Source organism: Miscanthus floridulus, chromosome 9, assembly GCF_019320115.1.
Source record: "Miscanthus floridulus cultivar M001 chromosome 9, ASM1932011v1, whole genome shotgun sequence".
NCBI classification, from domain to species: Eukaryota; Viridiplantae; Streptophyta; class Magnoliopsida; order Poales; family Poaceae; genus Miscanthus; species Miscanthus floridulus.
In genome coordinates, this window is record NC_089588.1 from 112,126,295 (window position 1) to 112,178,822 (window position 52,528).

Sequence of the window (52,528 nt, forward strand, 5' to 3'; positions counted from 1 at the left end):
CAACAGGAGGTGGATGCGGTGCTCATATGGTCACACTTGTGGGAGGCTATGAGGCTCATCAAAGATGGAGCTGTACTGGTGCAACAACTGATCCAAGAGCAGGTTCTTAGGGGTCGCGGCAATGGCGTGGGTGGCCAGCTCCCTAATATCATCGTGGGGAGAGTCGATGCCCTTCAAGAGGACACAAGGGGTGTCACACCAGAAGGCCATGTTTAGGTTCTTGAAGTCCAACATGATAGGTCCCAACATGCGAAGGAAATCGACACCGAGGATGATGTCAAAGCTACCTAGGTCAATGTCATACCGGCTGATGGCGAACTCCTTCTGGCCCACGCTCAAGGCGACATGTCGAGCCACCCCTTCAGAGGGGACTCGGTCCCCATTGGCCACAGCGATACACATAGTGGGGTGGGATGATGCCATTAGTTGCAATAATTGGCGTATCACCCTAGCGTTGATGAAATTGTGGGTTGAGCCAGAGTCAAGGAGTGCCAGGAGTTAGTGTCCATGGATGTAGATGTGGAGGTGCATCATGTCTTTGGTGCGGATGCCCACAATGGCATGGAGGGACACGATTGGCTGGTTGGTGACCTCCTTGTCCACCACATCTGCAACCATGTTGCCGATCGCCTTGTCATCAACATAGTCCGAGGCTTCTAGGAAGAATAGTTGCTGGCACTTGTGGTTGTGGACATACAGCTCATCACAGTTGTAGTAGCAAAGTCCTTGGTGGCGGTGCTTAGCCATCTTGGTCGGGGAGAAGCGACGGAAGGCCCAAGTGGCACCAGTAGGGCAGGGACCGGCAGAGCCGGCACAGCACTGGGAGCAGCCTAGGCACCAACATGTGGCAGCGCTGGTAGGGCCGGGGTTGGCTAGATGTGGCTGGAAGGCCCACTATGCTGGTGCCGGCATTGTGGTCTCGACACGGCACTCATACGCACGCATGAGGTGCATTGCTATCTGGAGATCGTGCGGCTCCAAGAGTTCAACATAGACCTGAATGTGCTCGGCATGGCTGCCCACAAACAACTCGACCTTCTTTGTTGGCGTCACATTCCGTGCATGGCATAGGAGTGCGGTGAAGCACTCATGAATGGTGGAGAGGAATAGGAGTTAGACTAGCTCCAGCAGCCGATTAATAGGAATGACTGGTCGGAAGCACAAGTTACAGAGGTCCTTGAAGTGATGACAGTGAAAGGATCAAGATGCCCAAGAGAGGGGGTGAATTGGGCTAATTCTAAATTTCTTTGCAATAATTAAACTCTACAGTTAGCCCAATTAACCCCTTGTGCCTAGAAAGTGTTTCTATTAATCTAATGCACAAAAGTTTAGCACTCTAAGTTCCAATCCTACTCTAGCATGGCAATTCTAGGAATGTAAAAGACAAGAATTGAATTCCTCAAAGTAAATGCTCAAAGTAAAAAGAGAAGGAGGAACACGACGATGTTTTGCTGAGGTATCGGAGAGTCACCACTCCCCACTAGTCCTCGTTGGAGCACCACACAAGGGTGTAGCTCCTCCTTAATCCACGCAAGGATCAAGTGCTCTCTATGGGTTGATTCTTTGACACTCCATCGTGGTGAATCACCCACAACCGCTCACAACTTGAGTTGGGTCATCCAGAAACACCGCCGGATGATCACCAATCTTCCAATCACCACCAAGCCGTCTAGGTGATGGCGATCACCAAGAGTAACAAGCACGAACTCTCACTTGACCATGACAAGCCTAATGAGAAGGGTGGATGCACACTTTGCTACTCTTGATCTCAATAATGTGGGCTCTCTTTGGGATTCTCAAATCTCAATCACCTCACTAGGACCTTGCTCTTCTTGGAACCCTCAAGGATGTTTCTTAGCTGTTGAAGTGAGCAAAAGTACCCCACACACGAATGGAGGAAGTATTTATAACATGGGCTAAAAAACAAACCGTTATGTGCCTCTGTGGGGTGACTGGACGCTCCGGTCATGTTCACTGGATGCGTCGGTCAGTTCACCCCAAACTCTAGTGTTTACAATGTGACCAGACGCTGGCCAGCGTTTGGTCAGCACTGACCAAACACGTCCGGTCGAGATTTTCCCTCTCTAGAACCTTACTAGAGTCGACCGGACGCTGGCCCTCAGCATCCGGTCACTTGACCTTTCAGCGTCCGGTCGCACCAGACGAAAACACCTTGGTCAAATGAACTGACCAAACTCTAAGCAAGCGTTTGGTCACATCGGAGCCAGCGTCTGGTCAGTATTTGACCCTCCATTCACTTCCAACTCTCGATCATACGTGAATGAAGTTTGCTCCATTGGATCTAAGGGCTATTTTGGAGCTACCTAGTGCTAGATTTAGCAAGTGTGCACCACACCTAATTCACTAGACTCACCTAGGTCAAGCTACCCGTCCATACCCCCTTAATAGTACGACCAAGGAAAAAACAAAGTCGTAAACTACTCTAAGTGTCTCTTCAACTCCAATCGACACTTAGAACTAGTCCATCCTTAACCTTGTCGTTCATCCTTTGAAAATCAAAACGATTTCCATCGTAGGGGCATAACCACCATGATAGCCCAATTGATCTCCATTACCATGACCTAACTTAATTGCCTCTGCAAAACACATGTTAGTCATAGTAATCATGTATTATCATTAATCACCAAAACCCAACAAGGGGCCTAGATGCTTTCAGACAGGAAGGCATGCCTTCATCCTACTCCAACTCATAATACCTAGTCTAGGCGGTGCCGGTGAGGTGATATGACATGAGCCAGACGTGATCTGACACCAAAGTACGTTGGCCATGGAAGAACTATTCACACTGGTTGAGCCAATTTGGGGGATCCTCGGAGCCATCAAACGTGGAGAACTCTAGCTTGTAGAAGTGGGGCGTGCCTAAGCCAGGCCCCACATCATAAGCTGGTGCATCGAGGGCGCTGAGGAAGGCAGGGCCAGAGAGAAAATAAGTCATGCCTAACGTGGATGGGAACAATGGTCCTGCTCCGTGCGAGGTCACGCCCGCGCTGAAAGCGGTGGCGCTCGGCCCGACGAAGGTTGAGATCCTCGCCGTGAATATCGCCATGGAGGGAAGTGGGGATGGTGAGTGGGGAAACTAAATTTGGTGGATGGGCAATGGAAGGGTGACAAGTGGCATGGTGGTGACAGTGGTGCCTAGGACAGAGAATGTTGTTGTCCCATTGTGGGGTGTACGACCCCGGATACCCATGGTAGGCCACATGGGCTGCGCCCCTAGCGATGGCCCAACCCACAAGACGAAGCCTTGCAGGGCACGACTCTGCTCGGCGCCTCCCGCAAGACATCCGGAAGATATTTTAAAGATACTACAAGATCTGTTAGGATATGTATGATCCCAAGATTCCTATAATCAGTTATTATTTTCCGGTTATCTCTCAGATCTAACCAATTTGTAACCCTGCCTCTCGAACTATATAAGGCGGGCAGGGACCCCCTCCAAAATCATGGCATATCATACGATAGCTGATACAAACCAACAGACCATAGGAGTAGGGTATTACGTTATACTGATGGCCTAAACATGTCTAACTCATGTGTCTCTGTTGCCTTCTTGTTCTTGATCTCTTGCTCCTCTGCCGATCAATCTACCTTCGTGGGATACCCCTCGGAGAACTGCCGACGATATTCTATCGACAGTTGGCGCGCTAGGTAGGGGTGTGCGTGATGTTTCCTTATCGAACAAGATGGCTTTTTCCGTAGGCTCTTCGTCCCTTCCGCAGCCTAGCCAGATCTTCATGGTCGGATCCATCTCGTGGGTCATCAACGCTGACAGAGTCGGAGAGCTCCTCGAGCTAGGGTAGATCGGTTCTGCATCGACCACCCACACACCTGCAACTATAGATCCAATCTCAGAGTCAATTCTTAGGTCTCCTTCAGCGATGACTCGCTGTCCGCTTCCTCGCTACCAGAGGAGGCAAATCAACAATGATGATTTGATCAAATCCATTAATCGGGTCGGACTGAAGCTCGCCAATTGTCTCTCCATCGCTGAATTGGCTCTAGACACTCTGGTTCAACGTCGACCACCCTTCTATCCAAATCTATCGAACGCTGCTTGGGAAACTACAGGGGTTACGGCCCTTCCCTTAGGGTTCACCAACGCCGCCACCGCTTACCAACAAGCCCTAAGGGGCAAACTTGCCGACCAGGTGGACTGCGCCCGTCTACTTGCCGACTAGGTCGCCATCCAGCTTCCGCCAGCCGTCAACATGCTACACTTAGGTCGGAGCCTCGGGGTGCCCCTCCAGACCATCCCGGAAGAAACTTCAGGCTCCGAGTCTCAGGGCTCTATGGAAACCCTTGCTGAAACCTTCTTTGAGCAATTTCTCCTTCCACCCTTCTGGGGTGCTGCGATCTTCAACGTCAGCATCGACAGCCCTCCTTGGAATGGCAAAACTGAGGAGGAGCGCGTTGCTCAGGAGAACTGAACATCAACTGTGTGTAGCGGCAAGAAAACGAGGCAGCCATTGCAAGGACCGAGGCTGCTCAGAATAATCGGCTTGATTCTCAAGGAAGACCGCTCCTGCTCCACCGCGACGTCGACGAAGAATTTCTCTGCGTCGACGGCCACGACGTCTTCAAGACTCCAAGCGCCAATTTGGCAATAGCCACCAACGAGCTCGCTTGTTTCCCTCAAACGCCTGAGCTCGCTAAGATCACCGCCATGCTTAAAGCGGCTCACTATCAGGTCAATGAGATTCGCTAGGATCAAAGACCTTCGTGCTCTACGAGCATGATTCACCGATCAGCTACACCGAGATCCAATCGCCGCCCAAGTCAAAGCCATTTCACCGACCAGTCGCTACCTCTCCAGGGGGAGCCGGGGGGCATCATGCCAAACACCATCGCCAACATGACTAGGAGGTCGAACATGACACTCGAGTGCATCTCAGCAACCTCTAGGACGCACGATGACATATCAAGCAACATCACTTTGGTTGCCATGAAGATGAAGTGCATCGCTGCTAGGAGTATGAAAAGGAGTACGGCAACCCGGACTCAGCCCTCGAGCCTATCCTCGACCGCAATGCCACAGACAATGGTGTCGACAACCCTAAGGGGCCTCTAGCTTTCACAAGGGCACTCTGAACGCTTCGGTGGCCCCGTGGTTTTAAGATCACTGGGGTTGAGCCCTACGTAGGAAGAATGAACCTGACTCAGTGGCTACAGGCTTACGCCACTGCTATCCGTGCCACCAGAGGAGACACCAGCGTCAAGGCAAATTATCTCCCTGTCATGCTCATGCCACCTGCCATGAGCTCATTTACTAGCCTTGCACCAGACTCCATCGGATCATGGGAAGAGCTAAAGAAAGTCTTCACCGACAACTACATGGCCACGTGTACTTGACCCATCATGAAGCATGATCTCAGCCGCATCAACTAGAAGCCATCTGAGCTCCTCCGCAGCTACATCCAACATTTCTCCGAGATGAGGAACTCTATTCCCAACATCACAAAAGCTGAAGTCATCACTGCCTTTATCTGAGGACTCCATCATCACGAACTTCGATCCAAATTCAACCGCAAGCCGCCCACCAGTATCGGCGAAATGATAACTACCACCAACCAGTACGCCGACACCAAGGAAGCTGAGGTGCGCTTCAACGAGGATGCAGGCACTCATCACATGTCTCACCGTTACGATGATCACCCTGACGACCGGCGCCACATCGACCGCCGCCCCGACGACCACAGCTACCATCACAACAGTGGCCGTGATCGGATAGGAGGACACAGGCCTAGCCGAAATCACCACCATCGACCAGAACACATTGTCGTGGCCATTAGTCAACCTTGCACCAAGCGCAACTACAATGAACAGTACCAAAAGATCCTCGATGGCCTGTGCCCTCTTCACAAGAATGCCAACACACAAGATGAAGGACTGCATTGGTCTGGCTAAGGAGTTCTAGGACAAGAGGCTCGATGACGATGCCAATGATGGAGTTGGAGGTCACCGACCACCTAGGGGCAACAACAATGCCTTTTAGGACCATGATAAGGTGGTTGCCACCATCTTCGGGGGCCTCACCTCCACTGAGAGTAGAAGAGAACGGAAGCTCGCCGCCCAACGAGTGCTCGCCATCACTTTAGAGGAAACCACCGCCGACCCTAGCTATCGCCCATGGTCTGAGGTCCCCATCACCTTCAACAGGGCCGACCAGTGGGCAGACATACCCTACACAGGGTGTTTCCCCCTCGTCCTCGATGCAACCGTCTAGAAGGTGCTCTTTAGAAAAGTCCTCGTTGACGGTGGCAGTGCTTTGAACCTACTATTCGCTGGGGCCCTAAGGGAGTTGGGCCTCATGATAACAGATCTCACACCCTCAGACTCCTTCTAGGGTGTGGTACCTGGAAGGGCATATAGACCACTTGGAGAGATCACCCTACCAGTACAGTTCAACACGGCAAGCAACTACCGCGTTGAGCATATCAACTTCTACGTCGCCGACTTCAACACCGCCTACCACGCCATACTTGGCCGACCAGCTCTAGCCAAGTTCATGGCCATACCGCACTACACATATCTGGTGATGAAGATGCCTTTGCCTATAGGAGTCTTGGCTGTGCGGGCCAACCTCTCCGTTGCCTACACCTACGAGACAGAGAGTCTCGCTCTCGCCAAAGCCACCGACCTCTCCATCCAGATGGCTAGCGTGGTCGCCGAAGCCAAGACAGCGCCCGCCAATGACATGGAGATCCTAGAGCTAGAGCTTTCCCATGCCTCTACCAAGTCCAAGGAAATCAAGGAGGTTGGCCTCGGCCTCGACGACATCTCCAAGACGGTGAAGATTGGGGCTCTCCTAGACCCCAAATAGGAAAGCACGCTCATCTCCTTCCTACGTGCCAACGCCAATGTGTTTGCTTGGAAACCTACAGACATGCCGGGGGTACCACGGGATAAGATCGAGCACTCCTTGAATGTATCGCCAACCACCAAACCGATCAAGTAGAAACTCCACCGATTTGCGCCAGACAAGAAGGAGGCTATTAGGGTAGAAATAAAACAGCTCTTAGTTGCCGGGTTCATAAAAGAAGTGTGTCATCTAGATTAGTTAGCAAATCCTATTCTCGTTCGAAAAAAGAATAAAGAATGGAGAATGTGTGTTGATTATACTGATCTTAACAAACACTACCCTAAAGACCCCTTTGGTCTACCTCGAATAGACGAGGTTGTAGACTCTACCGCCGGTTGTGAACTGCTCTCCTTCCTTGACTGTTACTCTGGCTATCATCAGATCTCCCTCAAGGAAGAAGACCAGATCAAGACATCGTTCATTACGCCTTTCGGTGCATACTGCTACACAACTATGTCCTTCGGGCTCAAGAACATCGGGGCTACCTATCAAAGGGCCATCTAGATGTGCCTCAATCACCAGATCGGCCGCAATGTCAAAGCCTACATAGACGACATGGTTGTCAAGGCCAAGACTGCCGACAACCTTATTGCCGACCTCAAAGAAACCTTCGCCAACCTGAACAAGTACCGATGGAAGCTAAACCCTTCAAAGTGCGTCTTTGGAGTTCCATCCGGTATACTGCTGGGCTACATCGTCAGTGCTCGAGGTATCGAACCTAACCCTAACAATGTCTCCGCCATCACCAATATGAAACGGCCAACATGCGTCAAGGATATATAGAAGCTTATAGGCTACATGGCCGCTTTAAGTTGTTTCATATCTCGCCTCGACGAAAAAGGGCTATCTTTCTTCAAACTCCTCAAGGCCTCCGTGCGATTCTCCTAGTTGGAGGAAGCAGACTCAGCTTTTGAGCAGCTCAAGGTGTTCTTAACAAAGCCTTCGATCATGACGGCGCCACGTCCAGATGAGACTCTGCTAATATACATCGCCGCCACTTCTCGCGTCATGAGCACAGCTATTGTCATCGAACGCGAGGAGGCTGAGCACGCTTATAAAGTACAACGTCCAGTTTACTTCATCAGTGAGGTACTTAATGAGCCCAAAACTCATTATCCTTAGGTACAAAAGTTGTTATACGCCATTCTTATTATGTCGCGCAAACTCTAACACTACTTCGAATACTACAAAATCGCCGTGGTCACTGAGTTCCCTCTAGGGACATTCTCTGCAACAAAGAGGCCAATGGCCGCATCATTAAGTGGGTTGTTGAGCTTGGCACCTATTCCATTGAATTCATAAGCAAACCTACCATTAAGTCACAGGTGCTTGCTGATTTCATCACTGAATGGACTGAGATCCAAGAGCCCATCGCCGCTACTTGCCCCAAACACTAGGTGATGTACTTTGACGGTGCCCTTAACATCAATGGTGCTGGTGTGGGCATTCTGTTCATTACCACCAAGGATAAGCTACACTATGTTCTTTGGATACACTTTCTGGCCTCCATCAATGCCGTAGAATATGAAGTGTGTCTCCATGGTCTTCGTATAGCCATCGAGCTCGGCGTCAAATGCCTCATGGTGTACGGGGACTCCACGCTAGTTATCAACTAGCGTGGACAAGAACTGGTACTATTCCAGTGAGAAGATGGATGCATACTGTGCCGAAATCAGGAAGCTCGAAGGAAAATTCTATGGCATCGAGTATCACCATGTGGTACGTGACCAAAATCAACTCGCTGATCACTTATCCAAGCTAGGCTCTTCTCGCGCCGCGATCCCGCCGGGGGTCTTTGTTCAAGATCTCCCGGCACCATCCATCAAAGAAGATAAGGAAGTCAAAGAGGTTCCCCCTGCTGAGCAGTTGGTACTTGTGGTACCTTCCCGGTCGCTGATTGGAGGGAGCAATTCATCAAGTACCTCACCAGCACCGAGGTACCCACCGATAAGACTGAAACTAAATGTCTAGTTCATCGAAGCAAGCTTTACGTGCTGGTGGATGGCAGCTTGATGAGGAAAAGTGCCAAGGAGGGGATACTATAGAAATGCATCACCCAAGAGGAGGGAGTAAAGCTACTTCTCGAAATTCACTTTGGTTCCTATGGCAACCACGCGGCCTTGAGAACACTGGTCAGCAAGGCTTTCCGAGCTGGTTTTTATTGGCCCACAACCATCACTGATGTAGAAGACCTCGTCCAACATTGTGAAGGATGCCAATTCTTCGCTAAGCAAATACACGTGCCGGCACAAGAGCTGCAAACCATCCTAGCTTCCTGGCCCTTCATATGCTGGGGACTGGACATGATTGAGCCTTTCAAACCAGCACCAGGTGGTTTTCGGTATGTATATGTCGCCATCGACAAGTTTTCCAAGTGGATTGAATATAAACCGCTCGTTTCGGCTACTGCAAAGAAGGCAGTTGAGCTCTTCGAAGATATCATCCATAGATTTGGTCTACCGAACAGCATCATCACCGATCTCGGAACTACATTTACTGGCCATCACTTCTGGGACTTCTGCGAAGACCGTTGCATCTCCATCAAATATGTCTCCGTTGCCCATCCAAGAGCCAACGACCAGGTCGAACGGGCGAATGACATGATCCTTGATGCCCTAAAAAAGTGACTATATTAGAAAGAAGAAAAGCACCCGGGCAGATGGCTTAAGGAGCTTCCAGCTGTAGTCTGGGGACTGCATACTCAAGCTAGTCGCAGCACCGGCGTGACTCCATACTTCTTGGTCTATGGCTCAGAAACCATACTACCAGCGAACATTACTTTTCGAGCACCTAGAGTGGAAAATTATGATGAAGAGCAAGCCAAGGCTGTTCAGTCTGAGGACATCGATAGGGCCGAGGAAGAACGCCTAATCACCTACGTCCGTATAGCTAAATATCTGGAAGGCTTATGGAGGTACTATAATCGAAACATCAAAGGTCATTCATTTGCTGTCGGCAATCTCGTTCTTCATAGAAAACAAAAAACTGAGGGGATGCACAAGTTCTCTTCCCCTTGGGAAGGGCCTTATGTCGTAAAAAATGTTACTCGACCAGGGTCTTATTGCCTAAGTGACTTAGAAGGAGTCGATGTTCCCAACTCGTGGCACATCGAACACCTTATACGTTTCTATCCTTGAAACACTCCAGATATGTATTCTCCAATTTTATATTCCGTAAAGTTTTGGTCTCCATAACTTGTCTCCGTTTTGTCTCTATTGTGGTTTAACATCCAATTGCGGTCGCCGAGCTCCATGCTACTTCATAACAAACTCCAATACGTAATCGCCATAACTGCGCCGACCACATTTCCCCAAATCACCGAACACGATTTCTCCAAATTGTCGAACATGATTTCTCCAAATCGCCTAACATGTTTTCTCCAAAATCACCGAACACGATTTCTCCAAATCGCCGAACATGTTTTCTCCAAAATCGCCGAACACGATTTTTCCAAACGTTATCGCCGAACACGTTTTCTCCAAATCGCCGAACACTTTTCTTGATCGGAGAGCAACATCCTTTCTTTTCTGTTCTCTTCGGTGACGACCCAGTCTCTGATCTCTCCCTACACGTGCTCCGGGCTCCGCGCTCTGTGTTATGGGTGGTCGACTGCGGTTCCTTGGTCACACCTGTTTCTCCTACATGTCTACGGGCTCCGCGCTCGACGTTATGGACTATGGGTCAGCCAAGGCCAAGAGTTCAACATAGAATACATTGCTCGGATGCCGCTTATGCTGCCTTTATCTCCAAGTTCGTACAACAACTGCCGAGCAGCACACGTGTCGCACTGTTTTTTATGGAGAAGACCTAGTCACTGATCTCTCCCTACATGTGCCACGGGCTCTACGCTCTGCGTCATGGGTGGTTGGCTGTGGTTCCTGGGTCACGCCTGTTACTCCTACACATGGACAGGTGAAAGGTCCTAGTATGGCTAGAGGGGGGTGAATAGCCTATTTAAAAAAATCTATAAATAAACTAGAGCAATTTGATTAGTATGATAAATAGCGTAATGCAAACTTGCTCTAGCTCTACAAGGGTTGCAAGCCACCTATCCAACAATTCTAGTTGCAATGATTAATAAGGCACCCAAACTTGCTAGTATAAAGAGCTCAACTAGATGAATGTAAATAATAAAGCAAGCTCTCAATTCTAATTATGCTAAAGAGCTTGTATCAACTAGTTTGCAAGAATGTAAGCAAGTAAGTAGGGTGATTATACCATCGTGTAGGGGATGAACCAATCACAAGATGAGGATCAAGCCAATCACCGGGAGAATGCAAATGATAAGAGACAACCGATTTTTCTCCCGAGGTTCACGTGCTTGCCAACACGCTAGTCCCCGTTGTGTCGACCAACACTTGGTGGTTTGGCGGCTAAGAGGTGTTTCACAAACCTCGTCCACACAATAGGACACTGCAAGAACCGACCCACAAGTGAGGTAACTCAATGACACGAGCAATTTACTAGAGTTACCTTTCGGCACTCCGTCGGGGAAGGTACAACTCCCCTTACAATCACCGGAGATGGCCACGAACAATCACCAACTTGTGCCGATCCTCCACCGCTGCTCCAACCGTCTAGGTGGTGGCAACCACCAAGAGAAACAAGCGAAATCCGCAGTGCAACACGAATACCAAGTGCCACTAGATGCAATCACTCAAGCAATGCACTTGGATTCTCTCCCAATCTCACAATGATGATGGATCAATGATGGAGATGAGTGGGAGTGCTTTGGCTAAGCTCACAAGGTTGCTATGTCAATGAAAAATGTGCAAGGGTTGTGGCTTGAGCCAGCCATGGGGCTATAAATAGAGCCCCCATCAAATAGAGCCGTTATACCCCTTCACTAGGCAAAACGCGCTCTGACCAGACGCTCCGATCATATTGACCGGACCCTGGACTCAGCGTCCGGTCCACTAATTCATGCTATGTGTCACTAGCTTCAAACGCTGTTCATCAGATTTCAACGGCTACGTAGTTGACCGGACGCTCCGGCTAAACTGACCGGACGCTGATGCCCCAGCGTCCTGTCGTTTCCAGTAAGCTCCCCGAGGCGTATTTCTTCGACCGGACACGTCCGGTCTACCTTGACCGGACACAGACCAGCGTCCGGTGTAATACCCTAGGTACTGTGCTGACTGACCAGTTTGACCGGATGCAAGCTACCAGCGTCCGGTGCTTTTAGACCCAGCGTCCGGTCAGTTGTCCAATGCCAGCGTCTTCGCGACCAACTCGTTTTCACTTCTAACTTCTTCACCCTTGCTCCAATGTGCCAACCACCAAGTGTATTACCTTGTGCACATGTGTTAGCGTATTTTCACAAACATTTTCAAGGGTGTTCATACTTCACTAGATTCTAAATGCATATGCAATGAATTAGAGCATCTTGTGGCACTTTGATAACCGCATTTCGATACGAGTTTCACTCCCCTTAATAGTACGGCTATCTATCCTAAATGTGATCACACTCACTAAGTGTCTTGATCACTAAAACAAAATGGCTCCTACTTTTTATACCTTTGCCTTGAGCCTTTTATTTTTCTCTTTCTTCTTTTCCAAGTTTAAGCATTTGACCATCACCATTGTCATGATCTTCACCATTGCTTCATCACTCGGAGTAGTGCTATCTATCTCATAATCATCTTGATAAACTAGGTTAGCACTTAGGGTTTCATCAATTAACAAAAACCAAACTAGAGCTTTCAACGGGCTCCGCGCTCGATGTTATGGACTATGGGCTGGCCAAGGCCATAGGGATCAGTAGCAGACCAACTGTTCGGACGTTATTTGAACTACGCATAATCGCGTTAGGATTGAAACTACGAAGATTTTTTTGCCAAAATACAAGCAAACTACATATATTGCATATACATGCACCTTATAATATTTATTCGATAAATAATTGTTTCTTGCGCTTTCGCACGTTCTAATTACACTGTCAAGCTTTTACAGATGATAATCTATGAGCAGATTACTGAGCTCCACCATTACCATCTATCTCACCAAACAAATCTATATCGCCAGCTAGCATCTTCGCTGCGTCCTCCACCTCATCCTCCAGCTGCTGGGTCCCCCCGTTGTTTAGTCCTTCGGTGAACCCACCCCCTATCAACTGAAGGTTGATGGTCAGGTAATGGGACCAAACAACCACAAGGACATGGGTAGCGACGGTCATAATGGCGTCGCGGTTGAAGGTCTTGAAGTTCTCCCATGCTACCTTGCACCTTTGGATGACGATGTTGGGACGTTGCCGCCTGTCGTCGTGCTGAGTGGCCGGTTCTAGGTTGACGCAGTCAAGCACCGGCTTATTTGTGGCAATTACATCATCGAAGTTCTCCTTTTGGACCTTAGCCTCCTGCACCAGCACATCAAACTATGCTTTGGCTTTATGACGATAGCCTACAAGCGTTACAATGATCCATTATACAAGGAAACTAATTCAAAAGTAATTTCGACAAGGAGGAATTCACCTTTCAGCTCTGAAGCAAGTTTGTCCGCCCGCTCTGTTTCCTTTGCCTTCTCCTAGCGAAGTTGATCGACAGCCTGGCGCATTTGACCGAGCTCAGCGTCTTGCTCTACAACCGCAACAGTTGTCACCAAAATGTGGTTGTTTATCAATACAAAAGTACATTCGTTGATATACCGTACCTGCTTTCTATTTGGATACACTGTTAAGTTGTTTGGTTTTCCTCTCCAGCTACTCGGAAGCACTTTTCAGTTGGCCAGAGATGGTGGCCAGCTGCTTGGACTGGCTCTGCACTTGCTCGGACGCAGCAGCCAGCTTTTCGGTTAGGACCCCCTTTTGGTATTCCAGGTCACGCGTGTTGGACTCCGCAAGGTCTTGTTCACATTGGGCCCTCTAGATGTTCTTCTCTGAGAGGTTCCTGGCCTCCTTGAGTTTTTTGTTCTCCTCAGCAAGGGGCTCCATTCACTTTATTAGCTAGTGGCGCTGCTCAGCAACTCGAGTTATTTCCTGCAGATGCACAATGACAATATTGTTATCCAATTCAAATAAACAACCAGGACCTTTCCAGACGTAGTATTCACCTTGATATGTTTCGTCACTCCGGTAAGGGTAGTCTCCAGTCTCCTGAACTCCTTGGTGGTGTCCTCTTCGACAATCACTATTTCATCGCCGCGCTTTTGAAGGATCCAGACTGCTTGGGGTCGAGGTTCATCACACACGATCTCCACCTCGTCCTCCTTCGTTACAGCCGGGGGCACCACCTAGGGTCTTGGTGGTCAGATAGCGGGTCTGGCCATGCCCTTCGAAGCATCGAGGACTGCCGTCTGCTCCTTCAGCGCCGAAAGCTTTTCTGCTCCAGATTCCGCCATTGCTGAAGGTGCTGTCGCCGACTCGTTCGCCGTTGTAGACAGTTGTTCGCTGCCACCAAGCCCACTAGGGGTAGCGATTGGCTCCCCCGCGTGCTCTTGAGCACTTGGGGACTCTAGGATGGGGTCTACTGGCATCTCCCCTGCTCCAGGGCCAGTTTCTGGTTGCTACTCAGTCTGAGCGGGCGGGGCTGGATCTGTTGTTTGCCTTGCACTGTATCAAATCAGTTATTTAGTCACCACAGAAGTAAAGAAAATACAGCAAAGTAACTTCAGCACAAGGACACTTACAGTTTGGTCTGATGGTTCAATTTCTTGAACCGGTGGTGCCGACCTGGGCCTTCGGGCGCAGCCACAGGGTCAACTCCCGTGCTCGGCGGGGGAATTCTTGGCTCTTCCTCAGTCGACCTTGGTTCTGCCTGCTACTCCGGTTCTGCTTCCGCTTGTTGCTTGGGGACTTCTGTTGCTTGACCTGTAGGGACTTCCATCGTCTGCTACGTAGAAATTCCCTTCGCTCGCTGCTCGGGGACTTTCCTTGTCGGCGCTTCACGGACTTCTTTGCCTACCCCCGTTTGTTCCTCCGCACGTCGGTTGCGTGGAGGCCCTTTCGTGCTCAGGGGAGGGTTCATGAGAATCTCATCATTGTCAGACCAATCGAACACCGCAGTCCTTCATATTTGATTGGTCTGATCATCGTCAAGTGAGATGTCGCCTAGTTTGTAGGGAGCAGTAGCCGCTGTTTCCCTCTTCTTCTGGGCTGGCTCATCTGCCACCGGCATTTTCCCCTGGATTTTCACCGACATCAGGGGAGGACTCTCTATCCGACCAGTATCCATACCTCCAGGTTCTGAGGAGACGCCAACGGAGCTTTCTTCAGGTTGAACTGGTCGTCGTGCATCCACTAACGGTGGCCAATCATTTCTTGGCACGCCTGAGAAATACACCGACCTGTCCTATGAATGGATCTTCACATGAGTAGGATCAGTTTATTGCTCGGCAATGACAACATAAAAAACTTCTTGGAAACACATAGTCAGGATATTCACCTGAGGTAGCAGATTCTTGCAGTTGAAGGGCTTTGTGAACCATGACAATCTGAATGAGGCAAGCGGAGCGAATAGCTCGGCAGTCCGCTCTTCAACGACGTTCCTAGACAGTATTTCTAGCCTCTCTCGGGTACCATCGGTCTCCCCTTTGAACTCGAAGCCTGGGTGCGCCCTCTCCTTATAGGGCTAAACGCAGCGCACTATGAAACTTGCCGCCACCAATCCGCCATTGGTCCTCATGCCTTTTATTAAGCTGAGGAGTTCATTCACCTGTTCCATATTGTCGTTGCTCGGCAGCTCTGACCAACTCCTCTGGCTTTCTAGGATGTGGTCGGCGTTACACCGAACCACTGGGTGGCTTTGTTTCATGTAGAACCACATGGTGTTCCACCCCTTTAGTGACATGTTAAGCGATACGGTTAGGTATCCGCTCGCCATTCCATCCCGTAGCTAGAGGTACACCCTACCAACCACCTTGGACCCAGCGCCACATCTCTTCTTCAGCCAGAATAAGTGATGGAAGATATTGAAGTGTGGTAGGATTCTGAGGTATGCCTCACAAAAATGGATGAAGATTGAGATGTGCAAAATGGTATTGGGGTGGAGATTACACAGAGTCACCTCCTAGAGCTCCAACAAATCCCTTAGAAATGGGTGAACAGGAAACCCTAACCCACGCCAGAAATAGTCCTCGAATACCACTGCTACGTCAGTATGGGGTGTTGGGAAGGACTCATCGAGGGCTGGCCGCCATCCGGTGGTAGCACGGTCAGGAAGAACGCCGGCTTCCACCAATCTGTTTAGCTCCGCTTCTCCTGTTCGTGATGGCACCCACTCCTCATCGCGTCAGGCCATGGTGCCCATCTTCTTGGGACTAGTCTTCTTCGATTTCGTAGCTCCCTTCTTCGGTGCCATCTCCCAGATCTGGTTAGGGTTTGGCGGTAGAGGCAAATGTGGTTGCGGATTCGGTGGTGCGAGAGATGTGGAGGAAGATGAAGTGGAAAAGGTGGGAACGGGGTATGCGGCGACACTGTTATATAGGACTTTCCCCACCGTTCCACATTCAAGGGTTTTTTGGGAACCATTCCTGCGATCTACGCCGCTCTGATTTCTCCGATGTGGTATATGGGCCGTTACCTGGGCTTCTGCACAACCACAGCCCATGTCACTCATTTATCGCTGCCATCAGTTGCTGCTCGCTGAAATATCACCGACTTCTCCACCATTTATTGAGGCTCAGTAACTAACACTGTACAATCGTTACTCTGGTTTTTTTCTCCACGGTTTCATTTCTCCGATGTCTCTGCCTATGGCTCAGGGACTGGCTGCCTGCTCCGTTGGTCTTTGATTGTTTTTCTATTTTTGACCCTGGCACCATGTGACTGCATCACCTACTGTTAGGCTCGGGGACTAAGTGGGCACACTTCACCTTGCGGTGAATGTGCTTTGTCTTTTTTTTGGGGCCACGCCCGGGGACTGGCTGCCTGCTCGACTATTTTTTCTACTATTCTTCTAGTTTCTGACTCTGGCACCACATGACTACATCATCTGCTGTCAGGCTCAGGGACTAAGTGGGCACACTTCACCTCACAGTGAGTGTGCAGAATTTTTTCTCGAAGACTACAAGCCTATAGAAGAAGATTGACTCCTACTGCTTTTTTTGGACTCTAAGTGGGCACACTTGGTCCACTATGAAGAAATTTTCGATTCTAAACTTGAGCTCCTTACACCCTTATGGCAAGCCATACTTGGGTCACACTGCTCGGCAATAGGTCATGCTGCTCGGCGGTAGTTCATGCTGCTCGGCGATAGGTCATGCTGCTCGGTGGCAGTTCATGCTGCTCGGTGATAGGTCACGCTGCTCGGCAATTCATCACGGGGGTTGGACCATGAGTTTGACTGTTCGGCGTTATTCGCACCTGCACGGACGAGCTCAAGACGGCGTTGCACAATGGGTACCAGGCGCTCGAGGACTAGCTGTGGGGTGTACGACCCCGGATACCCCACGACAGGCCACATGGGCTGCGCCCCTAGGGGTGGCCCAGCCCACAAGACAAAGCCTTGCGGGACACGACTCTACTCGGCGCCTCCCGCAAAACACCGGAAAGATATCCTAAAGATACTACAAGATCTGTTAGGATATGTATGATCCCAAGATTCCTGTAACTAGTTATTATTTTCCAGTTATCTCTCAGATCTAACCAATTTGTAACCCTACCTCTCGGACTATATAAGGCGGGCAGGGACCCCCTCCAAAATCACGGCATATCATACGATAGCTAATACAAACCAACAGACCATAGGAGTAGGGTATTACATCATACTGATGGCCTGAACCTGTCTAACTCATGTGTCTCTATTGCCTTCTTGTTCTTGATCTCACGCTCCTCTGCCAATCAATCTACCTTCGTGGAACTACGCCAGATTTGCTCATCACTGCCGGCCTCATCACTGCCGGATTTATGAGAACCGGCAGTGACGTACTTTCACTGCCGATTATGAGCTTGAAAATGAAAAATGATTGGGGCTGGGCTAAAACCGGCAGTGAAGGATCACATCATTGCCAGTTTGTGGCTTGAACCGGCAGTGTTTTGGTGGGCACTCATCACTACCGGTTCAAACCAAGAGCCGACAGTGATTGGGCACTATCACTGTCGGTTCTAGCCAAGAGCCGATGGTGATAAGCCTACAACACAAAAAGGCTACAGCCGTCCTCTTCTTCCTCCCCTCTTCCACCCCGAGAACAGAGGTGCGCTTTTGGGCCCTTCCCTCCATTGTTGCGGCTGCTCTTCACCATGAAGCTAGTGCTTGGATTTTGAAGAATGGCTTGATCTTTTTGCTTTAAGGTTAGTAACAAACATCCACTCCTTTGATTTTGTTGCTTAATTAGCTTCGTTTTGATGGCTACATTGCTTGATTCTCATTCTAGTTCTTTCTCCATTCTAGAGAGCACTTTTCCAATTGGACATTTGTGCAAGGCTCAAATTGTGGTGAATCCATCATCCAAAAGGTTGGTGTCTATGAACACATTTAAATTCCTAGCTAATTATTCCATGGTGGTCAAGATCATCATTGTTAGTATGTGATGCTATATTTAGTTCTTAGAAGTAGAGTAGAATAGTTGTTCTTCAATATTGTGCAATAATTGTTTTTACTACGATTTTCAATTACAGGGCCGGGGCTACCAATTTCAATTTTTCAATAATTAGTGTACAATAATGTTTTCCAAAAATGGTACTTTCGAGCTACAATTGTTGTTCATGAAGCTCGATTTCTTATTAATTCTTTGTAATTACTGTCTCAGTATTTTTTTGTGTAGAGATGGATCGAGAGTGGATGCATCTGTCCCAAATGGACAAGCGGTACATGCATGGCGTCAACCAGTTTATCACCGATGCCAAAGCCCATGCTGGGAATGGGAACCCTGTCTTCTGCCCATGCAAAGATTGCAAGAATCATAGGAACTTTCATCAAATTGAGTCTATATGATCACACTTGATTACCAGGGGGTTCATGCCAAACTATACGATATGGACTATGCATGGCGAGGTTGGTGTGAATGTTCTGTGGGAAAACGACGATGATGTGGACATGCCTGACGTAGCCATCCACGATGCTGACGAGGAACCCGGTGTCAACACAGAACCTATGGCCACAGTTAATAATGTGTTTAGGAACATGCTAGCTGACGACACCGAGGATAACGATGGCATTTCTCAGCTGCTACGTAATGTAGAGACCGGATGTCTTAGTGAAAGACAGCTGAGAAAGCTAGAGAAAATGAGACAAGATGGCAAAACACCATTGTATAGGAATTGTCCAATGAGCAAACTAGAAGCCGACATCATGTTGTTAGAGTTCAAATCGACAAATGGATTGAGCGATAAAGGCTTCGATTAGTTGTTAGCTATAATAAGGAAAATGCTCCCAGAAAAAAACGAGTTGCCAGAAAAGACATACTTGGCCAAGCAAATGATCTGCCCCATCAGCCTTGAGGTTAAAAAAATCCACGCGTGTTCCAATGATTGCATATTGTACCATGGAGAAAAATACAAATACTTGGACAAGTGCCCCAAGTGTGAAACTCCATGGTATAAGGAAGGGCCGTTAGATGAGGGTACCAAGACCAGAGGAGGTCCCGTAAAGGTCGTTTGGTATTTCCCTATAGCTCCCCGGGTGCATAGGTTGTTTGCATGTGCAAAGTCAGCCAAGCTGTTGCGCTGGCATGGCGAAGAGCGTAAGAAAGATACAATGATGAGGCACCTCGCCGATGGGCATGACTGTAGGACTATCAATACTATGTTCTATAAGGACATCGGTGGAGAGGTAAGGCACCTTTGGTTTGCTTTGAGCATAGATGGGATGAATCCTTTTGACCAGGTTAGAAGCAATCATAGCGCTTGGCTAGTGATGCTCTGTATATACAACCTTCCACCTTGGGTCTGTATGAAGCGGTCGTACATCCAGAGGCCACTACTAATCCAAGGGCCAAGACAGCCTAGGAATGACATCGATGTGTTTCTAGAACCAGTGATCGATGAACTAGTGGAGATGTTTGAAAAGGGTGTGCCGGATGTTTGGGACGAGTACAAAAAGGAACATGTCACGATCAAGGGAGTACTTATCGCTACAATCACCGACCTACCAGGTCGAGGTTCATTGTCCGAAGAGAAGGCAAAAGGCTATACTGGATGTGTCGAGTGCTTGGACGACACCGATGCGGAAAATCTGCCAAATAACTCAAAGATAGTTTATATGGGACACCGTAGGTTCCTACCTAAGGATCACCCTTACCACAGGAACAGAAAAGATTTCTATGGTACTATTGAGAAACGCTTAGCTCCAAAATATTGAGACAGGCCTATGATACTTTGAGAACTCAACAAACTGGAGGTTGTCCTTGGGAAGGGGGACAATGCAGTAGCAGCGCCTGATGGGAGCGTTTGGAAGAAAAAATCAGTTTTCTGGAAACTACCTTACTGGCCATTTTTGAGTGTACGCCACTGTCTTGATCCCATGCACATCACTAAAAACGTGTGCGCTAACACTCTTAACACCTTGATGGACACTGGGGGGACATTGAGGGATTCACTAGACACACGTCTGCACATGCAACACTTGGGAATTAGGAAGGAGCTGCATCCTGTGGAGCTAGAGAATGGCCAGTTTGAACTTCCGATTGCATCATGGACATTGAAGAAGGAAGAAAAGCGTGCGCTTATTTCTTTCTTCAATGAACTCAAAGTCCCGACGGGCTACTGTGCGAACCCGAAGAGGCTAGTGAACATGAGAGAACTCAAGTTCAACTATGGCCCTATGAAGGCCCATGACTGTCATGTCATTATGACTCAGCTGCTCCCTGTTGCCCTGCGTGGTATCCTCCGCCCAAAGGTCTGCGCCCTAATCATAAAGCTTTGCTTGTTCTTCAACGTGATCTCAAAAAAGGTCATTGATGTGTCCACGCTAGAGCAGCTGCAGCGGGACATAGCCGAAACTCTCATTAGGCTTGAGATGTATTTCCCACCGACTTACTTTGATATCTCATTGCATCTGCTCATTCATCTTGTTGACCAAATTAGAGCCCTTGGCCCAATGTACCTGCATCAGATGTTCCCTTTAGAAAGACTGATGAAAGTTTTCAGGAGGTATGTTAGGAACAGATTCAGGCTAGAAGGGGGCATGGTTGAAGGATGGTCAACGGAGGAGGCCATTGAGTTCTGCACATATTATCTAGACATCAAAAGGGTCGGAGTTCTAGAATCTCGTCACGAGGGAAGACTACGTGGCAAAGGAACGGTCGGGGAGAAATCTGTTATAGTAGACAACTTTGTTTCTTTCAGACAGGCATAGTTCGCTGTTCTCCAGCAAGCTGAGGGTGTGATGCCATACATTGATGAGCACAGGCAATCGCTGCAAACTCTGTATCCGAGCAAGTCACAGGCTTGGCTGGATAAAAAACATAATGAGGAATTTGTCGCCTGGTTGCGACGTCGCTTGCTTGGAATAAAGTTGGGTAATCAACTGGATACCTTAGCCAAGGGACCTTCGAGTACATATCTTAAGTACCAAGGGTATGAGATCAATGGATTCATATTTTACACAAAAAACAAGATGGAAAGAGCACATACCAAAATTGTGGTGTTCGTTTTTGATGCTTACGACAAAAATGGCAATGTGCAGGCGACATACTATGGTTTCATAGAGGAGATATGGGAGATAGCCTATGGTCCATTGAAGGCAGCTCTTTTTCGCTGCCAGTGGGTCCGACTCGAGGAAATCAACACTGACAGCGAAGGGTTTACTACCGTTGATCTCACTAAGACCGCATACAGAGACGACCCGTTTGTCCTTGCAAGAGATGTTATGCAAGTCTTCTATGCAAGGGACAACAAGACAAAAGGAAGGCTAAAAGTAGTCCTAGAAGGGAAAATAAAGATTGTCGGTGTCGATGGAGTGACAGACGAAGAAGACTACAGGGGCTATCAGGAAATGCCTGCATTCGGGGTGAACGTACCCCTACCTATCCTTCAAGAGGGTGATGAACCTGCTTACGTACGAATTGATCACAATAAGGCCCTCATTGTTGATGCACCTAAAGATAGTTAGATTATTGTTAACTATGTAATCATTATGCAGACGTTGTATCAGTAATTCGCACTGAATCTTTAATTTATATTTTGTGCGCATCCCTACAATTTAATTATTGACTATGTAATCAAATATTAAGATGATGTTCACAAACACTATTATTTGATAATTATAGACCATTAGTTCATTATCATAGAATTGAATAATCAAGACACAAATTTTTGTGTTATTTTAGAATATAAACTAACTGCATTATTTCTATTAATAAATAAATAAATAAAAGTAAACTAAGTGAACTCCCTATTCTAGCTTAGTGGTTAAGGCCACGCACTCTGTACTCTGAGACCCGCGCTCGAATCCCAGATGAGCCAAACTTTTTTATATTTTTTACAAAAGGCTGCGATGGTAGGCTCCAAACCGACACTGTTTTTTTTATATTTTTTTACCTAAAGTTGGCCGCAGGGCCCTTCACTACCAGTTTTTGGTTCAAAACCGGTAGTGATATCTTCTATCACAGTCGGTTGCTCAAACCGACATAGAAGGCCCAATTCACTGTCGGCTTTTAAACTAAAACCGACAGTGATGTGTAGATGCTCCTCACATGCCAACAGTGCTCCCATGACCACAACCATTGGAACACTGCTCCCACCTACCCTGACAACTTTAGTTCAAAAATAAAAATGTACCATGACTGCTAGCCCCTATAAAATGGCCCTCGGCTAGGAGCTAGCCTCTCCATGCATGTTGGTTTTAGCCAGGCCTTATCAGCCATGATACAATGTTTTCCTCTCACAACAAACCACAAATATCATTATGCATCGTAGTCCACCAAAATGGTGCACACATGAGGTACTAGAAGAATGCTACTGAAGATAGAGCAACACCAAGATTGGAATGCCACAGGTTCACAGAGCCATCCGCTGTGGTGCGCTCTGGACTGTATGTCCAAGAGACCTGGTGTGCTCTGGGCAATTTCCCGTCCCGGAGCGGCATTGGTTCATCGGTGCGGTGCCGAGCTGAATTCGATGTGCTCTGGACTGGACTGTACCGAGAAAAAGGCCATGTACACAGAGGCATGGATTCATCGATGCCACCTTGTCATCTCCAACCGGTATAGCTCGTAGACCACCTCGGTGCTGTTGTTTGACCCTAGTTGGTGCTAGAAGAATGCTACTGAGTGGTTTAAATTATAATGTGTTGATACACATTATGGTAACATTGACCTGTATGCAAATAGGTCTTTGTGTACCGTATATGGAGTTTTGAGTCGTAAGGTCTTTATTATCGTATATGTAACTTATTTCTAATTTTTTTGTAAATTTTTATGTATTTCATTACTATCTAAATAAATATATCGATTGTTGTTAAAACTTTCCCCTTGTAGTATCTAAAAAATATAGCCTTTACTTATATGCACATTCACTGTCGGTTCTATTTAGAAACCGGCAGTGCTAGTCACCTTCACTGTTGGTTCTATTTAAAAACCGGTAGTGATATACAAACCTTCACTGTCGGTTCTATTTAAAAAACCGGCAGTGATGTCCATGCCCACTATATAAAACACTGCCGGCCACATACATCGATCCCACCCACCCACGAACTCTCTCAGTCTCATTTCTCACTTTCCACGTTCACTCTCACTTCTCAAGACATCCACTCTCTCTCTACGTGATTTGGTCATGGCTCCTGCATTTTTCAATGGTATTGATATGTTGTCTTCTCCAATATTCTATCTATATTCATTTGATCTATATTTATATTCATGTTTCTTTGCATTCTATATTTATATATATTCTTAATCCTTGCATTCGACCTATATTTAATTATGTTGCCACATTTTACTTGGAAGAATTTTTTGTGCATATATTTTAAGTTCATATTTTTTTTGCATTTTATCGATCAGGTGGTATGAACAACGGACCTCCCCCACCACAAGAACCAGGTTTCCACCCTGGCGATGAGCCATTCGCTCCTAACGTGGCCATTCCACGGTTCCCTGTTCTAGCTATTGTATGAAATATTTTCCAACATCTTTTGTTTTTTGATGCTAACAAATAACTGTAATTAGTTTAATATCATTGTTGCATGCATATATATGTCGCAGACTATATCCCCAATAGATTGGCTGTGAACAGCACTTAGCTGGTTCTTTATCTCGGACATCATCGAGAACACAACATCTAATGCAAGTGGTCGGCTATAGACGTGTGAACTCAGTTTTTTCATCCCTGTGAGGGGTTCAAATCATCAAAACCATATCCACGGGACCGGAATACCAAGCTCGGACATGATAAGCGCCCAATTAACTGCCGTGCGCATTTGTTTAGAGGCACTTCGATGTATTTGCTATGATGTGCCTGATTTCTCGCACTTCAAGGCACTTGCTTTGAATGCTAGTGATATCCCCATCCCACAAGTAAGCGAATGGTTTGCGAGCTACAACCATGCGGATGTGGTAAAATGGTCACTTATACCTGAGTCGTGGTTATTTGTTGTTTAATATTGTAATAACATTCTCTAATTTTTTTTTTTCTCCATATGCAGATTGCGCTATAGGACCTTACCTATGCTGCATGTGGCTTGTGGGCCGTTCTAGACCAAGCTACGGAGCAACTCGGGTATGATTGGGAGTTCTGCAATGGAAACCTCGGCCAGCTCACTACAGAAGGACGCCAGTACTGCATAAGGATTCCTAATAGGGGCAGTGGTCATTCAGTAGGTTACATCTATGGCCGACCATTCTTTCGATATTGTGAGGCACGAGAGAGTGCACTCATACGGGCATTGGACTTCATCGATACAAGCGGATACATAATCCGTGACATCAATTACCATATATGGCTACAGAGGCATGTTAGTGTGCGTGGCCCGATCGATCCCGACAGTGATTCTGATGGTAATTAATGTTTATTTAGTAGGTTTTCAAGGTCGTAGTTTAATTGGATTCTAATTTTAATATGTACGGCTTTTTGTGTTTAATTATTGTCATACATGTAATTCGTGTAACATTTGTTGGGCAACTAGAAATATACATTCCGGTGTCGTATTTGTCTCAAAATTTTTCTCAGGCTTGCACGTGCCACGTGTGAAGTAAACACCAAGTTTAGGATTTTCCGGAGATGGTTTGCTTCTTTCTAAGGTTTAATTGAATTTTCGCGCGACGAGACCGTTTAATTATAGGTTGAACTGAGTCTACCCACGAAAAGATCCGAAATGGTGCCAAACTTTTACACAGTCTCTAATGTGCCCTAGGGATAAGAATTTTATGGGGGTGGATGAAAAAATCTATTGGGTCCAAGATGAAATTCACCCTCTTTTGTCTCATTGGGCACAGAGAAAAATATAATAAATAAAAAAATGATCAGAAAAACCTAAGATCCTGTATGGGGTCTTAATTTGGGTGTACAAGCTTGCCAAAAAAAATTTCAAGCCATTTCGACATAGGCGGTGTATATATGCTTCACGGAGGTACATGTGCCCTTTCATTGAACCATGACTATACACATAGGTTATCAAGGTTTGTGTGGTTCATATGCATTTTGGTGTCTTATTGGTCTCAAACTTTTTCTCAGGCTTGCACATGCCACGTGTGAAGGAAACACCAAGTTTTGGATTTTCCAGAGATGGTTTGCTACTTTATGAGGTTTAATTCAATTTCCACGCGACGAGACCGTTTAATTATAGGTTGAACTGAGTCTACTAACGAAAAGATCCGAAATGGTGCCAAACTTTTACACAGGCTCTAATGTTCCCTAGGGATAAGAATTTTGTGGGGGTGGATGAAAAAAATCTATTGGGTCCAAGATGAAATTCACCCTCTTTTATCTCATTGGACACAGAGAAAAATATAATAAATAAAAAATGATCATAAAAACCTAAGATCCTCTGTGGGGTCTTAATTTGGGTGTACAAGCTTGCCAAAAAAATTTCAAGCCATTTCGACATAGGAATACATATGCTTCTATTTATTCAGTATGTAAAATAATTTTTTAACATATATAAACATCACTGTCGGTTTCAATAAACTGGCAGTGATGAGAAAAATCCGACAGTGATGCTTGTTATCACTGTCGGTTGATTTTGAAAACCGGCAATGATATATAAAAAATTAAAAATAATTGTGCCTAGCCCTCGGGTTTGAGCTCGGGTCTCGGACTACAGAGTTCAGACACTTAACCACTGCGATAGTATAGGATGTGTGTCTGGTTTATTTATTTTGTCTTTTTGACCTTTACACCGCTTAATAAATAATAAAATTATACCAAAAAAATTGGAGTGCCTAGGATTCGAACACGGGTATCGGGGGCTAAGTTGCGGGGTCTTAACCGTTGTGCCAGTAGGAGGTATTCGAAAGGAGATGAAAAGATAATTTACTTATGTTGTAACCGCTACACTGAAATCACTGCCGGTTTAAAGAATGGCCCGGCAGTGATGTACCCCCATCACTGCCAGAACACAGACATGCTGCAACATGGTATTTCTCAGCACCAAGGTGAAGATGATCAAATAAAGGATTCGACGACACGGTTTTTTGAGCACCAGTAAATTATTACATTGTCCTAAGACATAGATTAATCACTAGTGCTACTAATTATTGCCGGTGCTGCCTGCGTCGTCGTCCCCTGCTGCCGGTGCTCCTCTTCGCACTTCTTTCGCTCAGCCCTGCGCTGGCGTCATTCCGCATCCATCGTGAGACGCAGCTCGGTCTCCTGCTCCTGGTGGTGGCGGCGCTCCTCCTCGTCGCGACGGCGCTCCTCCTCCTTGGAGATCTCGACGATGCGCTTCAGGATACAGTCGTCGGTCTCCTTCTGTGTGATGGCGTGGAGGTGCTGGTCCTCCTCCTCCTTCCGAGCCGTCTCCAACGAGTTGAAGACGACCTCCTCTACTAGAAGAGGTTCCGGTTCCTCCTCCGATGTGGTCTCACAGTCCGGATCATCCTCGAGGTTTGCCTCGAGGTCCGATTCAGACGACGGCATCGGTGGAGGCGTCGGGGGGGTGACGTGAGGACGATGGGTTCAGAATCGCCCATGTTGTCTTCAAGTGGCGAGGCATTGTGGCGACGGGTGGTCGTCGAGTGCTGGAGCGAGGTGTGTGCGTGGGAAGGGTGTGCTTTGCTTTCTTGACACGCGGTGGTGCAATGGCGGCCGACTGTGTGCATGGTGGCCTGGCTTATATAGGTGTGTCTGTGGGTGGAACTGATCATGGTGCAATAACTCCCACCCCTCGGAAGACGGAGCGCAGCTGTGTTGGGAACGCCATTGAACCGCCATTGCGCATGCGTTGGGAAGATGGAGCGCGCGCGCCTGTGTTTGGGAACCGGCGCGAGCAGCGTGGCCGGGGAGTAAACGCGGTGTCTCTTCGTGGGGAACTGAAGGGCTGCGACTAGTCCAAGGACGGTGTCTCTTCGTGGGGACTCCTCGGTAAACAGCGGCTGTTCAATCTTCATGGGAACCACACGACCAGCGTGGCCGGGGAGTTGAAGGGCCTACGCGCAAAGCAGGGACAAATAACCACTCAAAGGAATAAATTCCTTCAAACTCTCCGAAATCAGGTAATAGCTCAATGGTTTGTCCGCTGCTCTAGAACTTGTAGGCTTCGGTTCGAATCAGGGATGCAACACATTTTTTTTGCATTTTCTTCCAATTTATATTCCTGCATCACTACCAGTTTAAAGAATGGCCCGGCAGTGATGTACCCATAACACTGTCGGTTCCTCGTTAGAACCGGCAGTGATGGGGGTACATCACTGCCGGTTTAGAACCGGCAGTGATGAGATCTGGTATAAAAGGCTACCGCGGGTTGAAATTATCCAAATTTCAACCTCGCGCCAACCGTTCCCCATGCTCCTCTTCTTCGACGCCGATGCCCGTGCACCGCCCATGCCGGAGCACCCGTCCACCGCCCCCCGCGCCGCCGTTCCTAGCCCCGCGCTCCTCTTCTTCAACGCCGAGGCCCGTGCACCACCCCACGCCGGAGCAACCGTCCACCGCTCCCTGCGCCGCCATTCCCAGCCTCGCGCTCCTCTTCTTCGACGCCGACGCCCGTGCACCGCCCCACGCCGGAGCACTCCCCACGCCATCCACCGCCCGATGCCGGAGCACCGCCAAGGCCTTTAGGAGCACCCGTGGACAACTGCTTTACCACCCACACGGTGAGTGCGTGGCTCACTGCCCGCTAAGTGTTCTGTTTTTGTAAGAGTTAGATAAGAATTTCTGGCTGATTTGTCCCACAACTGCTTACTTAAATCAATAGAGGCTTTTCATTTACCAAGTACTACAACTTATTGTTTGATATGATAATTTACTTGCCATAATTTATGTTACTGCTACTTTATTGCAATGCTAGCATACAGTTTGATCAATAATGTCTAGTCTGTAGTGCCACCGATGCTCAATGTTTTTGGATGTGAGGATGGAGTATATATATTTTAGACCTATAGAACTAATTTTTTTAAATAGTTTTAAAGATGAATAATGTATGCAACTCTAATATTTTGATAGGGTCCTACTTTATTTGACTGGTCATGTTGGTTAATTACAATGACTTGCCTATTTCCTTTCTGTTGTAGATGTTTTGCTTTGACCTTTCATCTAATATTTTCTTATATATACTACAAGAAATTATTTATTTCTTGTATAAGTTTTAGTATATTTTAAAAATAATGCTATTTTCAGAGACCTGTTGTCACAGTCCTAGACCGCCAAATTACACTATAGCAATATTTGATTGTTTGGGGATTCAATCATAGGGGGAATGTATAACATGCTTAAAAAAGGCATCTATAGATGTTTGTTCTAGAAAAAAAGTTCAAAACAACTTTTAAAATTGGCTCAGGCAGCAGCAGCAAGTATGATTACTAAACCACATTGATCTCCGAATAATAAATAGTCCAATTATTGAGGTAATTTTTTATCATGTCAAGGATAAAGAACATTAAATAGAATTAGTTTGGCCATATAACTTGAATAATAACTCTTGTTCAGTGAGTTACCATTACCACTTACCACATGCCTAATTTACTTAAATGTATAGGCAACCATGGCATGGTATGTAGTGCATGTTGGTCACATGCCTGGGATTTATCGAACCTGGGAAGATTGCTATGCTCAAGTCAATCGCTACCCTGGTAATTTGCACAAAAAATACAACACAGAAGCTGAAGCTTTGAGGGCCTACTATAGTCATCCAGCCTACCTTGCAAACCATGGGCAACCGGCCTACTATGGTCCAATGAATGCAAACCATGGCCATCCGCTGGCACTAGATATCGAAGAGAAGCCATCCGCCGAAGGTGTGAAGATTAGGAGAATTGCTCATTGGTCTTGGAAAGATGTCATGCTTTTATTTATGGCTATGGTCATCGCTTTTCTTATTTGGAAGTTTATGTAGGCTTAGTTTCATAGAAGAGTAGGTAGACTTTGTTGTATGTGGTCAATCAAACAATGAATTTGTTCTAGGTGAACATATGCTGTTATTTGACTTTGTTGTATGTGGACTTATTATTAGACTTTGCATTAAACATATTATATATATATATATATATATATATATATATATATATATATATATATATATATATATATATATATATATATATATATATATATGAACATATGCTATTAGTAGTTGTCCGCGGCCAAACTGACCACGATCGTGTCACAGCCATGACTCATCGTCGCCTGTTACCCCGTCGCCGAAGAACTGATCGACAACAAGAAGCGGTAGATATCGCTGGGACGGGAGGGCCGCATGATCCGACAAACGGTGATGGTGTCAATCAGGTCGGTGAGAACGAGTAGCCATGGACCCCGTCCGGCCTGCTCGATCTGGGTCAAAATGACCAAGATGGCCAGGTAACTTTGGTATCATGTCACTATGTAGCCACACACGCTAATCAATTGAGAGGGTCATAGCTTACTTGGTGTCTCTAGCAGGAGCCTCCACCGGCCGAGGAGCCAGAGGGTTCGAGTAGTAGGAAGGCTAGATCCAAGCGAGGCATGTCAAAGGTTCCTGTTGGTAGGAATGCACACTGGCACATTACTGAGTTCGATGAATTCGGGGATCCACTCTCACCGCCTATAGCTTTGACCAAATACAAGACCATCCTCGGGTTACTTGTTAGAGACTTCATCCCGATTAAGTACAGGAAGTGGATTGGGAAAGGTGATGACCGATGGAGGGTTCCCGAAAGCGAGAAGGATAACATATGGGATGTCAAGATCCTAGAGTATTTCACTTTCCCAGCCGAGTATGATAGGGAGTTAGTCAAGAAAAAAGCAAAAGAAATCATGGGAACATGCTTCAAGAATTTCAAGGGGACATTGTACAAGAATTTTGTCCTCCAAAATAAAGAGCCAGATTTCGATAGTGGACAGTTTAGCAAGCAGAAGGACTTCTGGCAGGCTTTCAAGGAATACAGGTTATCCGAGGACTACTTAGAACTGAGCAGGAAGAATAAGGAGAATTCGCAGAAAGCGATGAATCCTCATCATCTCGGCTCTCGTGGCTACGCCAAAAAGATGCCAGAATTTGAAGTAGAACTTCAAAAGATGGATCGCCTTGCTGAGGAAGGCGTTCAGGTTGAGACCACCGATTGGGAGCCTAGATCAGTAATATACTATATGGGGAGGAATGTACGGCACGCCGAGGATGGGAGCTTTAGCTCCTCAAATGTACCCATGAGCGAACTCATCCAGAGGATCTCCTAGGTAACTGAGGAGGTGAGGCAAGGGACTCGCACTTCTAATAGGGAGAAAGACGTGCTCACCCAAGCACTCAGAACCAAGGAGCACCCTGGTCACACTAGAGGAACCGGTGTTGTTCCTTGGAAACTAGCATTCCCCCAAGAATCTAACACTTACCAGAGCCGCTCGAGGGGTAGAGAGGAACATGAGGCATAGTATTTGAGGAGACTAAAAGAGATGGAAGACAGAATGAAAGCATGGATTGAGGCGATCGTTGAAGCGCGAGTCGACCAAATTTTACTGTCCAAGGGGTCAGTAGTACCACAAAACCCTACTCCTACTGCCTTTAGCCCACAGTTTAGGGGTCGCAGCAGCTGTGGATCGACCCCGCTCGACGAAGAAGAGGCGAATGTGCCTCATCTGGTGGACGACATCACTGAACCCATCAATGTCAGGTTTTACATTCGTTAGGAATGGACAAAGGACAAGGTGGCGCTCGGCCAGGCCTGGCCTGTGGGAGATGGGACAATTAATGGCCGCCCAATTCCACTGGGGTACGCTCGCATCACCATTGACAGAATACTTGATAAGAAGTATAACAAGATACCCATTGAGTATCCCATAGCGGAAGACACGCCGAAACTTGGTCATAACAAGGGCTCTCAAGTGGCCTAGCGCAAGCGCTTCATTAAGCTTGACCACCAATTGTCCTCTGATGACAAGGACGACTACGAGTCTTTGCCCACCTGCGATGATAACTCACCATCTCCCAATAGAGATCACTCCCCTCCTCATCCAGAGCCATCACCCCCGAGAAGACAGAGGTCTCCTTCTATTCCTCCTCGTCCGACTCCATCTTCATCAGCCCCGAGAAAAGAGACTCCTCCTCCTCCTCCTCCTCCTCCTCGTCCGACTCCATCTTCGTCAGCGCCGGGAAAACAGAATTCTCGTCGTCATCATCCTCCTCCACCTCAGCCCAAAACAAGATCAAGGACATCCTCACAGTCGTAGAAAAGGTCCTTGGATTCGGTCGCTAATGCTCCCAAAGTGGACCAACAGAAAAGAAAAAGGCCATTTATTGGCAGCGTTACCTTCTTGATGGAAGAAAAATTTACAGCACACGTCAAGAAGGAAGATTGTATTAGTTTCTTCAATCTTTGTGCCTCACTGCCTTCGTTTATGTTGAAGTCCGAATTCAAAAGGCAAACATAGAATAAATACGCTACAACAAGAGACGAAGAAATACACAATAAAGATTTAAGGAACATACAGAAGTATGTCGAAGACAACCCAGGATTAACCATGGAAGAGGCCGCAACCATCTATTATGATGTACAAGGGATGGCAACACCAGCAATGAAGTATGTAAGGGCAATTTTTTGGTTCACGATCATGAGTATAAAAATCTATCAACATATATGCGCCATTTACATGAATATTATATGGCTCAAGCAATAGAGACGGACAACTTTGGTTTTGAGGTTATTATCCGTTCGCCACATGTTTTCAATTATCCTGAAGAAGAGAAGTTCGATGTCGAGTGGGAGTGCTTGTTCCAGCTATACCAGAAACGCGATCTCGATGTTCAACTGTTGACGCTGTGGACTATGTAAGTACTCTACACGCACGATATTACAATTAACTACTCTCTCGATACATAAGTTGTTAACTTTTGAGCACTTCCCATGATTTTATGTAGGTATATAGCAAAATTTTACATTCTAAAAAGCAAATGGGATTACATAGGCTTCTTAGACCCCATGCGAGTCAATGAGAGGACATGTCTAGGCCTCTATGGATGTGATATGGAAGACCTGAAACAGAGATTGATTGCTGTTTTCGACAAATTCACGATGAAGAAGAAAACCCACATACTTCTAGCCTACAACTGTGAGTATGTGTTCTCGGCTTTTAATTTTATGCTTCTTTTTTTGTTAAGATTATTCGATAATTAGGGTTCTGTGATTGCAACAACCATTTCGTCTTCATTTGTGTTAATCTTGCCAAAAATCTGCTCGAGGTGTGGGACTCGAAGAAAAACCATTTCATCATCTGGATGCACTGGTGTCAGTGCTGAATTAGTAAGCGATCCTAATAACATATTATTTTCTAATCACACATACCCGCTTTCTAACGTTTCTCCTTTTAATGTTGCTCAGTGTCCGAAGAAGACATATCAGTGGGAAGTCAGTCCCATTCAAGGTTGTTGAAATGGAGGGGAAGTACCTATCACAGCCGGCGGGAAACAATGAATGCGGGTTTTATATAATGTGGGCAATGCTTCGCTACATCGGCGGGAAATCAGAAGAAGCCGATAAGTTGGTGTGTATAATCCCCATTTCATTTATGTCTGTTCATAATTCAACAAAATGATTTACTATTCCTCTTTGGATATCATCTTTTGAACGATAGCACAAGAAATTTAAGCACGAAAGGCTGCTAGAGATGGAGATCGTCGCACTACAATCGGAGCTATCAAAATTCATCTTAGCCGAGGTATTGGAAAAAGATGGACTATTTTCCATTGCACAATCCGTGAAGTACAAGGACCAGTATGGCCTAGAGCGGCTCGCTAGATTATTGTAAGAAGTCTGAGAACATTTCTTTTTTGTTTTGAGGGATCGAGATCTAGATATAATATTTGAACTGTAACTATAACATTTGTAATGTTTAATATTTATGGACCTATCGTCTACGTAGAGTATATAAAGCGAAATCCGATCCCATGAAAAAATATAAATTAAAATAAATTATAAAACAATAAAATGCGAATGGGCCATCACCGCCGGTTAGCAACAAACTGGCAGTGTTGTCGTAACCATCACTGCCGGTTAGAGCCATGAACCAACAGTGTTGGACTGCTCAACACTGCCGGCTTGAGCCATGAACCGACAGTGTTCTCTTGCTTGACACTACCGGTTTGAGCCATGAACCAACAGTGTTGGACTGCTCAACACTGCCGGCTTGAGCCATGAACCGACAGTGTTCTCTTGCTCCGCACTGCCGGTTTGAGCCATGAACCGACAGTGTTGTCTTGATCAACACTGCCTACTTCAGCCATCAACCGATAGTGTTGGTTTGCTCAACACTGCCGGCTTGGGTCAAGAACCGATAGTGTTATCTTGATCAACACTACCGGCTTGAGCCATAATCCGACAGTGTTGGCTTGATCTACACTGCCGGTTTGGGCAAGAACCGACACTCTTGAAGCAAACGTCACTGTCGGTGGGGACTACAAACCGGCAGTGTTATTCAACTAGACACTGTCGGGTGGAGCCACGAACCGACACTATTGTCTGTAGATCAGTGTCGATTTTTAAGAACCGACAGTGATGTCAACCCCACATCACTGCCGGTATACCACTGTCGGTTCAAAATCCGGTAGTGAAGGGGGTTTTTGAACCGGCAGTGATGTCCAGATCTGGGGTAGTGTGGGATAGCCCTCGGAGGACTGCCGACGATATTCTGTCGACACCCATACCCGAGCAGCCCGTAGGACATGTCCGGAGGCATAGAGGGCGGGTTGCGCCGATGGTAGCTGTGTCTCCAAGTTCACTAGGCGCACCGAGATGGCCACGATCACGTGCGCCATATCTACCAACACTTTTTTTATGGCGTTCGGTGGCGACGCAGGTGGAGCCTTCAGCTGCTTGTCGCCATCATTGGAGCCTGTCATCTTTGATACCAGATTGATAGGACCTAGGGTTCGGTGGAGGCTACATAGAGCGTAGCGATGGGCGATCGGTGGCCGGGGCTTGAACCCCCGGTGCTGAGCAAGAGCACGCGCGCGCGCGCGAGAGAGAGAGAGAGAGAGAGAGAGAGAGAGAGAGAGAGAGAGAGAGAGAGAGAGAGAGATGTCATAGGAGGAACCCCTGCAACAAAACTATTGCCTCGCTTAGTTATCTCAACAAATGTTTGAGAATATTTATCCTTTCCTAATACACCAATCTAAGATCTCATCTCCTATTTCGATGGGAACTAAATAGGAAATAAACCAGTCAAAGGATAATTTGGGCCTGTTGCCCCCAAGTGACCGCCGACCCCCTAGCCACGGGCAAGGCCACTCGATGCGTCACGACACGCTAGCAATGGAGGCCTGACCAACGGCCGGACAGGAACCTTGCTTGGGATCTAATGGCGGTCAAATTAGGGTGATGTGGCCCAATAATATGCCAGAGCTTGAACACTAGATTCAGAAGTAAGAGATGTGCAGTGCGCATGTACAAGTAATACATACCGTGTTTGGTCTGGAAAGTGAAAGTCCATGTAGTCCTTTACAGAATCTTGGGCACCAATGTTTGTGATATTTCTCCCTTCGTAGAGACACTCCTGTATGTATTGTATATCCTTGTTGAGCCGTACCGAGTTGACGTATTTGCTTGTTGCAGCACCTAAAGGCAATATGTTACTCTTCAAATAGGATCCAGCTTCCACAGGATCACACTTGGCATCATTCAGTATGTTAAGCAAATTTGATTTACGGCAGCACAGAAATAGATGGCCGTGCTCCATGGTAACATCTTTGCCATCTTGTGGCATGCAACTCAACAAATATCTCTGTAGATCTAGCCATCTGTTCTCCTTGATCAAATGTATTACATCTGTTTCACTGTAAGGCTCTCTGCACAAAAAAGACATTCAACAAGTGAAAACACGGTGGGCTATTCCAAATAGCAGCATTCCAGCAGCTAGCGCATCTATGGTAGACAACGTTTTCTAAAAACAAAAACATGAAAAATATCAGTAATTTGTTTCCATAATTGAAGGAGATTAACTTGATCCTCCAAGTTATGTTGAATTAATGATTTTGACATGATAGACGTCAACTGTACAAGCTAGTTTTGCACATTTGTAGTTTTTTTAGTTTTCTAGGAATTAAAGATTTCACTGTTCAAACAAGAGAGAGTGAAATTTTGATTCGCTTTGCCCTCTATATTGACCTTCTACATACAAATAATCATTTGGTATAGGCATACGGAAGAATTGGTTTGATATTCTGTTCACATCCATATCTTAATGATTTTCTATCTGTTCTCATATGAAGTTATATATACAACATCAGTTTTATAGGATGAGGTGAATTTCAATTTTCAGCTCAAGTTCATCCTGACTCGATGGTAGCTTGTTGTTTCACTAGCTGAACATTACATTTTTCATACAGTTCCATTCTTTGAGAATCTCACGTAACGATTGTATATGTTACATTTCTGTTTATATCACTCGAAAACCATCATGTTGACTTTAAAAGCCATATTGTAATACTGTAAGCTAACCTTACAACTCATTCTCTGTTTATACCTTAATAAATAACTTTACATATTTGATCTCTATATTATATTGAAAGCTGAGCATGGTTTTTCTTATGTTGATTCGCAGGAGCTAGTGCATGATAGTTACATGGACGAGTCAGCTTTATTATATATGGAAAGCAATGAACTTGGTTTTTCGATCAAGCTTAAGGCAAGCTCTCTATTGCATTAAAACTAAATACATGGCAATAATCATCATTCCATCAGCATATATAGACTTGAGATTATCTATTCTTTAAAACGCCTCAAAGAGGACAGGCCTAAAAATTCTGAAACACCCATTCGAAATTTCGATACCTGTGGACTGGCGCGAGGACGTCCTGCTGCACGGTCTGTGTGGCGACCGCAGCCACACGGAGTCGAGCACCATCTGCTGCATCTCGGCGGCGCCGACCACCGAAGGCGCGAGAACGCGATGCTGCGCGATGTGTGTGGCGACCGCGGCAGCCGCGGGGTCAAGCATGCTCAGCTCCATCTCGGCGTCGCCCGTCTGTGGGCCGTGTTTTGGCGCGTCCTCCGTGCCGAGCACCCCAGGCGCGACGGCGTGCTGCTGCACGACATGCGTGGCGACCGCCGGAGCCACGTGTGATGTGACTAAAACAAAGAGGTTGAGACACCACTACAGGAAGCAGGGTGTTTGCCGAGTGCAAGAATGTTTGCCGAGTGCATTATATCGGGCACTCGGCAAAAAAGGAAAAAAAACGTTCGGCAAAGTTTGGCACTCGAGAAACCAGAAAAAAAAACACTCAACAAAAGTTAGGCACTCGGCAAAGAACCGCCACGTGGACAACCGTTATTCCGTGTGCTGTCCGTTAGTACGTTTGCCGAGTGTTCGTTAGTGGAATCACTCGGCAAACAAATACACTCGGTAAAGAAATATGTTTGCCAAGTATATTTGTTTGGTCCTCGGCAAAGAAATAAGTTTTTTTTTCTCTTTTGACCTTGAAACTTTTTCTGCTCTCCAAATACAACATGTGGTGCTCCTTGTTAAAATTTGGTATATTTTTTGGACCTGCTTGCTATATTTAATTAATTTATTATATTTCAAGGAATTTTTTGGTATAAGTCAAATTTCAACTGCAAGTGATTCAAATAATAGAATAAAATGTGTAGAAAAATGATATTCAAGTTATTAAGTCCATTATGAGGCCTTACCTGGGAAATAAAATGAAATTTCGAACATCTTGTTTAGCAAATATGACCACGAACGTGTGGCCGAATGGTTTTTAAATTCTAAAAAAAACAAACGAAGTATAAAAATCATGAGATTTGTCATGATATGATGATATAATACGTGGAGGCTGTGGTAAAAAATTGAGAAGGTTTCGTACATTTTATCACGTGCGATGTTTACAAACCGAAGCATCTCAGAAGAAGAATGGTAGCATTGAGAATGATTCGGTAAGATTTGGAGTTAAAGTGACGGCCGAATTGGGGTTTGGCTTCAAAACATTTTGTATAGGCAATAGAGAGCATAGATTGTTTCATGTCAAATTTTGGTAATTTTTTTGGATCCATTTGATAATTTTAATTTATTAAGTGCAATTATAGAATTTTAATTGATATAAATTAAATTTGAGCTGTAACTGCATAAAATAATGGAATAATATTCCTAGAAAAATCAAATATATATTGTTGAGTCAATTTGATAAGATATTTTCAAAGTACATCGGAAAAAATTGAGAAAACACAGCCTGGAAAAGAAGGACAAGAAGAAAAATGAAAAAAAAGGTTTGTCAAGTGCCCATTATGTGGCATTCGACAAAGCTGACGTTTGACGAGTGCCAGACCAGGGGACACTCGATAAGCCGCCTCACCGGCCCCACACACACACAGTAGTTTAGGGTTTAAAAATAAAAAAACAAAATATGTTTGTCAAGTGCTAGATCACAGGCACTCGGCAAACACTAGTACAGAAACGGGCTTTACTCCTGGTTGGGAAACCCCTTTAGTCCCGGTTTTCCAACCGGGAGCACGAATCCGGGACTAAAGGGCCCCTCCTTTAGTTCCGGATTCTCGCCCAGGACTAAAGGTTTAGTCCCGGTTGGTAAGACCAACCAGGAACTAAAGAGGCCTCCCGGTCTGGCCACGTGGGGCAGCCCTTTAGTCCCGGTTGGTATTACCAACCTGAGACTAAAGGTTTCCTTTTTTTTCTTTTTTCTTGTTTCTATTTTCAATTGATGATTCGTTTTGGTTTTCGAATAGGTTTTCGAATACGTATTCTACGCTGCTAGTAATATACGTATTCTACACGTTTATAATGTTCGAATATTTTGTACAAACTAAAGTATGAAACTAACGTATATATTACATGCATATACATATATTATACATTATTTTATGTACATATAATATGTATATATATATTACAAATAAAGCTTACATTGTACTATTCTATCATATCCTTGGGATAACAAATTCACTCCATCTGGTTTGGCTTCCATGTTTCGTTGACGTCATTGTAGAACTCGCCGGCGGGGTTGAGGACCTGGTCATTAAGAAATCCTGCTATGGTCTCTTGAATTGCTTTCAGTTGGTCACGTCGTATGACTTTTTCCTTCAACCATAGAGTCTTCAATAAAAGTTAAAGGAAAAGTATTAATATATATATATATATGTGTGTGTTGGTCACGTGATTACTTATATATATGAGCAACAAAGAAATTGTGAATATATGAATATATTTATATAACAGTACTTTGAGGATCTCTTCAGGAGTTCTTTTTGCGTACGCCATGATGAACTCGCAAACATAGTATCCGCAGTAGTTGTTCCCCTGTTCTTGCCTCAGAACCCACTTTTACGAGAAAAAAGATCCGGTGAATTGAAAGCATGCATGGTGTTAATTGAATTATATATATATATATATATATATATATATATATATAATGTAGCTAGTACTTACTTTGTGTGCGATTACATCCTAGTGGCGCTTTGCAATGTTTCATGTGGTGTTCCTCAATGAAACTTTTCCAAACACTGCGCCCAATAAAATAAAAAATTAATTTGGCCTTTAATAATTGTTGCAGTTAAGAGATCGGGGTATATATAGTTGCTAGAGAGACCAAATTACCCTTAGGATAATATCTATCATGTCTTGGTACTCTGTTTGCTCTTTTCTTAACGAGTCTAAGATGCTCAACCGACTATTGGCCATATCGATGACCATCAATATCCAGTGATTGCTGCATATGTTTTATACACAAATATGATCGACATTAACTAGAGTCAATATATATATATATATGGGAGATAGCTTAGCTAGTAAGCAAATAATTGAACAAATGTCCATATGATCGACATTAATTATTTAACACTCACTTGAAGTTGTAGGGGAAGAGTATGTTCTTGTTTTGTTGGTTCACTAAGAACCTCATGAGATTTTTCTCGAGTTCAGCTTTCCATTGAGGCGGGGGGTTAGGGTGTTTGAATACGACATTTGGATCAATGAAACCAACATCATTATCCTTTCTCTTTCTGAGTTCTGTCATCTCATATCTGCATATATAAAAATATAGTGTGAGGATATATAATTTATATATATACATGTAGCTTTATATATATACACTTTAATAGTAGAAAATAATCACACTTACAGACAATAGCAGCTAATGAGACTTTTGTCGAGAGAGTCCAGGTGGCATAGTTGGTGTAATTCTACAAACTCGACATATATAACGTCATCGCCACGGAAGTAATGTTGGTTTCTAACTCTGACAGGAACAAAGGCCTCTCCCCGTTCACACGCCGCCATGTACCACTTGTTTAGCAGGTACATTTGCGTACCCAGTTCACCTAAGGCCTCAGGGTTGTATAGACTCTTTCCATGTTCAAATTTCTTCCAAGGATCCACTTTCAGGAGCAGATGGTCCTTCAGCGAGCACTTGGGCAAGGTCCAAACCAGTTTCCTCGTAAAACCGAGCCAGCTCCTCAAAATCGACGTCTAAGTCTAAGTTCGAACCATATTCATTACGAACGACAAGAGGGGGGACTGATTGTTGCGATTGTTGTCCGAGTTGTGCAACACCTTTCCCTGGTCTAGTCTTTTTCTGCGCCGCCTCAAATGACTTGGTGAGAGAGCGGTCGTAGTCCGATTTTGGCAGGGTCTTTTGAGATTCCCGCTTTTTCTGGTCCACCTTCTTTCTTAGAAGATCTAGAGGTAGGTAGAAGTACGGTTTCTCCGGTTCTCCCTCGCTTCTCGTTGCTTTTTCACTTTTTCGAAGAAACTGTCCACATCTTTTTGTACTGCAGCATTTAATTCCTTTTCACTTTTCTTGTAAGACAGTTTTTGGGGAATAACTGGATTAGATGAGGCTTTCTTCTTTGTCGGCTGGTGGGCCAACGGCTTCGTTTGCGGGGCGGACCTCTTAGGAGCTGGCTTCTTCTTAGTCATCAAGGGAGGCGGGGAAGCCATTGGAGACCTCCTTGGAGGCGTTGGAGACCTCCTTGGAGGCGTTGGAGACCTCCTTGGAGGTGGCGGCGGTGGCGGCGTTGCCACCTGATTTCCCAGAGCACTATGATGATCTGGAGATTGGATAATTGGACTTAGGTTGGCGGAGACCCTGCTGTGTGAGTACAAAAAAGAATAATTAGGTATAAGAAATTGTTATTTTTAATCATGCATGTCAATAGAAAATTAGTGAAAATTTTTTTGTTCACTTTTGTCCGCACCTATTGTCTGGCAATTGAGGAAGCGGCGGTGGACTAGAGACCCCGGGAATAATGATGTAGCGCTTGCGCCATAGTATGAATGTCTTCTCTGCTTCTCCTAGAGTCTTCTCCCCATCACCTCCTGGAATGTCAAGAGCCAGATCACTAAAACCTTTGTTAACTCTATCCACTGAGACGCTAACATATCCAGGTGGTATTATTGCCCCATGGATTCTTGGTGTCTTGGTAGGATCTGGAGGAGAAAAAACACCGAGAGCCACCATGATTGTGGCATTCTCTTTTGGAATATGTAGCTCACATGATGTAAACGGTGCAGTGATGTCATCCACAGGGAAACGTAGCATTGCGTCATCTTGATTTGGCAACTCCGTGGAAGCGCAGCTGCTTTTCAACTGATCAGGGGGGCTAATATTAATGTTGATTCCTGATCTGATGCCTGCCTTTGGGCACTCATTGCTATTTGCACTTGCTTTATGATTTCGTCCTGCATTCTAGCTTGCATGTTTTTTTCGCGCTCTTGTGCTTGAAGCAACGCCTCCCGTGACTCACGAACATATTCCTCCAACCTGCTGATCCACGCTGCTTCCTCATCCTTCCTTCTCTGCCGGCTTCTGTAGGTATCTCTGTCGTTAGGGAAACCATGCTCCCAAGAAATGTTCCGTCCTAAACCTCTTGTTCGGCCACTGTGTTCAGCAGTCCCGATGGCATACGTCAGTTCATCCTTCTCTCTATTGGGCCTGAACGCACCAATAGCTTTAGCTTGTAGAGCATAAGATAATCTTTGTGTTGCTCTTTCGAGTTTTGGGCCATGAACCAGCTTCCCGGTCTCTAGGTCCAGTCTTCCCCCATGAGCGAAAAACCAATTCTTCGCGTTTGGGCCAATTGAGTGATTCTGGTGTGATACCCTTGGCAAGAATGTCCGCTTCCATTTTTTCCCACTTGGGAATGGCAGTCGCGTAGCCACCAGATCCCATGCCATGGTGGTATACCTTCTGTCGGGCATTCTCTTGGTTCCTTCTCACCCGTTCCTCACCCTCTTCCGATGTCTTGTACTGTACAAAATCATTCCAGTAGGGCCTCAACTTCGCGAGCGGGCCCCTAGTATTGAAATTGGGCGTTAGGTTCTTCTTGACGTATTTCGTGTATAGGGATTTCTTCCAAGTCTGGAATTGTGTGGCCATCTTCTTCATAGCCCACTTTCGAACTAGCTCCTTCAATTCATCATCGTTGATATCATCATAATCATCCGCTTGCAACGTGAAATGTTGAAGGATATCATCCCAAATTAAATTCTTATCAAGATCAGAGACAAAACTAACATGAGGCTCGTTGATCTTTTGCTTCCATTCACGGGCACTGATCGGAAGTCTGTCCCTTACAAGGTACCCACAGTGTTGCACGAATTTCCTTGCATGTGGACCAAGTGGTTCGCCTGTCTCGATATTGAATTCCGATATTATGTAGCGCCCCTCCAATGGCTTTTTCGGGCCTCGAATATTTTTGCTTTTCGCCGTTGTGGTCGTCGATCCAGAGGGCTACGTATAAAAAAGAATAAATAAATATCATGTGTACACATAATAGATGATAGATATTCAAATATATATATACAATATTCAAATATATATATAAATATATATACCTCGCCAGTATTTTCTTGCACAATATTTTCTTGGTTATCTTCAAGAGCCAGGTATTGACTCCCGTCATCTACATCCTGCTGGTCACCATCGGCAAATTGAGTGCCGGTGTTGATAATATTCATCATTTCTTCATCCATGTTGTCTCTCGGGGCAGCCATCTAGCTTTTACTCCACTAGATATATCTATAAAAAATAAAACATGTTTCAATAAATAACCATCCGTACTAGTTGACCTTGCTTACGTGATCATCTCGGCGAGCATTTCTCCACCGGACGGCACCGTACTTGGCCAAGGAAGAGCTCCGATTCTACGAGGAAGGGAACACGGTCTTCCACGACCGTTGCCGCTCTCCCTCGTAGAATCAAAGCTCCTCCTTGACGTCCGTTACCGCTCGGCAGAGAACATGCTCGCCGAGATGAACACGGTCCGCAAATTCAACTAATACGGATTTTCTACAATTTTCTAACTATTTTCTAAGTTTTTCATTTCATGGAAAAATTAATTCTAAAAAATAAAAGGCATGATTTCTAAGTATTTCATTTCATGGAAAAAATAATTCTAAGTGACCTGCTCGATATCGGCGAGCTCGCGGGCGTTTAGGTTGCCGAGGATAGTAACATTTGTAGATGACATTTGTAGGTCTAAAGTTATCAAATATCCATCAAATTATAGCTCAAAAACATGTTTCAATAAATAACCATCCGTACTAGTTGACCTTGCTTACGTGATCATCTCGCGAGCATTTCTCCACCGGACGGCACCGTACTTGGCCAAGGAAGAGCTCCGATTCTACGAGGAAGGGAACACGGTCTTCCACGACCGTTGCCGCTCTCCCTCGTAGAATCAAAGCTCCTCCTTGACGTCCGTTACCGCTCGGCAGAGAACATGCTCGCCGAGATGAACACGGTCCGCAAATTCAACTAATACGGATTTTCTACAATTTTCTAACTATTTTCTAAGTTTTTCATTTCATGGAAAAATTAATTCTAAAAAATAAAAGGCATGATTTCTAAGTATTTCATTTCATGGAAAAAATAATTCTAAATGACCTGCTCGATATCGGCGAGCTCGCGGGCGTTTAGGTTGCCGAGGATAGTAACATTTGTGACATTTGTAGGTCTAAAGTTATCAAATATCCATCAAATTATAGCTCAAAAACATGTTTCAATAAATAACCATCCGTACTAGTTGACCTTGCTTACGTGATCATCTCGGCGAGCATTTCTCCACCGGACGGCACCGTACTTGGCCAAGGAAGAGCTCTGATTCTACGAGGAAGGGAACACGGTCTTCCACGACAGTTGCCGCTCTCCCTCGTAGAATCAAAGCTCCTCCTTGACGTCCGTTACCGCTCGGCAGAGAACATGCTCGCCGAGCTGAATCACGGTCCGCAAGTTCAACTAGTACGGATTTTCTACAATTTTCTAACTATTTTCTAAGTTTTTCATTTCATAAAAAGTTAAAATAAAATGTTTAGTCAGCGGAGTCCATAGAAATGACCATATTTTGACCTAGCAACGCATTGTCAATTGTCATTGCGTTGCATTGCACCCCGGACCGCAGCAACGCAACGAAAACTGTCAGGCCGGCTGTTCGGGCTCCGATTCTACGAACGAAGTGCACAAGACAGCAACGCAACCGCAAAACCATGACCGGCAGAGCTGAACCGACTGACGCCTGCCTGGCGCTACCGATGGAAACGAGCCGCACCGCTGGGCACCGCAGCCGCGTGGAGTCGGCAGCACGAGTTCTCTCCGTCCCGCACGTCGCGTTTCAAGTTTACAGAAACTCAAACATACAATGCTACTGACAGGCACATACAAGAGAAACTAATTACAACTCTCCGGTCGAGCACGTCCGGAGAAGGCTCGGGCGCTCCGGTGAGGCAGCGGGGAAGGCTCGGCCCTCCGGTGAGGCAGCGCGCGGGGAAGGCTCGGGCGAGCTCCGGTGAGGCAGCGCGGGAAGGCTCGGCGCGCTCCGGTGAGCACGAGCGAGGTGGGGGCCGGGACAGGACGGCGCGCTCCAGCGAGGACGAGCGAGGCGCGCTGGCCGCCGGAGAAGAGCGCGCTGGGGCCAGAGAAGAGGCGCGCTGATGAGGCGAGGTAGGGTGGTCGCCTGGGAGCGGCGGCACTGCTGGATCGATCTGGTGGAGAAGATGAGGCGACGGCGTGGCGGAGACAGAGAGGAAGAGAACTAGGGCGTGGTTTATAAAGGGATACCTTTAGTCCCGGTTGGAGCTACCAACCGGGACTAAAGACTCTTTAGTCCCGGGCTATTATTAGAACCGGGACTAAAGGTCTGAGCTTTAGTCCCGGGTGTACCCACGACCCGGGAGTAAAGGGCATTTGGGCGGGCCGCGAAAACTGCAGCTCTACCTTTAGTCCCGGGTGGTTGATCCACCCGGGAGTAAAGGGGGATCTGTCCCGGCTAGTGGATACACCCGGGACTAAAGCTCCACCTTTAGTCCCGGGTGGTTGATCCACCCAGGAGTAAAGGGGGAGCTGCAGTTGGCTTTCTCCAATTACCATAAGTTTTTTCCTTTTTATATATTTCTTTTATATAAATATGCAGAGAGTTATTAATTGCCTAATAAATAAAATATTATCCAAAAAAATTATAAAAAAATTCTTGGACTTGGTTTTGCATTATTATACGCAACAAAAATTTGTAAACTAAACTCTTTTGTTTTACTGTATAAATATTTGACATAGTGTAAATAATAATTACAATTTACACCATGCAAAAATATACTACTTAATTAAAATCATTAAAACTATTGTTTTTCGACAGGAAATTAGTTTTCACATCTTATTAACGTTCATCATTTGGTTTTTCATCACACATTCTCCACGGGAAATCCACCGTCTAGCAGAAAATTCATTTAAACCGTAGAAAATATGAAAACACGACAAAAAAATCTGAAGTCACAATTATTACATAATAGGTCTAATACATCACTATATATATCAAGCGGGCACAGTAGTGAACTTCTTCTTAACATATATCCCTTGGTTATGATCGCGCCGTAACCATGGAGTGTCCTCATCATTTAGCTGGATGCTTGGGTCTTTGTTCACTGTGAAGGGTGGAATTCGGTCATCCTTTTCATAATCTTCTGATATGTCTGACTTGTCTTCAATTCCGACGATGTTTCTTCTCCCTGAAAGAACTATGTGGCGCTTTGGCTCATTGATTGGGTCGTTGTTGTTTTTCCCTCTCTTCGGTTTTGTAGCCATGTCCTTGACATAGAACACCTGATTCACATCCTTGGCAAGGACGAATGGTTCGTCTTTGTACCCAATATTGTTGAGGTCCACGGTTGTCATTCCATACTGGTTGTCGACTGCTACCCCGCCTCCAGTCGCCTTTACCCATTGGCACTTGAACAAAGGTACCTTAAAAGTAGGTGCATAGTTTAGTTCCCATATCTCCTCTATGCGGCCATAATATGTTTGCTTATTTCCATTAGGGTCGGTGGCATCTATGCGGACACCACTGTTTTGGTTGGTGCTCCTTTTATCTTGGGCTACTGTGTAAAATGTATTCCCATTTATCTCGTACCCTTTGTATGTGAGGATATGCCACGATGGCTGCCTAGCCAACAAATAAAGTTGCTCATCAATACTCTCATCACCCTGACATTCTTTTCGCAACCAGTCGCTGAAAGTTTCCATGTGCTGACGCGTAATCCAAGCTTTAGACTTCCCTTGAAACTCGGATCGGAGCAACTCTTTATGTGTCTCGATATACGGATCCACCAAAGAGGAGTTTAGTAGAACTATGTAGTGTGCTTTATTAAAATAATTGTCCTACATACCAATATATGGTTTCTTCCCTAGTGTCCCCTTTCCACTTAGTCTCCCCTCGTGTCGCGATTCAGGAACACCAATCGGGTCAAGGTCGGGAATAAAGTCAACACAAAACTCAATGACCTCCTCTGTTCCATAGCCCTTGGCGATGCTTCCTTCTGGTCGAGCACGGTTGTGAACATATTTCTTTAGGACTCCCATGAACCTCTCAAAGGGGAACATGTTGTGCAGGAACACAGGACCGAGAATGCTAATCTCCTTGACCAGGTGAACTAGGAGGTGTGTCATGATATTAAAGAAGGAAGGAGGGAACACCAACTCAAAGCTGACAAGACATTGAACCACATCATTCTGTAGTTTAGCTAGATCCATTGGATCGATTGCCTTCTGAGAAATTGCATTTAGGAATGCACATAGCTTCACGGTGGCTAGACGTACATTTGGAGGTAGAATTCCTCTTAATGCAATGGGAAGCAATTGTGTCATGAGCACGTGGCAGTCATGGGACTTTAAGTTTAGGAATTTCTTCTCTGGCACATTTATTATACCCTTTATATTCGAGGAGAATCCAGATGGTACCTTGATGCTTGCTAGGCATTCAAACATGCTTTCCTTCTCTTCTTTGCTAAGAGTGTAGCTGGCAGGACTTAAGTAATGGCGTCCATCATCTGTCTTCTCTGGATGCAGGTTGTCTCGTTCTTTCAAACACCGCAGGTCCTGTCGTGCTTCAAGTGTGTCCTTAGGCTTCCCATACACACCCATGAAGCCTAGCAGGTTCACACAAAGATTCTTCGTCAGGTGCATCACGTCGATCGCGCTACGGACCTCTAGGACTTGCCAATAGGGTAGCTCCCAAAATATGGACTTCTTCTTCCACATGGGTGCGTGACCGTCGGCGTCGTTCGGAACAGGTTCGCTGCCATGTGCCTTTCCAAATACTACTTTCACATCCTTGACCATATTGAGTACATCCTCACCAGTTCGGTTGCCCGGCTTGGTCTGGTGGTCTGCCTTACCTTTAAAATGCTTGCCTTTCTTTCTTAGGGGGTGATTCGCAGGAAGAAATCGACGATGGCCAAGGTACACTGACCTTTCGACATTTTTTCAAGAATATACCTTTAATGTCATCGAAACAGTGCGTGCACGCATTATATCCCTTGTTTGATTGTCCTGAAAGATTACTTAGAGCAGGCCAATCATTGATTGTTACAAACAACAATGCTCGTAGGTCAAAGTGCTCCTGTTTGTGCTCATCCCACACACGTACACCTGGTCTGTTCCACAAAAGTAGAAGTTCTTCAACTAGTGGCCTCAGGTACACATCGATGTCAGTTGCCAGGTTGCCTTGGGCCTTGGATGAGCACTGGCATCATAATAAACTTACGCTTCATGCATAACCAGGGAGGAAGGTTGTAGATACATAGAGTAACAGGCCAAGTGCTATGACTACTGCTCTGCTCCCCTGAAAGGATTCATACCATCCGTACTTAAAGCAAACCTTAAGTTTCTTGCGTCATTTGCAAACTCCGGGAATTCTCTATCGATTGCTCTCCACTAGGACCCATCAGCAGGGTGTCTCAACATATTGTCTACCTTACGGTCTTCTTTGTGCCATCGCAACAACTTTGCATGGTCTTTGTTTCTGAATAGATAGTTTCAAGCGTGGTATTATAGGAGCATACCACATAATCTTGGCAGGGATTTTCTTCGTGGGACGTTCGCCCTCAACATCACCAGGGTCATCTCGCCTGATCTTATACCGCGATGCATGACATACCGGGCATGCATCTAACTTCTCGTACTCCTCGCCACGGTAGAGGATGCAGTCATTAGGACATGCATGTATCTTCTGGATTTCTAATCCCAAAGGGCAGACTACCTGTTTTGCTTCGTACGTAGTGGCGGGCAATTCGTTATCCTTCGGAAGCATCTTCTTTTGGATTTTCAGTAACTCCCCAAATCCCTTGTCAGATACACCATTCTTTGCCTTCCATTGCAGCAATTCTAGTGTGGTACCCAACTTTTTCTGCCCCACATCACAAGTTGGGTATAGCAATTTCTTATGATCCTCTAGCATGCGCTCGAACTTGATCTTCTCCTTTTCACTTTCGCATTCTCTTTGTGCGTCACGAATGGCCTGACCAAGATCATCAGCGGGCTCATCTTCTGCCCCTACCTCTTCTTCAGCTTCCCCCATTGTAGTATCATTGAAGGCCCCATATTCAGCAATAATGTCATCATCGTCCCATTGTTCTTCTTCACCTTCTTCCATTACAACCCAGGTTTCTCCGTGCTTCAGTCCAACAAATATAGTTTGGCATGAAACCCGACTTCAACAAGTGTGAATGAAGACTCCTTGAGCTAGCATATTCCTTCAAATTCTTACATATGGCACATGGGCAGCAGCATGAAACCATCGCGTTTGTTTGCCTCGGCCACACGTAAGAAAGAATGCACGCCCTCAATGAACTCTTGGGAGCGGCGATCAGCATTGTACATCCAATGCCGTCTCATCTGCATTACATGACATACATACCATATTAAAACCTAGAACATAATTAGTTAATTATACGACATGCATGCCACCACACAAGGTATTAATTTATGAAAGTCTCGCTACAATGTAGACAATCCCAACTATCACTAAAAAACTAAAGCTAAAATGCACTTCAGCAGCATAAGGATTTCGTGACCAATCCCAACTAAAACAGACAGATCATGCATTTGTTCAACATCTATGGGCTTCTTCCGCAGGATCACTGCCTCATCAGCCGCCGTAACCGCCTGTGCAAGAGAGTTTTGCACGTGTTCAACATACTCTTCCTCCCAGTACCAGCCTGAACATCCAGTGCCATCCCACTGAAATTAAAACAAAAAATTAGAACTTTAATCACAATCATCATGAAAATAAGTATAAATTAACCATAATCATCAAATGCGACAAAATAACTCACATTGCGATCCGGACACTTGTAGAAGATATGGCCCTTGTTGGGACACTCCTTCCTCACCTGGTACTCCATCACAATCTTCTCCTCACACTTGCCGCATGCAATGAGAGGGAGGTCTGGCCTCAGTCGCTTTGTAAACCTGATGAGAGGCCGAGGACCCGAAGCAGTTGCCATCTACTCTCTATACTCATTTTTAATATAATATAAATTTCTCATTTTATAAACAAATAAAATTAAAAAAAAACTCTAAAATTCTCTATATCTCTAAAGTATGAAGTGTGCTATAGCATGCTAGAAATGAAAAGCTCAATACTAGTTTTGAATAATTACTTTAACCTTCCTGCATCCAAATATGCAAACTTTAAAATGATTTTGAGCTTAAATGGCTTACAAATAAAAAAATCTACCATAAAAAAAACCACATATATCTAGTCCACAAAATGAAATAAGCTACTGATGAAACATGAGAGTATAAAGTTGGTAACCTTTAGAACCGAAGAATCGATGGAGGAATAGAAGAAATCTTGTGATCACCGGTGATGAGGAAGAAGAGAGGCCGGCGATGAAGCAAGAACACTGAGCTCGAAGTGGCTCGGACTCGGGGAGGAACAAGGGGTATATAGGAGAGGACCTTTAGTCCCGGTTGTAGACAGAAACCGGGACTAAATGTCACTTTCTAGTCCCGGACGGAGCCTCCAGCCGGGAGTAGACTTTTACTCCCGGTTGGTAGCTCCAACCAGGACTAAAGGTCCCCACCAGCAAAAGCCTGGCGCAGTAGCCATTGGGCAGGGACCTTTAGTCCCGGTTGGAGCTACTAACCGGAACTAAAGGTTTCTCTAGTCCCGGGCGCGAAAAATACCGGGACTATAGTCAAATTTCGAAGTGGATCAAATGTTGTTTCTCTACTAGTGAAACCTCCGAATAACCACCCCGCCTCACCCACACGCACACACAGCCACCACACGCACACACGCACATGCACTGCAAGCACACACGCATCCCACCGCCCCCCTACCCCCGGCACGCCCGCCGCCGGCCTCCTGGAGCCCCGCCGCCCCCGGCGCGCCCACTGCCTGCCTCCCGATGCCCCGCCCCCGGCCACCGCCGCCCTAGGACTCCGCCGCCGCCCCGTGCCCCCAGCGCCCCACGCCCGACCGCTGCCTCTCAAGGACCCCGCTGCCCCGCGGCGGCCGGCGCCCTCTACTCGACTTCAGAGTTAAACACAAAGCTGGGGAATGTTGTTGTTATGTCCCTGAATCATTGACCAAGGTAAACCGTTAGCAGGTATTTTTGTTGCTTCAAATCAAAGTTCATGCAAAACACAAAGCAGAAATTTTATGTTGGTCAGTTCTTGTTCAGATAAATTTTTGGTGCAGGAACCAAAGAACCATGGCGCACTGTAGCTGTAGCACTGCTGCCTGGTCAGTCCGGCCGGTTTACCTTTCCAAGGGTTTCAAATCGTCCGACCGGATCCACTGTATCTCTTGCCGCAGCTACTGCCCGCTACCGGTCACGATGCACTCCTGGATGGATGCTAGCGCTTCCCATCCTGACTCGATCGATCGTGAGTGCAGCTGTAGCTGCAGGTCATATACGTAGGTTAGGGAGCCGGCCAGCAGCCCAGCACCAGCAGGCGTGCTCATCTTCCCAACGGGCACTTGCTTGCAAATGCTTGGAGGCTTTTGGGGGGTCAATTCGTCATTTCACAACTTGGTCATATCAGTACATGCATGACTACTACTACATGTCACATGAAATGTCATCTCTCTCCGATTCACAGCCGGGTATGCATGCCATGCATTGGGGAGCGAGCAGATCAGAGAGACACTCAGAGAGCTAGAGCTGTAGCTCAACTGGCCTTTCTAGTAGTAGAAATATTCCTTTCTGTGTAGGCATGGGGTACCAATTTATTTATCCTAGCTAGAGCTAGAGATGTTACTCTCATCTCTTAGAGATCCATCTTATGCGTGCACACAAAAGACAACGTCATGTTCCTTGCTCATTATGCAATGTACCTTTACCAATGGTCTAATGGTGTCCATACTTTGCTTGATGTCACAAGACACCGTCTATACAACACCCTAGAATATTCACAAGATTTTTTTTTCCAACCATGAGACTCCTAGTACGTGCGTGCCCGGAATTGTATCATACCAATACCATCATTACGTACTAAAAGTTATATTTACTACTTGTATAGTGACTGTAAGTCTGATTTAGAGTAATTGCAATTTACCGAAATTGTTTCCGACGGATAAACTATGCGTTGCGCCGTTACCTGGCTGCCTGTGAACTGTGATGGAGTAGCCTGTCTTTTTGGGTTTGACTTGGGAGGCCACACAGCACACACGTTGCCGATAAAGAATACTCCGGTGAAATTTGGCTTCCCTATCCCACTCATTAATTAGCTGCCCAGTGTCTGTGGTGTTTGTGTGCGTGTCAATTGATTCAGATGTGATCGAGACAGTTTAGGCCAATTTCTGTGGAGGGTTTTACTTTTGTTTTGGAGGGTTTCACTTTCGCGAGAGTTTTTTGGCCATTAACTAGGATATCAGCTTAGTAAACTTGCTGAAATTATACAATATAAATGAAGAGAGACATGATCAAGATTTCATGGGAAAATGAGTTCCATAAAGATGAAACTAGTTTACACTGTTTTCAGCATATAGGAGTCTTGTAAACGGGGCATAAAACCTTCAATGAGACAGGCCTTATATTTACATGGCTTGTATGTAGCTCGTTATCAAATCTAAACCTTTTCATTATTATTCCGTGGTAATCAGTGTGTGGCTTGCGTGCATGTGATGGTTTATGTAGTACGTAAACGAACAACACCATCGACGTGTGTTTCCATTATAATATAGGCAAAATACTTAAGATTATGTCGTGCCCACGGCTAAGCGTGACTGGACGGACGATCGCGACTAGGCCAAAAAAATAAGCCACAAACTTTCCGTCCATTCCAACAATGTCCGCCACGCAGTGCCGCACGTATGGACTCAGAGCATAAATCAAGACTGTAAACAGAGAGATCAGAATCAGAGAAGAGAAATCCACTCGTCCCCGACCCACATGAACCCACCACCACGTTTAGGTCTTATTTGGATGCACATGCATGTCTCCACATCAATCTACATTTGTTGAAGTTCAACCCATGTTGGTTGAGGTGGAGATATGGGCATCTAAACAAGGCCTTAGATGACCAAGATAACCATTGTTGTGGTCTCGTGGATGAAACGCCGGCAGAATAGAGAGACCAAAATGGACCTCTTAGAGCAAAGCCTCTAGCGAGGAAATGTGACGCCAAAAACAACGACCATCTCCCATCCAGGAAACCCAAGGGAAGGTTTTCACTCGAAGACCCACAAAGGGATAGCGGTGGTTCAAGGACACCCTCGAGAGAGAGCGTCGTGTTCGGAAACCATCGCGGTTGTCAACTCGGACCTGAAGCTAGGTGTAGCTAGCTTATGCTAGAATTGCAAGTTTGCAACCACACCAACCCTTTGTTGTTGGGAAACAAATCAGGTGCGGACTATCCGTACGTAACACGGTGCGGACATTGTGCATGACATGTGGCCCATGGGACGTGTGATTTTGTAGGCAGACCCATACGTCAG

General features: G+C 45.9%; 1 long non-coding RNA gene across 1 annotated transcript; it reads left to right on the plus strand.

Moving 5' to 3' along the window:
- Positions 1 to 17,899: 17,899 nt before the first annotated feature.
- On the plus strand, positions 17,900 to 18,691 carry LOC136483239 (uncharacterized). The gene is made up of 3 exons (XR_010765371.1): positions 17,900 to 18,104; positions 18,205 to 18,268; positions 18,578 to 18,691. It is a non-coding gene; the product is annotated as an uncharacterized lncRNA (long non-coding RNA).
- Positions 18,692 to 52,528: the final 33,837 nt, after the last annotated feature.